We start from the raw sequence: 72,089 nt of genomic DNA on the forward strand, positions 1-72,089 counted from the left end.
CCCCGATAGAGAACCGCCCCCGGCTCTATTTACTTCACGAGATGTGATGGCGTGTAGCTGTGCTAATGAGGTAGGTTTGAAGCTCGAATTTTTCCTGTTGTTGTTGGTCGCTTGTGTACATTGCTCCCTCTTTCGCGAAAATGATTTATAATGCAAGTCCAGTGTAAGTGCAGCTAAGCTTACGTTAGCATACCTAACCATCTGTTGATTATGATGGATGCAGCTAATTATTTAGAATTGCTACGCTTCTGTTAGCGACGGTTAGCATAGCAGAGCTAACCGTCTGTTGAGTAAGATGAATGCTAATTGCAATTTTTAAGAGGAAAGCAATAACAGGCTGGTTTTTGATGTGAAAATATACAATGGCTTAGTATTACCAGTACAGTATAAATGAAGTATTGGTAAATTGCTGCATCTGTGTTTACTTAAATTTGTTCTTTCAATAGAAATATTTCAGTAAAGTCTGTTAGTGTTCATTACATTTAATTTATAAAAATATTTAGCAGAGCTGTGCTATCCACTGTATTTTATTTTCGTTGGCACATTTACTGCACACTGCACAGGCTATTATGGTACACTGAAAGTCAACTTCAAGACATCTGCATCAAGTTACCTATCAAACTGATTGAAACTAATTTTTTTCTATAGCTTTAGATCATTATCTTCAGTGAGACATGTCAGTCATGAGGCCACAGAGGGCAAAAGTTAAACCCAAAGAAGAGGTAGCATACTTTTCATCCTTAGGTAAAGACAAGAATGGCTTCACCATAAAATATATTAATTAATTCAAAGGTGAGTATTGGTAAAATATTCTTTAGTATGGGTCTAGTTTTCATTATTGTTATAATGAAATATTTCTGTTGTATCCTTTTTTCTTTGTAAGGTCGAGGAGTGTTCAGTTCCTGCTCCTTTCAGAAGAGAGACTTTCCTACTGAATATCGAGGAGAAGTTCTAAGCAAACAGGAACGTGAAAACAGGCTGAGAGTGTATCATGATGCCCGGAAGGTTTTCATGTTTGAATTTCGCTACAATGGAAAAACACTATGGTATGTTTATATGGTGTGTTGTCACACTTAATTTTGTTTTTTTGGGGGGGATATCGTGCAAGGTTTGACAAAACATAAAAGATTAATTAAAACTCAAAAGCAAAAGTACATTCTTTTCTCAATATAATTTTTTTATTTTTTTTATTTCATTTTTTACAATATTGTGACTTGTTTTTTTATTTTACTTTTACAGTTATCGTGAGTATCGCTAACCTCACAATATCATGTTAATTATCATATCGTGATTTCTTATGACATTTGGATATTGTGTCATACATGTGACATACTAGAATTACTGGTCGCACATTCATGATTACATGAAATTATATTATAGCAGTCTAGTCTTAGTAAGAATTTAATTGTATTGGTATTTTTCTATTCATCTGCCCCAGGTTTCCACTGAAGCACAACCTGATGAAGACACAGCTATCAGACTGCGCCAAAGTTGACCAGGTGACTAGATTTATTTTTGAATGTTGTTGAAATCAGTTTTCCGAAGCAAGACATTAGTGGAGGGTGGAGATACTAGGGCTGCACAATATGTGGAAAATATCTTGCCGCACGAATGACTCATGCAATATGTGTATTGCAAAGACGTGCAACAAATGAATATTGGATTAATTGTATACTTTAGTCTGAGGCTAAGCGATATGGCCAAAAAATAAAATAAAAAGTATTTTAAACCAACCATCCAGCATTCTGCCACCACTTGTGCAAAATTACAACTCACAATAACATCTGGATGTAACAGAACATAACAACAGCTTTTAATAATCCAGAAGACAAAATACATTTCACGATTTAGCAAATTTTCAACGATTCAATTTAAATTTAATTTATTCAATTAATTAGATTTATTGCCAGGCCCTACTTGAGTCTGAATTTGACCAATCAGAGACAACATTAATTGCGCATCGCCATACAAGAGAATTGTATCGAGGAGCATTACTAACAAAAAATAACTTATTTGGATAAGACTAGATCACAATGAGCATGATTATTTTTCTGCACGTACGTGTATTTCTTTAATTAGATTATATAGATATATATATTAGGTCCATGTTCAATGTCAAAATAATCTCCATCACTGTATAAAACACCCATGTCGCATGTTTTGTCAATACTGTGCAGACCTCACAGGTGCATAGTCCTCACAATGTCGTAGTTGTGAATAACTGACACTCTGAGGACAGTGTATTTACACACTGCGAATGTAAAATAAGTTTTCAGGGGTTTGGAGTTACACATACAGTCCTCATAATTCATACTCTGGTATGGACACTCTGAGGACTGTGTATTTTCTATTAATTGTTTCATTGTGAAAAATAGACATCACCAATTTACACAAACCACTAGTGCTGACGGATTATTTATTTTTCAAATAGCAAATAAAATGTATTTGCATTCACAATACTTTAACCTATTCATTGTTCTTTATGTACTGTAACTGTGTAAATGCACAGGTACAGTCGTGTTACTAAGAATTTAATTTTATATGTATTTTTCTCTTCATGTGTACCAGGTTTCAAATGAAGCACAACCTGAAGACATAGCTAAAGATGTAGCTGTCACAGACCAAGTTGACCAGGTGACTAGATTTGTTTTTGAATGTTGATGTTAAAATACATTTTTCAGAAGCAAGACGTAGCACAATATATAAAAAAATATTTTGTCGCACGAATGGCTCATGCATATACTGTATGTATGTATACAGTATATGTGTATTGCAAAGACATGCAACAAATGAATATTGGATTGTATACTTTAGTCTGACTTTGACCAATCAGAGACTACCTTAATTGCGCATCGCCATACGAGAAACGTATCGAGGGGCATTACTAACAAAAAATAACTTAATTGGATAAGATTAGATCACAATGAGCATGTTTATTTTTCCGCATTATCGTGTATTTTTTTTCATTGGATTATAAAAATATATAGCTATAGATAGATCCTTTTTTTTTAGGTCCATGTTCAATGTCGAAATAATCTCCATTACTGTATAAAACACCCATGTCACATGTTTTGTCAATACTGTACAGCCCTCACAGATACTTAGTCCTCACAATGTTATAGTTGTGAATAACTGACACTGAGGACAGTGTATTCATACACCGTGACTGTAAAATAAGTTTTGAGGGCTTGGAGTTATTATACAATTCATACTCTGGTCAGGTATGGATTCTCTGAGGACTGTGTATTTTCTTGTTTTTGTTTCATTGTGAAAAATAGACGTCACCAATTTACACAAACCTGTAGTGCAGAAGGATTTATTTATTTATTTTTGTAATGGCAAATAAAATGAGTTTGCATTTACAATACTTTAACCTATTAATTGTTCTGTATGTACTGTAACTGTGTAAATGCACAGGTACAGTCGTGTTACTAAGAATTGAATTTTATATGTATTTTTCTCTTCATGTGTACCAGGTTTCAACTGAAGCACAACCTGAAGACATAGCTGAAGACGTAGCTGTCACAGACCAAGTTGACCAGGTGACGAGATTTCTTTTTGAATATTGATGTTGAAATCAGTTTTCAGAAGCAAGACGTTAGGAGTGAAGAGTGTAGAGTAGATGCTAGGGCTGAACTATATAACTAACAAATATAATCACAACAATTTTTTTATGCAATGTGTATTGCCAAGACGTTCAAAATATTGTATCCAACAATAAGCTTGTATGGGACTAAAATTCCTACAAGTCAACATTAAAAATATCTCAAATTGAAGATTTGTTGGCAGTTTGGTGATTTGGATTATGCACTGTAGTGATCTTTTGTTCCCATTAATTTATTTATGGTGGATTTTAGAGATGAACTCGCTATCAATTTTATTTTATTTTTTTAAACAGAAGTGTAAACATCAGGTAGTTAATTTACTTGTATCAAGCTTGGATAAATGTGCTTTATGTTTTGGACCTTTCGCTGCACTAGAATGGACTGGCATGATGGGTATTTTATCTTCTGTGTTATTTGTATCTGCAATGGATCTTTGTTTCACGCAACCAGAATTAATAGTGCAGGCATTTTCATTGAATGAATATAATTTAGTCAAGAGGATAAATTATGACCCATGTTTATACCTTTATCTTTAGTTGCAAGCAGCTAAATGTTGAGCAATTGTCTCAATCTTAACGACTGTCTGACTCGGTAAAATAGAAAAGTCTACTGTAACTGAAGGACTGTATCACACAATATCTGTTTTAGGGGCAATGCCATAGATTAAGCATATTAACTATCCCTCTTGTTAAATGCTTCATCTCATCTTTCGAATAAATGTGACTAGATTTATAATAATCTTTAGTATGTGCACAAACTTTAGGTTCTAAATGCTTTTCTAGTTTGCTCCAGCATCTGGCACATATCCCGTTTAAAAAAAATGCAAAACTGCTTGATGATGAAGACCTTTGGTAAATTAACTTTAGCATATTAGCCCATCAATGGCGGGAGCTACTTCTGCCGCGAGCGCTCGACACTTTTCTCAAGCTTCTACTTCGAGTGTAACGTCACTAAGTAACAGCGAAGTAAAGCTAGTAAATATTTATGACCACCCGCCAAAATGAATTTTAACCCGCATCTGGCAGGTTAATTTTAGAGCCACTGTATATATGCATATGTATGTGTGCATCTACTGTATATATGGATATCATTGCTGTCCTGTGAAAAACACGTTTCCATTTTTAGGTCGCGGGCTGCTCTCCGGTAGCTCCTATGGTGGAAGTGTTTTTCACAGAACAGCGACAATATGTGTATGTATGTATGTATGTAATAATTGTTTTCGTTTAAAAAATTAGGTTGCTGATGTATCCAGTTCAAGTGAGGATTCGTTAGCAGAGGAATATGTTCCAGATTCTCACAGTACTTCGGACACTTCCTACATTGAACCTGTTTCAGAAATTCAGAAATCCGAAGGTATTTCAGGAATGAGCTATGAGAAAACTGCTCATCCTTTAAGATGAGAGGTAGTCATGTTTTAAAGAATAAAATGTTCAATGTTCACTGACTCTTTTGCATCTGGTTTCATGTCTAGCTTATCCATTACAAAGCTGTGTTTGACCTAGATAACCTGTTCACATAAGAAGCAGTTTTATTAACATACCAGTTTCAGTCTGTCCTAAATTTGTAAGTTGTAACATGAGCACCATGTTAAAACTTACAATTTTAGGACAGATCAGGTATGACTTTGCATTTCACAGTATTGTTATGTACAACAATGTGTCCTTATATCAGGTAAGTCATTACACATCAATGCCATTTTAGTTTGTGTAAAGTCAGAATGCCAGAACTTTCAAATCACTTCAGTGACATGGTTGCTGTGTGTTGTGTAAACTTTGTCCTTGTAATGTGAGTTGGTCCTCATAATTACCATTTTTGCAATGGGCGTGGCTTATTTAGGTCATTATCTATGTCCTCACAATTACGGATTTTTTCAGGTTTTTCTTTTTTTCGTGTGTTGAGTTTTTTCAAGTTTTGAAGTGAAATTTTCCTGGACAACCCCAAAAAAAATTTTTGGGTGCAAGTCCCATCTCTCTGGCATTAGCAGAAAGGGGTGTCCCTGTAATACACAATTAAACCGGTTTGGAAAAAATGTCCTCATAATACACAGAGGCAAGTATGTGTGTGTGTGTGTGTGTGTGTGTGTGTGTGTGTGTGTGTGTGTGTGTGTGTGTGTGTGTGTGTGTGTGTGTGTGTGTGTGTGTGTGTGTGTGAGAAAGTCATTTTGTTGCCTTTCAACACAAAAATGAATAAATTCAATTATTATTACAATATTTTTGGGCACGAGATCCTCACAGATGACGTCATACTACGAGACGCGCTCTTATTCGAAGACATTCGAAGCCAGGTCGCTCGCCGCTGCGCCTGCGGTCGGTAAGTTGGTCACTCCGTCTCACTCACAGTAAACAAAAGCCAAGGTCATAGAGTGCACTGAGGACGCGGGGGACACGTTCCCCTCAGTTTAATAAAGACCACGATCCTTCTCATCCACTTTCGCCACGGCAAAAGTCTCAGGTAAAACAAATGTTCCTCTTCCCCATCTGCTACAACTACTGATGCGTTTGAGGTACACAGAAAATGTCGGAATTTGTACCTCTAAGTCAGAATTTTTATCAACCCTCTTCCTGAAGTCAGATCTCCAACTCAACAAGGCAGACGGATCTTACAAGGCGGACATAGAATTGATGCTATCTGCTAATCATGTAAACACTATAGTTACATGTTTTCTTGTACTAGGAGTGCGCAGCTCTGGCGTTACTATTGCAAGCAGAACAAGTCTGTAAAAAAAAAAGAAAAAAAAAGATGTCTGATCAATGTGAAAAATAGAAGGAACACTTTCAGTAGATGTTTGTAACTTTTTTCTCTTAGGCTAATTAAGTCTTATGGCATGTACTTAATAAGAGCTGAATTGAAATGTACTTTAAAGTATGTGTGGAAATGTCTACATGATCTTTGTTTTTATTAAAACCAACAGCTGTTTTTTTTGTTTGTTTATTTTTATGTTGGTGGGGTTTCCGGCCAGAGTGAGGTACTAAGAAACAGGTAGCAGTGTTTTCAGAAATAAGCGGGACAATAATAATCAAATCAAATATAATCACAGCGTTTTCTCAAGATTTGGCAGTTAATTGTTGAGTACAGCTGCAATAACTAAAGATTGACAATCTACACAGACAAATAGTAAACGGCATTTGCTCTTACCTGAATCAAGCTAAATGTAAAATAAGACATTTTACGCTACATGAACTATAGTAAAATCATAATAGCACTACTTGTCTTATTTAAAATGTAAATTTCATGTACATTTTACATAATCATTTTTATTTATGTGAATTTATTGTTCATAATTGATTATTCATGCACGAATGTTAAAACAGTTTTTTGTGGGTGATTGTATTGGCATTGCAGAAAAATAACAGCTTCGTCATACGTCATTCATTTAGCTATTATTTCAATTAAGAATTTTACAATGGATTTTTTTTTTCACATGCACGCATGCACATACATACACACACCCTCTATCCATTTTTCATCCCCCCCTAAGCTCCCCGCCCCACGCACAGCGGCTCAATGGCATCTGTTCAAAGTTCAACGCCCAACTGAGAGGACAGTGCAGGCCAGGCACATAATCATGTGCCCCTTTTTTTACTTTGAGCACCTGCCCCTCCGAAGGTCACTGCACGCCCCTGTTTTCCAGTGTCTTTCAATTGGCAAAGTTTGCCACGTCTCAGCATTTTGTACAAGACAGTACTTTCATTATTACACAACCTTAATGTTTTTCTGTCTAAATTTCTGTCTCGCTGTTCAACCATCATTCAGTAATATGATTACACATATTCATTCAGCATCTAAATGACCAACATTAACAATTACTGTATATACCCTTAGCATATAAATGATACATTTCTCACAACCTATAATGCACTCATTCACAATATGGGAAAAAAAAGAAGGTGCAGATTGAACAGATGACACTGCAGCGAAACTTGCTGTGTGTGACAATTAGCTCCTATGTCATAATGTGCATTACCACTTCCAACAAACTTGAAGTGGAAAGCATCATTCGGCACGTCATGGTTTTACAACAAACAGGTCACATGCACTTGGTGCTTCTTCCTCATATCACCCTGTGGAAAATTATCACATTCAGAATAAAGAAAACAGGAAAGATGGATGAGAGGGCTAACAGTAGTGATGGTTATGTTTATTATGTTCCAGCTGATGCTAATGTAAACAAAGTGCTCTCTCTCCTGCTGAACATCATAAATGTACAACAGTGGGGCTTACCTACATAGTTGCAGAAGATTTTAACAAGTCAAACTTGAAACAGTACTCCATAATTTCTATCAACATGTCAAGTGTAGAGGAGAAAACTTGGATCATGTTTACAAAGCCATACCCCACCCCAATCTGAACACCGGAAGCTGGAATCCGAACTGGACTGTCAAGTTTTGACATGCTGCCCCCAACAGAATACATAACTACATAGAGTCAAAGGTTCCATCCAGGTGAATTGAACAAATTATGCACATCAGAATTTTATTTAATGGGGTGTACTGTAGTTTGTCCAATTGGATTTGCCATAACGTGACGTCATCGGCGTGTGGAGGTCTTCCGCTTAGAGGCTGAGTGATTTGCATTTTGCTAGTTAACAGCCAATCAAGAATGCTAATCATTTTGCCTACTGTAATTGATGGCACATACATTGAAATCATATCTAAAAAGCACGATGACTCTTCTTCACAATTCTAAATGCTGTTTTTTTACTTAGGTTTGTTCCTGCTTGTATTTTGAATATGTTTGATATTTTATTGAATCAGACCATGACAGTGACTGGCCTCACAAAAGATGACTTCGCAGCCATCTAAAATGGTAAATTGACTGCTTTATATATAGCGCTTTATCTACACCATATGGTGCCCAAAGTGCTTTACAATTAAGCCTCACATTCACCCATTCACACACACACACTCATACACCTTGCTCAAGGACACTTCCAAATGGTCACCAGGGGTGAGGATTGAACCCGCAATCTCACGGTTTGGAGACAACCACTCTACCACTAAGCCATGCCACCCCAAGATACTGAGAGTCATATGAAAATTACTGTTTGTAACACTTTACCACCAGCACTGTTTTTTATGCCGTGGCTGGCTTAAATTTACTGTGGATTGTTTTATATTCAATGTATTTTCTTGTATATTTTTCTAGTGTGTTTATTAGTTTATTGATTGTTTGTTTAGCTTCATGGTGCCAACAATAAAGGATAAGACATTTTGCACCCATCAAGTTCATCTATTTTGGCTCAGGGGCAGCTAAAAAGTGTCTGGGGAGAGGGAGGCCTGGGCTTCTCTCCTAAAGCTGCTGCCTCCGTGACCCGACCCAGAAAAAATGGCTGCTATAGCTGCCAATCATGTTGTTAAGGTTGGCTTCTCGTGATGCAGCTTGTGTCAGATAAAACGTTTTTACATATCCTCTCACAACCTGGAGTTCAAGCTCTTTTTGAGCTTGAATATTTGACTTGGTACTCTCTTCTTTTCTGTTTCTCTCAAACCTATAGATTTTCAGATGCATCTATTTAGAGCACAGTTCATGTCTCCAAATCGAACCGCTTGCCTGATGTATTCTGAGTCTTACATTCAATCCCCCAGTGTCATTTACTCCCAGACTACAACTTCATCCTTTACACCACTCTCACAAGTGGACCAGACAATTGCACCCACCTGAGGATAAACCCAAAAGAATCAAAAGACGCCCAATGCTATTTCAATTAGTGCCCGAAGGCATGCTGGGTACCAGTGCTAAATCAGGTATTGGAATTAGAGCGGAAAAGAACTGAGGTATTACTCCACTTCAGGCCTCAAGGGGTTAAAAAAATCACTCGACCAATGTTGAAATGCTGGTTTGATTCACCTCAGGGGGTTGACGTGAGTGTGAGAATCGTGAAGCCTGTGCACTTTTTGTGAGTGCTTTAAAATGTTTAAAGCGAGAGCGAACCTCGCATAAGTGTGCGTGTGTGTGTTGATATTCCTTCTGCAATAAATAGACAGACATTTGAGAGTTGCCCCCTGGCGTTCCTCACTTTAGTGCATTTCAGACTAGCTAAGCCCCCCCAGAGCCAAACGTCTAACTGGATCTGTCAGTATTGACAAAGAGGAAACACACCTCCTTCTTACCCAGAATATAATTCTTCATGCTACACTCCTTCATGCTGAAATAAACCACTTAAAACACATTCATATTCCCCAACACCGACAAACTAATTGATCCTTAATACAACTTTCCAAGGTGTTGTTTCCTTTCTCCTTCCTCATATAATGATTTACACATTATTCATCAGGTTTGAGAGTACTTCAAATTATAAATGTCCCAAATATATAAAGATGTATTCATTTGACTAACTATTCTTGAACTCCAATCTAAAGAGATGAGGCATTGTTTTACAGTAGCAGAAAAAGAAGAAGAAAGAAAGAAAGAAAGAAAGAAAGAAAGAAAGAAAGAAAGAAAGAAAGAAAGGAAGGAAGGAAGGAAGGAAGGAAGGAAGGAAAAATGAATTGCTATGGAAATGAACTGAAGTATTCTGTACTTAAATACACCATTTAGCTTTCCATTTCAGGCAGATCTCCCAGGAGACTGACATTTGCTGTCGCTCACAGAATTATCCGATGACATCTGGTGAGAAATACTGTCCCTGTCTTGCGCGATCTAAAGATAAGAATCATATTCCCATTAAATCAATGAGATGTGTGCTTTATTACAATGAATAATGCATTGCTCCTGAAAAGCTACCTTCCCTCACTCCCATCCCATTTCTCATGTTGCGGTCAGACCAAGCGCGAGCCGAGCGTTTCTGGCCCTATAACGTCAATAAAATTCACATGGATAGGCGGGGTAATGGGAATGCATAAAGAGGGGCATGGATGCCACGATGGAGGTGAGGGTGCTACTGTTTGAAAATGTGAATTATTTGCCGCGTCGCTTCACAATAGCCAATCAGCATCGAGAATGTACTAACTTAATACGGCACACACAGAGCTGTGGTTAAATGTACAATGTATTCATTGTGGTCTGGGGACAGACCTATACAACACAGTTGTAAGCTAAAAAGGAGAAAGCTTGGAGAATGGGAAGGGAGGAAGTTGCCGTATCTGGTGAGTTTGATTACTTTTTTTCTACAGCTGTTGAATTGTTAGCCAAGATAGCATTTATCAGCCAAAGTAGCATAGCCACCAGATTGACTAGTGATCTTCAAGCATGTTCTTTTTTTCCCCTGTTGGAGCTGCTCCTCTTCTCCCTGTGATCAAACACTCGCGAGACATAAGGGGCGATGCAATATTTTGTGTTCGCTCTGAACCTAGCATCCCTTGAGGTTTGATATATTAAAGGTTTCCATGTGTAAGAACAGGCGAAAACTTGATTGTTCATGCAAAAAAGATTTGGAAGCTGATATCCTAACATTGCATCTGCCAAGTGTGAAAAATTGCAGCACAGTTAATTTAGCATATTTAGGAATGAGTACAAAACAGATTACTTTAGCACACACAATATGATGTATCCAACTGGAGATGAATTGCCATATGAAAGGCTGGTGCAAATGGCACTCCTGTGCATAGTCATGACAGGCCCAGGCAAAATGTCATGGGGCAATATGTCTACTGAGTGATGAAATTTGGGAAATTTGGAGCTACTGATTACACTGGGCAACAATAATAATAAAAAATATAGTTGAGTTAGATTTTTATGCTGATTAAAATTAAAATTGGCATGCTGATTCCTAAATTGCTATTAGTGTTTTTTTTGTTTTTGTTTTTTTAGTATATCAAATTTTTACTACAGCTTACCCTCTATTCCACTGATCAGCTGAAGTATACTTTGTAAGAAGTTCAGATTGGGCTCATCTATGTCACACCGCGGTGAGGTTGTCTTGTCATTTCCTGTTTTATTTTGAAAATTCTGACTCCTTTCGTTTCAGGTCACGTGCCCTTCCTCATGTGGTGTCAGTGTCAACCCTGATTCCTGTTTGTGTCCACCTGTTTCCCATTACCCTCATGTGTTAAATGGTCTGCGTCTCCCCTGTCTTGTGCCAAAGTGTTTTCGTCAGAGCCACTCAAGCCAGTCACAGTCCTCAGCCTTGTTGTCCTGTCTTTTGTGTGAACTTTGGTTGGTAACTTTGTATAGCCACAGTATAGTTTTAGTTAAGGAGTGATATTGTTTTGTTTGTAGTTTAGACGTCCTCCCTTTTGGCGCGCCTTTAGTTTAACATTTTATAGCCTTTGTTTTTTCCTCTAAATGAGGAGTTTTATGTTTAATAAATATCTGCCTTGGCGGCAAACTCCTATCTCTGCACCTGAGTCCTAAATCTGCCACGCCCTGTCATCTGCAAACCGAAAGCTAACATAGGAATTAAGAAAAATAATGCTGGCTTTCCTCTTAACCTTGTAACCATGGGCATACCATCCATCCTTTTTCGTGACCATGTATTCCAAACAAGGGTCGCGGGGTGCTGGAGCCTAGCCCAGCGCGGGACACACAGAGATGAACAACCGTCCACAACCACATCTAGGGACAATTCAGAGCGCCCAATTAACCTGCCATGGGCATACCGTTTTATTTCATTTTCTGCTGTTTTATTTTTTATTTTTCAAAGCTTGTGATGATTCCATCTTAGTGTTTTATTTGCTTAAATACACATTTATTTAATATATTTTTAAGAAAAGCGGGATCCTATAAATAAAAAAAATTGATGTGATAGAGAAAAAACTATATCAGTTATTGCTTATCATTATTATTATTTTTAAAACAGCTGTCAGACCCAAGTTACCAACTCAATAAAAATTGTGTTCCCTAAGCCCTGACTTGGAGCCAGTTCCGAGGAGGGTCCATGCCATATAAGCTATGATAAAACACGTGTAGCACGTTTGCCACCATTTTACCTTTCATTGACTCATCAGTTACCTCTTCAACACTCCACCTCTTTGAGCCATGAGCACCATTAAGTGCCACTCAGGAGCCCCCCTACTGTGAACTCATACCATTCTGACACCCTTTACGCATGTTGAAGTCCTCTGAACACACAAAAGACCGATTCCCAGTTCCTTAATAACTCTCTGTAAGAGTCTCAGTCTTAGCGCACGTGCAAAGCCCTATTGATCTCCTGTTGAAAGGCAAGGCCAGCAGTCCACCATGGTGTGCAGTGTTGACCTTGTCTCCTTCTGTGTAATTAATTAAAACGTCACAGCAGGACTGACAACTGATAGATTGCCCTCTTGTTGATTGTTGCTGTTGTGGCAATCAAGAGCACGTACATGTGCCGACACGCTGAGGTGTGTGTGCGTTCACACCGTGTTGAGAAGGGCCAGGGTGTATCAGGAGCAAAATTGATCCGTTAATGGTGAAGCTACCAGTGCAAAGAAGTGAGGATTAGAAGTGTGTATGTGTGTAATGAACATGTGTGTATTTTAATAAGATGCATTTTTGCTGATACAATTGCCACCTGTATCTCAGCGAAATATACTGTATGTATTTTTTAAAGCAACTATATGGTTGTAGAATGTGCTGTATGTGTTGCTCTTCTTTACTTCCCACTCATAAAATTGTGCCCTCCATCCCTTATCAACCTACTTCATCCCAGCCAGCCAACCAGAACTGCAGTGTGTCAGCCCCAGTTCATCATGTTTGGTCTCCCTTTAAAACTTCCCACCTCTATTGCTTTCCTTTTTTAGTACACTGACAAAAAAAAACAAATTAGATGGCAGGCAATAGATGTGTTGATCGTTTTTATTAATGTTAGCATACTGACTGGAAAACGATATATAGTTCTCATTTCAATTAGTAAATTTGTTCTTTTTGCCCTTACAGTACATTTCTTCCACTCAGACAGCGTCCTACAATCATACTTGGAGGTCTTGCTAAAGAGAATAGGTGGCCATTCCGTCATTCCATCAATGACGGACGTCCGCTTTGTTGACGATTAATGAACTACGGTAAACTTGAAAGAACTTGAATGACTAAGCATTGCTGGAAGTGGGTTTTCGTCTGTCAATGCAATCATCAATAACTGGGTCAGACTCAGTACCAACGGACCTTGTCAGTCAATGACCGACACCGGTTTCTCTGACGAATGACGGAAAGACTGACAGACGCTCTCTTGGCTGACACACCACAGAGTATTTCTATTTCATTCTTGGGACTGCGGCCGAGCCACTCTTTTTCTGCTGCAGTAATCAAGTAAATATACACTTACCAGGTACGCTAATTTCTTGGCACAACATTCTCTAAGCCTTCTCTCTTCTGGCTGTGTCCCAAAAGGCTACTGATTGCTGACTGTGTTGTAAAGGTCGGGTGATGACATACAGTGCTGATCATGTTTCCCTTCTGTTGAAAATTCCTTGTTATTACTATGTTCATGCAAGCATTAGTTTAGTGCTCAGTTTGTTTATTTTACATCAGGCACGTTGCTAAGAAGCTAAGGGGTCCTTTGGTGCTCCATGTTATGTCAGGCAGGTTATTGAGCAGCTAACGGAGTCCTAAAAAAAGGTAAATATTGAGTCCGTTGGCCATGCAGCCCTGTCCCAGCCCTGGACAGGTGTTGCTAGATAGCCAAAGCAGAGACATGCCATGTTCCACTTGTTCTCGCTTTATTAAATAGACCAAAAATGGTCTTTGGCATTACCGCGTGTCACGGGAAAGTGTAGTCTTGTACACATGACCGTTCAGGTCCATGGCAAAAGTACATTTAAAGGCAAACGAAGAAGTGACCAATCGGCACAACAAACCAAAGAAGCGCCACCATGTGGCGCGGTGCCGTACTACGGACTGTTAACAGCAGCAGTATGCCCAGCAGTTATGACCGTGTGCACATACTACATGTGGCACCATTAGTGAATAGAACAATAGTAGCAGAAAATGTCAAATGAAAAATATTGGTGAGTGGTGACAAAATGTAGTTTAGCATGACAGAAGTATGGTTAAAATAACGTTGACGGATTGACGAGTGACACACTGCCGATTGACAGACTGTGTCCATGAAATTTACTGTTGCTCCTAAAATAGTGGCTGTGAATGAGTAATGATGGAAGCCAAGTTAAAATAACGTTGACGGATTGACGGACGCTCAAAATGCAGTGACGTGCCCACCTCTGGCAACTACAACACAGTAAATATTATACATAGTAAAGAGTGTTTTCTCATGGATATAGAACAAATATTTAGTTTTTGCTACGTTACATGAAATTGCAAATAGGTGAGTATTTCAGCGCATTACAGAGGACAAAGATATCCACAAAGATGTGAAATGCAGGTATCCACTGCATTCACACAAATGTATAAATATTTCTCTGATCATTGTCATGACACTCATTTCATCATGCCTATTAGTGGCATTGTCAGTCAGCCTAATCAAGAAATTTTGTTGTTGTGTGTTTTTTTACAGATTAAAATACTCCGTAGTTTAGCATTGTTTGTTATTGTTGGTATTATTTGTATCATCATCTTGCAGATTAGTGGGTTGTGATACAATTTTGGATCAATGCAAAACTGACAGATCAATGTAGTGTACCTGTATACAATCAATCAACATCATATAATTAAATCTAAGAATCTAATCTCTGGAGTATCATTTATGTTGCAGACTATAAAGTAAAAGCAAGCACTTGAGATGAAGAGGGCCTTTGACTCATATTAATATTGCTTAGCGAGAATTTCCCCTGTAGACTGCATAAAGTTGTTTCTGCAGTATGAAAGAATCAAGGACACTAATGGAAGAATTATTTGGTGCAATAGCACTGCCCAGACTCAACATACATCACATCCCAGGGAGGGAAAATGTTACAGCTGACTTAACGCACTCTATTGTCAAGAATCTAGCGGGAGAATGTAAAGCCTTGTACTAATGGCCTTGCAGAGCTATCAGAAGCATATTTTTTTACAAGTGCTCTTCTACTATCTATTAACTCAGATCTGTCTACATTAACCTGATCACATATATTTATTTATTTATTTTATTTTTCTATTTTAATGTAAAGCTACATAGAAATGCATACTGTATGAGATGGTGTGGTTGATACAGAGCGCTTCAGAAGCTCCTTTGTCTCAACAGCAATTAGCTTATTTAATGCCTGACTAGGGTCCTTCCCATAACCATCATGTTCATTTATCTGTCTGTCTGTCTGTCTGTCTGTCTGTCTATCTATCTATCTATCTATCTATCTATCTATCTATCTATCTATCTATCTATCTATCTATCTATCTATCTATCTATCTGTCTGTCTGTCTGTCTGTCTGTCTGTCTGTCTGTCTGTCTGTCTGTCTGTCTGTCTGTCTGTCTGTCTGTCTGTGTCAAATTACAATGTTCCAAAATCCATTGCTGAATGAGCGGAGAGCGTCTAATCACCAAGTAAGACCACCATTTTGGCTAAGCTCGGAATTGTCCATTCTTTGGCTATTGTAACATTTTCTTTAATTTATTGGTAGTTAAAACTGCAAATACAATAACAATAACACAAACCTGTTGTTCAATTTTGACCTATGATGGAACAGCTACATTGACATGAGGGATAGTATAACACTACAACTTTTCTGCAAATAGCAGACTGATTATTTTGGCGAACATGAGTGAATTAATTTAGGAATGATTAAGTACACGTGACAGACCTGAAAAGAGACCCGTGACAGCACCAGTAGGCATAAACCAAGGGACAGATAAAGTACTCTAGCAAGCTATAACTCTCAGCATAACTTTCCCTTGCAAATTCATCCAAGTCTGAATTGAATCATACAAATGAACTCCACTTTTTCATGCTTATCCAAACAAATGTAGAGAAGAGGATTATGGAGTCGCAATTTAAGAGATACCACCTGGAATGGCACAGAAACCACAACAATACATTGGTGCTTCCCTCTCTGTCTCTGGGGAATTGAGTTTGGGCTAATTAGCTATAATACCAGCAAGCAAACTTTCCTCACTCCATTGACACCCACAGTGTTCCCTAATTGACTGCCAGAGTGTTCAGGCTTTAATACAGTGGAAAAAGCAAGCTGTATCTTGGTGATTACGAGGTTTAGGGATATACTGAATTACACAGAACACTGCTGCAAAACCAATTCAATGTCGTGAACTTTGAATGCAACAATGCTTGAATAAACAAAGATACGCTCAAACATCCGAAAAAGCCCAAAGGAGAGCGAGAGCATCCTCCATAGCAGTTTGAAGTTGAAGCGTTTCATATTTTGGTTGCTTCTTTGAATGCCAAATGCTCTCTCTCGCACACATACACACACACACACGTAAAATCTTTGCTGACTTAAATGGTGTGTACACTACCACGGTTTGCCTATCCATTAGCCTCCGGTGATAACCGTAGCAAGGGGTGTCAGGTTACACTGTTTCTCTTTGTCTCTGATATCGTATGGACATTCCTGAGAGAGAAGGTTTTCAACAACACGGAAAATCGATCATTCATTATTATGCCAACTACATAACACAACAGTTTTCAGTTTTAATGTGCTTTAGATGGGTGATAAGTGTCATTGCAAGGTGTAAAGAAAACTGAACAAATCAGCTGTATATTCACAATTTGTGTGTTTTCAATGCATTCACATGATATAAGCATATGCTGCTTACATATATTGAATATTTTACATGTATTTTACTTTACTGGACGAAAGCTTTCATTGCTTCTAAGAGCAAGAGAGTGATAGAAAAAGTGCATGTGGGAGGAACGTGATGGAGGGGGCCTCACCTAAACCAGAGGGGAGAAAGGCCAGTGCATTAGATGGAGAACAAAGTTCCAGCTAAGATGAATATGAGAACACAGATCAGGCTACTATCTGGGCAGACTTGGAAAATGCAGTTTTGTATATCATGCTGAAGCTGTAAGGCTTAGAGGCATGGTGCAATGGAGGAGGCAATCACTGCATAACCAAACAGACCCCGGGCAGAGCACATCAGAGCCAGGGTCCAAACTGAGATACACACAGATTGCTTATTGAGAGTTTTTAGAGTGGTGGTATTAACAAGTGAAAGAAATATCCAATATCTTATAATGTCATCTAGTTTGATTCGAGCTGAAAGGAAAACTATTGGGTGTTGATAATTATAATCATGATAATACACCCCCCACCCCTTTTTTTTTTAAGCCAATACCTTATTTTTTACAGTGTGTGGGTTGCAACCAGGGTGAAGTTCTAAGGAAACAGTGCCTTGAAAATTAAGGAACAAAACAAAACCAATTTGAGCGTTTTCTCCAAAGCAAACAACATAAGTAGACCATCAAATCCTATGCCTGCTGCCTGTTGACATTACGTGGCAGTTAATCGTTCTGTAATGTCGGATGAGCTAGTCTCACAATAATTAAAGGCTGAGAATCGACACAGACAGAAACAATAAATGGATCTTGCTCCTATACTGAAATAAAATAAATGTATACATACACACTGCAAGTAGATCTCTCTCTCTCTCTCTCTCTCTCTCTCTCTCTCTCTCTCTCTCTCTCTCTCTCTCTCTCTCTCTCTCTCTCTCTCTCTCTCTCTCTCTCTCTCTCTCTCTCTCTCGCTCTCTTAAGCTTCATTGACATGTATGCCATGGTGGGTATTGTGGGCAAATTAAAAATATGGTTTAGCCTTAGAAAGGTTGGTACACAAATGTGAGATTCTGGGGAATACTTGTGTCCTAGTATGGACAACCGTAAAGTCATTGTACACCCTATTACGTACTGTTCGATTTAGTTGCGTTCACCGCATTTCACTATGGCCGACTTGGTTTCTCAACTTCACAGTGACAGCAATGGCAAATTTTTTGAGAGTTTAAAAAGTTTTGTGAAAATCACCCTACTACTACTTCCAAGTAGCCATTGACAACCATCGTTAGTGAAGATGGAAAACGTGCACATGTATGTTTGGTGCATACTATAAGAACCAAAATAATAATAGCAGAATGTATTTGTGTGTAGTCAGTAAGTCAATGTACCAGTCAAATCACATAATGTAGGGCATTCAAAAGAAACAGAAAAAGATGACACAGACATCACTCCCTCAAACATTCCACATTCATACAACAAGAAAGGACTACCATAAATGATTAATACCTATTTTTGCAAGACAAACAATGTGTACACCAAATACTCCTAAGTGGAAGCAGCTTTAGGGAAATCAGCAGCATTTACGCTTATTGCCAAAGCAGCATGAGTACCAATTCCCCAGTGAATATGCTAAACGCCTACCCGGCCTACGATCCGTGTATTACATGACAGCAAGTTAAGTTAAGTATGACTGATAACAAATAGACTACATATGGTAAATTAGCATTATATCAACGATAGCTTCTAATTTACAATAGAAGCTATCAAAGCTGTCAAAGAAGACGTCGAAAGAGAGTTATGCTTTTTGTTTTGTTTTCTACACATACAGATGAGCCGCACATATAGTATAATGTTTGGCACCTTTCAGTAATTATTTATTTGGTGGTTAGTTCATTAGTGCAGATGAATTTTGCGGCCAAAACATTTTACAATATCTTCATTAAAAAAAAAAAAAAAAACATTACTTTTGTCCCGCTTCAGCCAAACACAACAATATGAGCTTTAAAAAAAAAAAAATTGTATTTTTTTTTTCAATATTGTGAGTTTTTACACATTATCGTGGTCTTTTTTATATTGCCACCCTTCCCACAATATTGTGATAATTATCGTATCGTGAGGTTCATATCGTGATATTTATCGTATTGTGATGTTTAGATATTGTTACATCCCTATTCCTGCATTGTGCAGGCAGAGCATCTTGAGGCCAGGCTTTTTTCTGGAAATGACCCTATAGCTTAGGGTCCATCAGAATGTGGCCCAAAACTTTGGAATAGTCTGCCTTTTAGTATTAGACAAGCCCCCTCACTGTCCACTTTTAAAACCCGTCTAAAAACCTATTTTTATTCTATGGCCTTAAACACAGCATGAGACTCAGCTCTTTTAGTGCTTATTTATTTGTTTTAATCTGTTATGTTTCATGTTTTTACTTCAACTGTCAATCTATGATGTTTTTATGTTCACTGCACAGCACTTCATATTCAGCTGCTGTTGTTTTTAAAGCGCTTTATAAATAAAGTTGAGTGAATTTGGGACATGATGATGTGGCACACAGCATGATACAGATCAGTCCCCAAAATGATTTAAAATTAAAACAATTCTTTCTACTTTTAAACAAATTATTTTATTTTGATGAAAGTATGCCACAAACATGTTATTAAGAAACCTGGGAACTGTTTGAACTTGCGTAATATCTCTTTTAATACAGTGAAAAGGAAGGAAGTAGTCCTCATTCCCTTTATGTACACTTCTATATTGCTACTCCAGTCCAGTCCAGTTAATTGTTCACATGCACCCCAAGTACTTAGCATTGCTGTGGCGTTTTGATGTCCTCACCCATGATTATAAGTAATTTCAACAATGCCACAACATTGCCTTATAAGAGCTGCTTCCATGCTCAAAAGGTGCAGATTTGCATAGCAACTGAGGAATTCCATGATATGCAGTGGTAGCAGCATTAAAGACCCCACTTCTCATTTTTCCTGAGCATTTCATCCCACCAAGAGCATCTTTCATCATTGGGGATTGCAATGTCTGTATCCAAGTGATAGAGTTAGAAATTGTGTTTCTCACTGTACTGCATGTACAGAAATCAGGATGATCCTTTGTGAAAACCAGACCACTTACTTCAAATAATATCAGCTTCATTTTGTGCTCTTCAAACTTTTTTCCCCCCATTTCATGTCAGCACCATTCACTGCTGTCAAGCCCATCACCCAGATTGCCATCTCTCCGTCACCTTTTTCCTTCAACTCTCCACACACTTTAACGCCTCAGCCTCTCGAGGCCTCTGATCTTCCATTCACACCAACCATTCTCAAATCCTGCCCTAATCTACTGCCCCCGCCTTCCTTTGAGCCCCATCTATCCCTACTTCCTTCCTGCCACCCTTTGCCTTTTCTCACCACCACTCCCTCTGCTGTCCCTCCATCCATCAGACTGAGTAAGAGCCCCAAGGCCCTGGAGTCACCCTGCAGCTGTCTGGGACAGACACTGATCACACACACAGTCACTTTGAGCTGAGGGTACAACCATCCATTTTGTACATGCTCCTATCGTGATCTGAGTGCATTTCACTCTTACTGTTGAAGCAGAGGAGGCACTCAAATAGTTAAAAAAGAAAGAAAGTGATTCATGTGTGCTTTTTTTCCTCTCATTGCTCTGCTATATTACATTTTCCATTTGTACAAATTGTTTTACATCTCTAATATGAAACTTAACATGTAATGTGATGTTTTAGTGTTTTCTCTTAGTTTTTTGTTTTGTTTTTTTGCTTTGGTTATCCAAGTATGTGAAGGGATCTTTAGTGTTTTCATCTACATTGGTTGTTTATTGACTTGTGTTCATTTTACAAACCCTCCAGCATTTAAGACCGTGGAGCTTTTGAAAATCAATGTGTTTGTATCATAAAAGTTAACAAGATGCTTTTTGTATGTCATAGATCAACAAGTGAATTTCACCCGATTAACTTTTCTGACATTCTCTTTGAATGCAAACATTACAGATGCCAGTTGACAAAGGGATTGTTGTTTCCCTTTACTACCATTTCATAGACCCACAACTCAGTTCTACTGCGCTCTCCAAAGTAGCATTTTTATCTGTGGGAAGGTAAAAGCTTATTGGAGGACTCTGTCATCAGCATGAGGTATATATCCTTTGGGTACTTTCTCCTTTAATGGTGTCTTAATTGCATTTATGTTAATATTATGAAATTGCAATACCCTTCTGAGGATTAAGTCAAACGACTGGCCTAAGTTTGTTTGTAAGCACCTCGCAAATTGTCTGCTTATTATACGGTTTCTCAAACATGCATAAGCCATTTGTCACCACAAGGACATAATAGTGACCACTGATGCTTTTCTCACGAACCAATTTATAAGTAAGTAAATGGTACCTTATTTTATATAGCGCTTTTCCACCTTACAAAGCCCTCGAAGCGCTTTACATTCGAACACTCATTCACCTACTGATGACGCAGCATCAGGAGCAACTGGGAGTTCAGTATCTTATATTCTTCATGGTGGTCATAATGGCACGGGATCGAACCCACAACCTCTGAGCCACGCCACCCCGGTGTGACACATGTATTCAGATATTTTAGTACGGAACATTTGGTACAGTGAAGGCATATTGAATCCCACGTGAAACATTGGCTAATGGCTTGAAAGCTGCCTCACAATCCAGCCACATGTCTACTTTTGTACTACAAGATAGCACAAGAGCTCTGCATGCTAGCATGCAGACGTCATGAGTAGAGATTCACTTTTGGTAGTACAGTTCCCTCACTATTTGTGGGGATAGATCAAGACCTGCCGCAAATGCACTCATAAGTCATGGCCCTCTCCCCACAAAGGTTTTGAATTGCTTATAGATGCCGCAATGCAGCACCAAAGCACTACTTTTGTCTAATCAAGCTCATCAACATACGTCAACATAGCACCCGTGCACCAATATGCCACAAGATAACGTCAAAGCAGTACTTACTATTAAATGTGGCTTTGGCCTGAGCATAAAAACTGCAATATGGTAAGTTTTTCAATTTATGACGAAGAATAGGTTTTTAAAAATGCCAATGATATAAAAAGAACATGATCATTTAGATTCTTTAAACTCTTACCATTGCACTTGTCTTTATAGTTCATGTCCTAAAAAGACAAAACATTAGGACAACATTTTTGATTGATAAATAAATACATGCTATTTCATATTTTATTGTATTTAATGCTCGATTTGAAATGCATTTTATTGGTGAATTTACTGACATTTTATTTATTCATTCATTTATTCGGAATGTCATTACATCTGTTTACGCAAAACAATGTGCAACAGGTAAGTGTGGTAACAATGTGGCAATGTAAGTCGTACTGTCCTTAAAGCTGAGGTACATAACAGACTCTGATATTTGGATTACGTAGTGTATGTAATTTTTATTTGAAATATTATACACTGCATAATACAGAGACTTGTCCAGGTATAGAGTCACACCCACTTTACTTTGATTCGCTGCTCGCCATCACTAATATTGCTGATCTCTTTTAAACGCAGCCAGATATTTGTATTTGTGAAGACAGTTGGGCGGCTGAATGAACTTTATGAGCTGTTGTAGTTGTCTTATCCTATCTGAGCAGGCTTCATCAACCATATGAGGTTTTGGGCATAACTCCAACTTGGAGGACAGATAATTTGGTTTCCCATCAACAACCTGGCTAGTGTTCTCCTAACTAGCCTGTTGCATGAACTGATGAAGCCTGCTCAGATGAGAGGCGAAACATCTTCGAAACGTCTCAAAACAACAAAATTGTGCTGCACATAAATATTAAATAAAAAAACTGTACATAAAGATTGAATGCAAATGTAATGTACTAAAATGATACAGTAAATGAACTGATTAGGATGTGATTCTTTTCACATACCAATAAAGGGAACATTACTATCAGTATTGGTCCGACTCCTTAGTAACATCACTTGCCATTACTATACCGTGACATGTACGATCAATAACCATCATCTCTCTTCTCTATCTGCTTGGGATTACATTTGTTATCCACACTGTCTATATTAGAATAACTATTTGTTATTTTCCAAGGCCTATAAAGGCTCCAGGTATGTTCCAAAGTTTGTCCCTGTTTATCATCATGTGCATGCACCCTTGAAATGTTTACTTTGCTTTTTTCTCTTTACTGTAGAAAAGCCATTAGTGACACAGTGTTATTACAGGTCAAGTCTGTCAATATCTGTGTCCGACAAGCTTTGGCATTCATTTTATTCGCTGCCATTTTAGCCAGGACTGTGCTGAAATAGAAACTGTGCATCTTATATTAAATCTCCCGTTTGAAATAAATGATTAAAAATGCTTAGCAAGATTCATTTTGATTATTTACATCTAAGGTCCCACTTCACCTGTGACCCTGAACTGACAAAGTGGTTGAAAATGGATGGGGGGAAGGAGCTAACACCAGGGGGCGTCGTTGGTCTCTAAAGTAGCCTGTTACAAGCAGAAGGGGGGGGGGGTGTTGAGAGAGAGAGAGAGAGAGAGAGAGAGAGAGAGAGAGACTGTGAGATCCCACTTCAGTGTCAGCTCGATTCAGTCACACAGCTCTGGCTCAGACATGGGTGAAAATTTATCCAACGTCTGTTCTTTGTTTCTTCTGACTTGCGTGGCTAGATGCAGAATCGCTGTTTAATCCACTCCACAATGGGCACGTCGTTTTGCATTATGGTCGATATTGTTGCGCCCCGTCTATTACACTTGGATTTAGAGACTTATGCTAATTATTTTCAATTACACCCTTTTTCATCCTCTTTGTTATCACCGTCTCAAAAATGCGCACAAGTACCGCAAGTATTTATGCCCCCCCTCGGAAAACCCACCATTTGCATGCTTAATATATTCATTGTCAATTAAATTAGCACATGATGCAACTGCACATACAGTCAAGGCCAGCATGTGAGGAGAGTTAATGATAAGAAGTGGAAGATAGGGGAACTAATAGACTCCAAGCTATTAGCATCACGGTGGGACTAAAGCATAATGCTTCATTAAACTGAATTAAAGCAACCCATGTGTGATCGTGCTCTGATGGGAAACCCTTTTAGTGACAACTCCCCAACAACATGGGAAATGTCATTTATATACAAAACATGAGCAGGACCCCTGAGTTATTGTCTCGACAAGGGCAAAGAGGCACCATGTAGAGTTCCGTCGGTAGGTTCAGGTGGCCCTTGGCTGTGAGCATATTTATATTATGCTACGTTATGACTCATAGAGCACTGCAAAAACATGCTGAAATAATTGAAATAAATGCTGCGGGCAACATTGCAACGTCTTGATGCTATCGTTTTGAGCAATGTGATATGATGACAGTTTAATTATAACAGTTGCATTTTGGACCAAAACAGCTGGCTGCATGGGCTCTATTGAGTTTCCTCCAACCATCTCTATTATTGGACTTTCTTAATTCGTCGAATGTGTAGAACATTTAATTTCCCTGGTACAAGCAGGCTTGGCCTGGAGGAGAAGAGGGGAAGGAGAAGAGATGAGGAGCGCAACTGCACTTAACTGGTTTTGTTAAGAGGCTCCAGCGTGTGCGCTGGCTGGCGTCGCGAAGCCCCAATCAGGTGGCATTACGCGCGGTCTTTGCGCTCACCATTGGCTGGTGGGGAAAGAAGCAGTGCGCAAAACCAACCCGCTGCTCACACTCGCCTGACAGAAGCCGAGCCGAGAACATCATCCGCTTTGAGCGCACGGACACACTGATTACAGCGAGGTTGAAGGGGGAAAGCGCACTGCTGTTCTCCAGTCTTCATGTAGAAATTGCAGCTTTTTTTTCTCTCTCTCTCTCTCCCTCACCCACCTCCCCTCTACCAGCCAGTAATTGCCTGTTTTGTTGTGATTTTTTTTTGTGTGTGAAGAAGGGGTCAGTGTGTTTCTGCGCACAGGAAGTGTTGGCTACGCACCCTGGCTCCAGCCTGTCGCCAAAACTCACAGCCGCGCGATGCGGAATTGATTAAAACGGAGGCGCTCGGATTAGATGGCTGTGCTTCACATCGCTCAAACGACTAAATGTTACACCACCCGAGTCAAAGGAGAGGAATTGCACAATCTTTTTTCCCCCTTTCTTTTAATCTCACTGCCTTTTTACAGGCAGATAATTTGGGAATGCGCGCTGCTTATAAAAAGTGAGGAGTAACACTTTTTTTTTTTAAACAACTTTTTTTCTTTCTTGAAGTGCACTTGGAGGGAGAGAGCAGACATGATTCGGTTGCTTTTTCTGCTGTCCATCCTGGATGGAGCACTCTCGCAGCTCCGCTACTCCGTGGCAGAGGAGCAGGAGCCCGGGACCGTGGTTGGAAATATCGCGGAGGATTTGGGGCTGGACATTACCAAACTTTCCGCTCGCCGCTTCCAGACTGTGCCTAGTTCACGGACACCCTACCTAGAAATGAACTTAGAAAACGGCGCGCTTGTGGTGAGGGAGAAAATTGACCGGGAAGAAATCTGCAAGCAGACCATCCCGTGCCTACTGCACTTGGAGGTGTTTTTGGAAAATCCATTGGAACTCTTTCGCGTCGAGATTGAAGTGATGGATATCAACGACAATCCACCCAGATTTCCCGAGGCGGACATTTCGGTGGAGATATCCGAGAGCGCCATCCCCGGGACGCGCTTCCCGGTGGAGAACGCCTTCGACCCGGACGTGGGCGCAAACGCTCTCAGCACATACGCCATCACCAATAATAACAATTTTTACCTGGACGTGCAGACTCAAAGTGACGGGAACAAGTTTGCCGAGCTCGTGCTGGAGAAGCCTCTGGACAGGGAGCAGCAAGCCGTGCACCGCTACGTGCTCACCGCTGTGGACGGAGGCAACCCGCAGCGCACCGGAACCGCGCTCCTGGTCGTCAAAGTTCTCGACTCGAACGACAACGCGCCCACTTTTGACCAGTCCGTCTACACTGTTAACTTGCGGGAAAATTCCCCCGTGGGCACCCAAGTCATTCAGCTCAACGCGACTGACGTTGACGAGGGGCAAAACGGGGAAATTATTTATTCATTCAGCAACCACAATACCCCGCGGATTAAAGATTTATTTAGCATCGATGCCAGGACAGGCAGGATCGAGGTGGCCGGCGAGGTGGACTACGAGGAGAGCAGCACGCACCAGATTTACGTGCAGGCAAAAGATTTGGGTGCCAACGCGGTCCCCGCTCATTGCAAAGTGCTGGTGAAACTCGTGGACGTGAACGATAACACCCCAGAGATTGGCTTCAGCACCGTGACAGAGTCCGTGAGCGAGCAGGACGCCCCGGGCACCGTGATCGCACTTTTCAGTGTCTCGGATCGGGACTCGGGCGAGAACGGTTTAATGAGCTGCGAGATCCTGGGAGATGTCCCTTTCAAGCTCAAGTCGTCTTTTAAAAACTACTACACCATCGTGACGGACGGCCCGCTGGACCGAGAGACGACAGAGTCGTACACCATCACAGTGGTCGCAAAAGATAAGGGTCAGCCCGCGCTTGCCACCAGCAAGTCCATAAAAGTGCACGTCTCTGATGAGAATGACAACGCGCCCCGTTTTACGCAGGTGGTTTATGACGTGTATGTGACTGAGAATAATGTGCCTGGGGCTTTCATTCACGCCGTGAGCGCTTTAGACCCTGATATTGGACAGAACGCTCTTATTACTTACTCCATATTGGAGTGTGACATACAGGGCATGTCTGTGGACACTTATGTTTCCATAAATCAGGACACCGGTTACCTTTACGCACTGCGCTCGTTCGATTACGAACAGCTCAAAGAGTTCAGCTTCATGGTCCAGGCCAAGGATACGGGAACACCTGAGCTCTTCTCCAATGCCACTGTGAACGTTGTAATAGTGGACCAAAACGACAATGCTCCATCTGTCATAGCCCCTATTGGCAAAAATGGCACGGTTAAGGAGCCCCTGCCGCGCACCGCCGAGCCCGGCTACCTTGTGACCCGTGTGGTGGCCATGGATGCGGATGATGGCGAGAACGCACGGCTGTCCTACAGCATCCTGCGGGGCAACGAGATGGGCATGTTCCGCATGGACTGGAGGACTGGCGAGCTGAGGACCGCCCGCCGGGTCGCTCACAAGCGGGACTCTCAGGGCCATTATGACCTGCTAATAGAAGTGAGGGACCACGGGCAGCCCCCCCTCTCATCCTCAGCCACCGTGAGCGTGATATTAGTGGACAGTGTGGTGGAAGGTCGAAGCGGGGATCGTGGCTCTGCCTCCAAGGCAAAGGAGACCTCCCTTGACCTGACGCTCATTCTCATCATCGCCCTGGGCTCCGTGTCCTTCATCTTCCTCTTGGCTATGATTGTCTTGGCTGTGCGTTGCCAAAAGGACAAGAAACTCAACCTGTACACCTGCCTGTTGGCTGGTGACTGTTGCATGTGTTGCAGCTCTTGTTGCAGCAGGCACGCTCGAGGCCGCAAGCAGAAGAAGCTGAGTAAGTCCGACATCATGTTGGTCCAGAGTGCCAATGTGACATCTGGTGTGGGGCCCGTGGGGCAGGTGCCCGTGGAGGAGTCGGGAGTGGGGAGCGTGGGAGGCGGATTTGGCTCCCACCACCACCAGAACCAGAACTCCTACTGCTACCAAGTGTGTCTGACACCGGAATCTGCCAAAACGGATCTGATGTTCCTAAAACCATGCAGCCCCTCACGAAGCAATGATACGGACCACACCAACCCGTGTGGCGCCTTAGTTACTGGTTACAGCGATCAACAACCAGACATCATATCCAACGGCAGTATTCTTTCCAGTGAGGTAAGAATCCTAATCCCCACGCCCCTATCATACACATGAGAATGTTAACATTGATCATGATGTTTCATGTTTTCCATTCAAGTCTGGGGATAGGCCGATTATCAGCCAGACTGATTATCGGTGCCGATATTTGGTATTTTGACGAATATCAATATCGGCCTTTTAAAAAAAAATGATGGCTGATAATAGATCCATATAAAACTGACCCGAGAAACTCTCCGCATCTTTTTTTGTTTGAAACTAAAACAAAGATATCTGAAAGTTTAACATTTTAGTTATTTTGGAAAAAAAAAAAATATTGTAGAAAACTAAAGGGCGCTATGACATTGATTTGTTTAGGTTTTGGTTAGATTTTAAGACATACTTATGACCCTGGGAGCTTCCTGAAGTTAGTGTTACAATTTTAAAACATACATGACGATTGTCTAAGAAAATCAACATTTTGCAAATCTGAAAAGTTGTTCATTAATCATATGCTTAAAAGCATTCCAGTTAAGAATTGGAATTTATATTAAAAAAAATATTTGTGGCAATAATTTTTCTGATTTACTGAAATTGAATATCAGCTCCAAATATTGGTTATCGGTCTCCTTGACTAGTAATAATCGGTATCAATATCGGCCCTGAGAAAACCATATCGGTTTATTTCTATTCAAGTCATGTCAAACTAAACCCTTCAAAAGATGGAAATTGTATTGACTGACTGGTTTGCTCTTTGGCCTTTAATCATTGTTATGCCTAATGCTGATTGGACACGTCGATTGTTAAATCTCATGTGGCCCTTTCGTTTTTACTCAATCATGTCAGATAAAGCAGATGGAGCTCATTTGAGTATTTTTCCTGTCAGACTCTAAATCTTTCATTGTTTATATTGTGTATCAAAGTATGTTTTGTATTTAAAATATTTGATTTGATTTAATAGGGTTAGTTTGACTTCAGTACAGACAGACGATGTGTATGCATGGTGTAATTGCAAGACCATTCGAAGTTAATATGTGGTACAAATCATCTTCACAGTCAATTTTATTCATGGAAATTACACTTCTGGGAAATTCCATTGATTAGAATGTTTGCATAAAAAATAGCTGAGACCCACACTCGCTCAGAAGACATCCTAGATAGTCCTAATTATGTCCCCTTTTCTCCAACGAATGATTCATGCACTATATATACTTCGACGAGCAAAATATATTGAGGCGGCAAACATTAGTCGAAAGGAGATAAGTGAGCCGGTGGCCCCATTTTGTGCTCAGCCTGTTCGTTTTGCAGCGGCGAGCTGGGAGGACTTGAAGCTTTTTCTGTTGATTGCGGTGTGGCTGGACTTTTGCCAGACAGCCAGTCACAGTCTTGCCTTTGCTGCGCTTTAAGTATTCTCTGCACGACCCAGCATGGCAGCGGCGTGAACAAAGGTTGTTCAGTCCCAGCGTAGGCTGGCTCAATCATTTACACATTCAATCGCCTCTAACCCACTCTCCACTGCTCTCTCCTCACCCCGTCATTAAGTGGATGCGTGCGTCCAAGTGGATGCTTTCAGCATTCGCTGCTTATGCCACCGCATAAATAGTTTTTAACTAGCTACTCTAATATATGCATTTGTGGTCACTTGTGTTTCTCACCTGTGTGTCTATTTTTAGTTGTGATGACCTGCTTTTATTGTGATGGGTTTTCTAGAATAAACACCAACGCGCGGAACTCAGCTACCTGGTGGACAGACCAAGACGTGTTAACAGGTAGTGAAAAGCACACAAACACACACACACACATCCTGATAGTAGCAATGTGCTGAGCAAGGCAAAGCATCTAACCATTCACTACCCGAGGAGCGCTAACATCCAGCTGGCCAAACGGTACCCGAGTCTATTCACAGATCTATAAAAGTGAATATTACACCCATCAGTATTAGTCTTGTGGATTCTGCATCATTAATTGTGGCTCTGAGAGGCTACATGGTTCCCAATGTGTCCGTAATGTAGCTCTTCAATTTGGCACCAGTCCCATAACTGGCAGAGCGGCGCCTATTAAAGCTCTAAGACTGGATTTCATTACATGCCATGTGTAACATCCAATTTAGAATCATGATGGCCGCCGTGACGGTATTAATGCAGTTATGCGTTGGAGGGTTCTGATTCTCTTGTCGTTCACTCGCTCGCTCTCTGTCGCATGCACTCTCCTGGCCTTTCATTTAATCCCCCTCCCAGTATTGTAGCTTGACCGCCATCTCTACCCATGAATTAGTTTCATTCTCCTGTACCTTTGTGACTCGCTGTATTGTGCCTCTCTCCTGCAGTTCGGCATTCCAAGAAGCAGACATTGTGAGCTCGAAAGACAGTGGTCATGGTGATAGCGAACAAGGCGACAGTGACCACGATGCCACGAACCGGGGACACCCTGCCGGTGAGTTCTTCTAATCATAATCAGACTGGGTAGATCTTTCCAGATAATGTATTTGTATTGGATGTGGTGAATTGAACAGAATGGGGACTTTGTTATTTTTATGACTAAGACTGTCATGGCTGTGTGATGGTAGCTGTCTTCCATAACCAACACCAAATCGTATTTAATGCATAGAGGTCTCCAAACAGCGGCCTGGGGCCATTTTCAGCCCGCCATCCATTTTTCAGTGGCCCGCGGCATATACTAAAAATTGCATTGTAGAGGCTAATCTTTAGTTTTTTTGTTTCTTTCTTTAACTCGTTTGCCCCCAAAAATGTATACATACGTTCTATTTTAAATATTACCATGCTCCTAAAGACCTATTTATCCGTTTTTTAAAATATTTTTTTAAGCTAGAGCATACAGAAGACTTTGATGCAGCCTCTGAACTGAAGAGAATGCTTGAAGCAATGGAAATTATTACAACAGCGGCCAGCAGGTGGCAGCAGAGTATAAGAGATCAATCAGGGCCATGTTGCAACAAGCTTTTTTCCCCAGTTATTTCAACAGATTTGTAAATAATGGTGAAACTTAGCTATATTTTAATGCTAATTGCTGCATAATGGAAACAGGTGCAAATATACTTTTTTCTTGATGAAAGAAGAGACTCTAATCTTTCTTTTGGTAGATTCCATGTTTTTATAGTAATAGAACACAATATTCTGTGGGCTTTGCAAAATCAGCCAAAATCCAGTAAAAGAGGCGGGAGCAAAGGGGGTTGCTGCAGTGCAAATGGCTGGGAGTGAATGAGTTAAACATTCTCAATGTTCAAACCTTGTTAAATTTTACAAAATACTGTAGGTGCATGACTGTAAAAAAATAAAATAAAACTGCATGCAAAATTGTAGTAAAAAAAAATCTGCGAAACAGGGAGGCCGCGAAAAGTGAACCGCATTATAACGAGGGAACACTATACTAAAAATTACATTGTAGAGGCTAATCTTTAGTTTTTTCGTTTCTTTCCAAGTAAAGTAACTGTTTTAAAAATCATCAACTTTCTACAGTTTGCTCTCGTTTCGATTCTGAATGTGGAGATGGGATTATGTTACTGTTCAGTACAGGGGTGAATCTAATCTAGTAGCATGCAGGGCCCTTGACCACCCCAAAATCTTGAAAAATACAAAACAATTTGCCTTATCCCCTATAACAGAAATCTGACATGTAGAAGTTCTTCAAAATAACAAAAAAATATAAACAATTTATAATGATTTACGTGACTGATTTTAGCATGTTTACTAAATTAAAGTGGAAGTATTTTAAAGTGGCTCTGTCATCCTTGTATTTTTATGTATGCCACCCTCAAATTAAAAAGTTTGGACACCTCTTGTCTCTGAGGTGAAACGACAGACTATTTGGCAAGACTTTTCTTTGCATTCCCACGTGCCCCTTGTCTCCTCACTGCTGTTCCGCTGAGTGGCACTGAAAGGACAGCAACTCACAGGGAGGAAGTGTTAGGCCTGCAGTTCTTTTGTGGCATTAATCAATACATTCACTCAAGTGAAAGGGAAAGGCACAGAAGCTAACAGTGACATAATGAGATGCATTTCAATCAGCTGTATGAATTGTTGCATTCCGCATTTTTATACGAGTCAGCTCATCACCACTGTAAGAATATACAATCTATATCTGTCCCTCAGTCCACAACTGAAGTATTGAAATGTATCTAGTAGGCATGTTCGATACCACTTTTTTTCAGTCTGATACCAGTATGTGTGCTCAACTCTTGAGTAGTCACCGACACCAATTACCGATACCTCTTGTACATAAAAAAATATATATATATTTTTAATAATTATACAGTACATTCCAATATAGCATTTCCCTTAAAATTACATGACATTAATGGCAATTTTCTATTCTTTGATTTCTAATTTCTAGTCTCGAGGGCTGCTTATACTGATATCAACAACCAACTAAGGCTGGTATCGGCACTACCGATACCTGGTATTGGCACTTACCCATTCGTAGTAAAAAGGGACAAAAGTCATGAATGGGGTGGGCGTGGTTTGGTTAGCTTGTTCAAGGGCACCTCAACAGTAGCCAGGAAGCAGACCAGCGTCTCTCCAAAAACATGTAGTAGAGTTCTTATAAATGCCACAAATGCACCTTTTTTTAGCACCAACAACACACTGGAAATTTCCAAAGATGTGGAAGAAGATGTAATATGTTGACATAGAAATCATTGTACTACTAAAGGTACACTAATGTACTTAGACATAGACGTATTTATACTTTTTTTTTTTTTTAATGTTATGTTTTTTTTTTAATGCTAGAACATACAGAAGGCTTTGATGCAGCTTCTCTACTGCAGGGAACGGGTAAAGCAATGGTAGAAATGACAAAAACGGCCAGCAGGTGGCAGCAGAGTATAAGAGATCAACCAGGGCTATGTTGCAAACAAGCTAATTTACCCTCAGTTCTAAACAGATTTGTGAATAATGATGAAACGTAGCTATATTCTAATGCTAATTGCTGCAAACACATAGAAATAGACTTTTTTCCTGAAGAAAGAAGAGACTCTAATCTTTCTTTTGGGAGTTTCAATGTTTATACAGCAATAGAACACAATATTTGTGGGACTTGCAAAATCAGTCGAAATCCAATAAAACAGCCGAGAAGCAAAGGGGGTTGCTTCAGTGAAAATGGCTGGGAGTGAATGAGTTAAATATGATATTATAGAACATGAGTACAGTAATTTCTGGACTACATGGTGCACCTGACTATAAGCCGTGCTAGCTAAATTTGGGTAATACTCGAGTTTGTTACACATATAAGCCGCACCCAACTGTAAGCCGCAGGTGTTTTAATGTTACCGCACCGGGTTCTTTTTCATAATGAGGGCGCAAATTGTCTCACTCTCGTTCTGTCTCTCCTACTGTATTTGGGCTCACTTGGTTTGTTTTGCTCTGCCTGATGCTCTTGAGCTTCCTTTATAGTGCGCCCCATTGTGATCTGACGGATAAGCCGCACCTTTGTATTAGCCGCAGGGTCCAATGTAAGTGAAAAAAGTAGCGGCTTGTAAACCAGAAATTACTGTAATATTTTTTACTATTTATAAAATAGATAAGCCTATTTCTATTCAATTGATTTGCTGCCACATCATTATTCTTTAGTTTGCAGTTTTGAAAAGTCCTTTTTTGTAGTCACAGTTTACCATAACAGTCATCTTGTTTATGCAAACATTCGATTACATTTGTAGCTGTTTATTGATCCAAGTGGAGCCTGACAAAAAGAGGAGCAATAGAAAATCACATTTCATATTGAATTGCCCTTTTCCTTTGAGGCCTCCCTCCACACATCTCATATAAGACCGCCGTCTAGACCGGAGTCTGCCAAATATCGGATCAGTGTTGGGAATATAAACTAGACTTCTTTGGATCTGTGTTGTTGGACAGTGAATGGTGGTGATCAGGCTTCGTGGCATTTGACATTATTTATCACCTGAGGCAAAACAGAAAGCCATCTACACACAACTGATAGTGTAACTCTCTGCTCTTGCTTATCAAACACTTGAGGAAGGTCACACTGTGTAAATCAGAAAGGCAGCAGTTTAGATTAAAATATTTGACTCTTTATACGACTGTCAGCAGTTCTACTTAATAAAGCAGAAGAAAGAACTTCAGAAAAGGCATGAGATAGCATTGGTAATGCTTTATGGCATCTTATTCTTGATGTGATTATTCACTGTTGATTAGGAAGATGTTTTTATCATCTATTTTGCATGGAATGTTGCAGGGTGACTAAAAATAACCAATCTTTAAAGGATATCTTTTATACTCAGCTCCGGTTTGGAACTGTACTGAGAACATACCTTGCACTGTTTATTTACCTTATATTTTATATCATAAATCAACCTTTTTTTTCTTCTTGTGTTGGATTTTTAAGTGAACAGATGAGCACTCCATGGGAGGTAACAGCACATACGTGGTATTTTCGAATGTGTGAATTTTTTTTTCCGAAACTCCAAAAATCAGTGTGCAAAACAAGCAAAAAAAAAACCTTGTCCCATCTTTTTTTGTGAGTGAGTCGTTCAATAATGTGATTTTGTTATGAACATCTGTAGCCTAATGTCTGACTCAACTAAACGGGACCAAAAAGCTATATAGGATATGGACTCTATGCACTATACAATTATTATTGCAGTTTGGTGTGTTTCCATGTAGGCATTATCTATGACACATAATGTAAGCAACTTTTTACGTTTGTTTTCATAGTTTCTCAATTGATATGTCAGTATTAAATGATTCTCCTCTATTAGGTAGCATGAATCTCAAAATACATGTATTTTGTAGTCATAGCTATTGGCACTCTGCCAGGTGTATACAGTGGACCACTGCTATTCATTGGGGATAGGGATCGGACCAATGATTAACGCTCCTCAAAAGGGATTATAATTGCCTATATTTATAGTTTAACCAAGGCTATACCACAAAGTCTTACGCCAAAACATATAATGACATTGCAGATGCTTATAAACATTATGAAAAATTGCTGTACAGCTCAGCAAGTCTGATGATGATGATGATGATGATGATGATAATGATGATGATGAATTATTCTAGCGATGCAGTCGGCTGTCAAATAATGACCATTTGATTGCACAGTCCAGCAGTCATATCGACGGTCACAGCACTCCTGGGGCAGCCTATAGATATTGTTATAGCAGCCTGTAAGTACGCTGCTTCGTTGCATGCAGTTGTCACTTTGGTGTTTACAGACCCAGAATTGCTGGATCCACACCGGAACAACACAAAATGGCAGTTGTATCTAGGTTAAGTGATGTTCTGCTGAGCTTTTGTTACGGATTCCATTGATGCTCTTGTTTATAGCAGACATGGACACTGCCATGTTCTGCTGTCTGTCAAGCACAAATCTAACATGGCTGCTGTTGAATTTGTCATAGTGATAGTGTGAGTAAGCAAATCGTTCACCTACAACACACTCAACAGCCTTCGGCCGGTGACGTTTGTCTGAACGGAAGTTTGGGTGAGCAGATAACTAGTTTGATTGGTTTTGGTTCCAACCAACGGGGATTATTATATCAAGAGTGAGATACTACAATAAAATGTTAGATGTGTATTTGGATGAGCCAGCTCGGAGTCGGAGCGAGTGTATGTGTGTAAATGCAGAAGTTCCACATTCTGCTTTGCATCGTTGAAGTTTGGAATGGACAACTACCATGATATTTTTTTGGGCATTGTTACACCGTTCACTGTTATTATATCAATTAACTCATTCAAACCCAAAAATGTATAAATACTTTTTTTATGTTTTTTTTTTATGCTAGAGCATACATAAGGCTTTGATACAGCTTCTGACATTAAGAGGTCGCTTAAAGCAATGGTAGCTATTACAAAAAGGGCCAGCAGGTGGCAGCAGAGTATAAGAGATCAGCCAGGCCATTTTGCAATAAGCTCTTTTCCCCACTGTTTTCAACAGGTTTGTGAATAATGATGAAACTTAGCTATATTCTAATGCTAATTGCTGCAAAACGGAAACAGACACAAATCTACTTTTTTTCCTGATGAAAGAAGAGACTCTACTCTTTCTTTTAGTAGGTTCCATGTTTTTAAAGCAATATAACATAATATTCTTAGGACCTTGCAAAATCAGTCAAAATCCAGTAAAACAGCCGGGAGTGAAGGGGGTTGCTTCAGTAAAAATGGCTGGGAGTGAATGAGTTAATGAGATACTACCATAAAATGATAGATTTGTGAATGGATGAGCTGTCTACTAGTGGAGTGAGTATATGTTCTTCCAACTCAGAAGTTTGGTTGAGTGGACAACTAGTTTGATTTTTTTGCGTGTGTTCAGTTGACAGTAACTATTTGTTGTCTCAAATAAAGAGATACGTCAATTCAATGACATTCCAGACATTTCGTTTTGCCATGTTGCAGATAATTGTGAATAGGCAAGGCAAGTTTATTTGTATAGTACATTTCACACACAAGGCATCTCAATGTGCTTTAAACAAGGACAGACAACACATAAGCATCAATAAACACAGTAGTTAACATTTAGAGCAAAGAAGAGAAAACAAAAGAAAGGTTACAAAATTTACTAAAAGAACATACAGTACGATGACAATGTTAAAGCATTAGATTGCAAGCTTTAAAAACATTTAGTGTAAGGAAGTTAAAATAAAAATTAAAATAAATAAAAACATGATTTAAAAATGTTTAAAGACCTTAACCAAAAGTATTAGAAAAATAAAATAAAAACGTTTTCAACCTACATTTAAAAGCATTTACACTCGGGGCTGACTTCACTTCTGTTGGCAGCTTATTCCATTTGTGTGCAGCATAACAGCTAAATGCAGCTTCACCATGTTTACTTCAAACTCTGGCTTCCACTTGTATTCAATATGTGAGGTTTTAATCCAATAATGCAGGATAGGTAAAAAAAAAAAGAAAAAAGAATGTCGAACCGCAACTGTGCGGTTTTCCACTGCATATTGCTTCTTGACCTTATATGAGTCTATGCTTCTTCAAGTGCTGGATGTGTCTTTTTTACTCAGTAAACATCAGTACCGTATACAATTACGTCTTCTTGTCTAATGTGGGCAGTATGTGTCTGCCAACACGTGTTTGTGCTGTGTACTGTACATATTTCCTCGAAGAGAACCGCACTGAATAACCCTGAGCTAAAACCGGCATAGACCTCACATCAGTTTTGTGTATTTCTCTCGAATTTGTCTGCTTAAGCAAATTTGCAGGGTGTACACATCTAAACAGCTATGTGACGCACATGTGCGGCAGAGTCTCATCCTTCATTTTGTTTCCCCCACACGTTGGATCTCCGCAACACTTGGCTGAGCAGTAATTCATTTCTGAAGCCTTTGCATAGCAATTATCAAAGGGGGTTTAGAAGGAGGTTGTCCTCACAGGACCGCACATCACAATGTCCCTTTTGGTACGTCTCTGAATATTTAAAATCAAGTGAAAAGCATCTGCAGTTGGCATATCATCAACCACACCTGCATTTGTTAACCGCACAGCCACTGACACTTTAGGAAATAAGGCTCCTGATGTTGTTTTAAATCAAAGGGATTGTGCCTGTGAGGTTATCTCCAGATGCTTTTAAAAAGTGTGCAAATAGCTTTCCTGAAAGCAGTGTGTCTGCAGTGAAACACTGCTGTGTCAGGATCCCAAGCACAAGTGATTGACTGCCACACCCTTATCTAGCCCACACCTTCATTCAGGTTGTTTTATTCAAATACGCTGCTGTCTCCTCTCTGCATTATTTCCCTTGTCTCCCTAATAGGAAATTGAGTGAACAAGCAAAAAAAGAAAAGAAAAAAAAATGAGCATCTCAGACACGGATGCTGAGATCTGTGAGACGGTAGAGAGAACAAAAATTATCGTCATCATGACATTTTCGTGATAACAAATGCCATGACAAATGGGGCAATTAAATCACTGTGGCAAGAGTGTATGAGATTGATGAGTATGAATTAGTAGCTGGCATCATGTTTCCTTGTCACTGATCTGTCAAAGGCGTTTAGCAAGCTGGGTTAGTAACCACCTTTACTCAGGGAATATAAAGAATGATATAACACAGGGATGGGCAACTTAAATGCTGGAGAGGGCCACAATTTTGCAATTCAGGTCCGGGGAGCGGTGAGGGGCACAATCTCTCATTAGTGCGACTCAGTGACCACACATTTCCTAACCAGATTTATGACAGAAGTGCTTATTTTAAAAATGGACAGATTACGTGTATGCATGCAAAATATATCCTCTTAGTATATTTCATTTTTCAATGCATGTATAAAAAAAAACACTATCCTTACCAAACAACAACAAAAAACATTCAATGACGGCAAAAAACTGTAAGGGCAAGTGCAAGAATTTATTGTATGCATTTTTTCACAAACATCATCTCACTCAGCATTTGAATGTTATTGAGTACTTCGTTTGTCCTGCAAATCTGAAATATATATATATTTTTTTATTAGGCCTATATTGTAGTACAGGGCGTAACATAAGACATGTCTGTCATCTCGTGGTGAATGGTGATATTTCAACTTAAAACTACATTTGCTGCATATTCGCAATTTGGCACCCGCAAATTTGCATGTTTGCAGACTTGTTTCCCATTGTTTTTCAATATTTTTTGGGGTGAGTTTTATTTTCACTTTTACCCCCAGTTTTTCGTGAAAAACCTATATTGGATGTTTGTTGAAGTTTCCTGAAGATTTTTTTTCAGTTTGTTAAAAAAAAAAGGCCCCTTTTTTGGGGGGGTCCGGGGGCTTAATCAATGAGCCACTGAGAGTGTGGTCAGCCTGCCAGTTGCCCATCCCTGATTATAACATAATATTATACAATATTATCATATAATAGAAGTTTGGTATAACATTTTATTTTTAATATTTAGGGTTTTTTGTTTTGATTTTTTCCAGATTTACCCCCAGCTTTTCGCGAAAAATAATGTTTTTCAGTTCACTTTGTTTTTGTTTTAATTAATCAGGGGGCAACTCCAGTGTATGGTTGGGGGCCGAATGCAGCCCACCAGTTGCCCATCCTTAATGTAACATCGTATTATTATTATACTGTACAGTAAAATTTTGCATCACATGTAATGCTTTCATTCACAGCAAACAAAAGTCATCTGGAAAAGGCCCCAGCTCACCCCGGCCCTAACGAGGACAAGTAGCATAGAAAACAGATGGATGGGTTGCCATTAAAAAAAATAATTAAAAAGATCATTTGTATTTTGCAACAACAGGAGGTGTGACAACTTTGTGAAAGTTGCATTGATTTCATTAAAAAGTATCCAGCACATCTCGTTGCATCCAAACAACACACAAACCGGAGATCAATAACCAGTGGTCACCCAGAGCCTGTACGGTACGGCGGGATATTAATCAAGTAGGCAGCGCATGGGCAAGCAGCCATCTCGGCTCTCCATCAAAACATTTAGAAGCTGCCTCTGCGAGACTCGCAACAATTTCTCTGTCTGTCATTGCTGGGTAGAGTGGCAGCCATCTTGCTGTGTTTTTGCCCTGCGAGGTCTATGGTTTACTCATCACTGGGCAGCTCGTGCAAGGAAGCTTCGCTACTCCCCTGTAGTCCTGAGCTGCTGTCCAAATATTGGCATGCCTGTATTCTCTCTGGAACAAAGAAGAAAATATCAAATATATATATATAGTATAGTATTGATAGAAGACGCCATCATCTGGAGGTGTTATTTTTATTTTTTAGAGGAAAAATGACACCGAAGAAGACTGCTTGAGAGAGAAAGTGAGGAACAGCGAGGTGAATGCAGGGCACGTGTGTGTGTGTGGGGGGGGAGTTGGTTTAATCTGGGTACCCACACAGTGCATTCAAACATGTGGCTCATCTTTTTCCTAAGGATTTGTTTTTCCTCATTTCCTTCAGCTCCCACTTTCTGATTGGATGTCAGGCAGCACAATTAGTCAAATCACTCCAACATGGGATTTCTGAAACGCGCGGCGATGTAATGAAAAACAAAATAGTCGGGGGGGAAATGTGCTGATGGCTTATTAGAAAGTAGATTGTCTTTGCATTGTGTAGCATTGTTTACCCCCTTGCATGTGTTCAGTTTGTGTGTTTGCCTGCCGGATGAGGTCATGATGAGGGAGAGCATTGTTGGCAGGGACTGTCATTGCCACTCACTGTTTTGGTTGTTGTTTGCTTCCTGCCCGAGGAAGTGAAGGTGCTTCATAAGGATCAACAGCCACTGGGTGTCATGCGCACATGGCCTGTCTGTCTGTTTGCTTCCAAGCATTTACATAACTTGGCATAAGAGTACTTTTAAGCCTGTGTGTTTGCAAACATATGTGTTGATGTCGCTGTTGGTTAAGAGCAACCTGACAGGCAAAGGTTGCCGAGTCTTTGCACACTACGTTTACTCATCTTGACTACAATACCCCATTGTTGCCTTTAATTTGATTAAAGCTGATATACTTTTAAGATGAATGAGCATTGTGACTGTTAGCCACTTATCTGCACAAGATTAGATTGCCGGAGGTTAGCACAGGCAGATGTCAACAAATCATTAAAAGGCTAAAGGCCATCCGTTTAATTAATTGGCGATGTTTTGCAGTAGATGTGTTAAAGGGTTAATAATAATAATGATAATAATGATAATAATATTAATATAATAATTAATTGGATTTGACACCGATCTGATTGAATCGATTGGGATCGGACGATATTTATTTTATGCAAAATTGGTGATCGGCTGTAGTTGTAATCTGCCCGATCCATCTATGACGACATTGATCGGCACCATGAAACAAGACATTACATGTCATATTTCATGTTTATCAAGAATTTTAGATTTTTTTTCCCCCCATGCATTTCAATTGACGTCAGTAGTGGTGTTTCCATCCACCTATTTTTATTAGAATTTTCAAGAATTGCGAAAAATAAACAATGGAAAGCCATAATTTAGAAAAAATAAAAGGCTCAAACTTCGCCAAAATGTTTTTACGCTTGGATGGGATGGATTTTGAAGCGTATCCAAAAAAGGAAAATGCACATTTTGGCTATGGAAACAGCTTTTGCGAATAAGCGACTACAAGACCGGATATACGTCGCACGTTTTGACCAAAAGAAGACCGGATGGAAACAGGCATAAGTCGCAAGTCTGATTTGCACATTTTCACCAAATTTGCTTAAAAATTTCAAAACATTTATTGATGTATTTATTAATTTGACGCTGTTTTTTTTTTTCTCAAAATTTCCTTGTCTCCCGCTGTCTGTATGCCTGTCTGTGACGCATGTGCAGTAGTGGTAATCCAGGTCATCCGTGATGTAAACAGAAGCATTATGGGTAATGCTTTGCCATGACCATTTAAAAATGCCTGATTTCATTTCTGACATGGGGAAAGTCGTGTCTGGTAGCTAACATTAGCACACTCAGTTTCCCTTGTGTGCTTCATGTAAGGCAACATCCTGTTTGGTACGCTAACATATTGTAGCGTCTGCTATGGATTACAGAGGCTTTAGTCAGTGAACTCACGTTTATTAACAACCCAAAGACAACACATACGGTTGCGAACACAAACAAAGTGTTGCATACATGAACTCATAAATAGAAGCACTCAAAGTACCAGAACATATTTGCCACAAGCACTCAACGCCAACACATAACCCAGTTTGTTACAATATACTGTTTTAGTGCTTTAAAAAAAAAGATCCTCAGATGTGTTGGCTGTGGGAGACTACGTTTAAATTATGCATATTAGTCAAGCAAAGCAAAACGTTTTAGATAAAAGTTAAAGAAAAACAAAATGAAATGCAGTTAAACATTTTGAGCTGAAAATTTTAAGGCCACAATATTTCTTTTAATTTAAGTTGCTCCGTCATTTAAGAACATGACAGGAATGCTGCTACTAGCTGAAAAGCTTAATACAAGTTGAATGTATCATCTTAATTGTCTTTATTGTATATTTAATTTATAAGGAAATGATGAGCAGCTGCTTGGTGGTGCAATATGCCACGATTTGCATGTGATGCGATTCGTTGACACATCGTGACTTCTGTTGGTGATAGTCAACTAGCAAAATAATTGTTTGTGACAGCCCTTATTGAAATGATGAAAATCATGTCCCTGCGAATGTGAGTTCTCTTCCCCGAAATCATTTGTGGAATGGGGATAAAAAGGCCAAATACAAATATTAATATAAAACAGTATACAGTATTATTTGAATACTGCAAATCATTAAATAACCCACAACCAATAAAAGTGTATCTACTTGTATGCAAACACTCCACTTCTGTATGTATTTAGCCACTCTTCCTGTTCCATCTGCGGTGTCCCCATGTCTGTTTTTGGCCATTGCTCTCTCCATCTGTGTTTTCTGCGGTCCTTCTCTCTGTTCCTTATGGCTCCTGCAGCTTTGCTGTCTTTGTGCCCTGGAAATCTGTGACTCCCGCTTCTGTTTGGCCCGCGCTGTTGATTGTCTGGGAGCCTCGTGTCTCATCTGACTTCATGGTCACTGCGGTCGCATGGCCTGCCTTGCTCCCCGTGTCCTGAATTACAGTAGCAGCATTAGTACATACACACAGTGCACACAAAATCGAGAGCAGCTATGGCCAGTGTTACATGAGCATCGATGACATTTATAGTTGGAATTAGACCAGATAATTGCAAGATGAGTACATTTAATATCCTCAAATTTAAATTTCACTGTTGTCGTATAATATAATGTTTGTTTGTTTTTGTCATGTTAGAGGTGACTTGTGTGTAAAAAAAGTAATAACATAAAACACGGATGGATAATTACTTAATTAATTGAATTTAAAACCCTTGGTTCACTCATGATCAAAGGTGAGACGGGGAGTTTCAAAGCTGATGTTTGAACACGAGATGACTAATCAAAAGTCAGTCACAGGCCTGACCCATTCTGTATAGATCGGCATCACATGTATGTCATCGTGAGCACTAAGTCGTACTTGGAGATCCAGACTTTCAGAAAATACAAGCAAGAAGAGGTAATAATAGAAGAAGAACTAAAAAAAACATTGACCAACTGTTAACTTGCAGTTTGTGATAACTACAAGGTGTGTCAGAAAAGTTCAAGGACTGGCATCACCTTCGATATATTTCAAACCCAAACTACGGGTTTTCCCCTTCAATGTGGGCCAGGTGATCAACCAGCACGTCATCAAAGAAATCCTGCAGCTTCATTCAGTGCATGAGGAGAGGCAAGAGTTGTGACAGGAATACTCATGGTTGCTTGACCAAGACAACGTGGCAGTGATGACAGCGCTGGAGAGGATCCCAAAAGAATTATTTTCGGAGTGCAATACATCATCTTCAAACATTATCATCATAAGGGGCATAGCAACTGTGTAGTTGACCCCATGGCCCAAGCCAAAACAAATAATTAAAACAAACAATAATTAATAAATTATGGAGTTTGGGTTGGACAAAAACACAAACAAAGAAAACTTTACGGCAAATGCAAACGCCCACAATCAGGCTCAAGCACGACACGATCCTGAAATGTTACAGTGCTTTCATTCGTCTCTTCTTATTCATTTATTTCGAGCCGTGCGACCTGTTTAAGGGAGATCAAATCGTTGAGGTTCGCAGCACAGAAGAGCAGTATTATCCTGTCAAAGCAAACATAAGTGAAATAGAACATTTGACAAGGTGCATTTATGACATGACCCACTTTCTTTGCACTTGGTGGGTAAATATAATTCACAGTAAGATGGTCAGATATTTTGAGAAAATAAAAACCGGAAAAGCTACCCATTTATACGATGATGGTAATTTATACAAAAATTATTTCATTGTTTCATTTAATTGATGCGTTCTGATGAAAAAAATTGTTCCTGCCTATACATTTGGAGCACTTTGCATGGATTTATCTTATGGGTATATTTTATTAGTATGTGCTATCTGGTCAAAACAATAGATAGACCTGCACTGTGGATAATAATACGATATACTAGATGCCACAACTCACATTGTTCACAAGGGTCCAATTCTCCAACTGCAGGCTTTTTGATGGTAAGCCATTTTGGCCTCGGGGGGGATAGAGAGTGGAGGGGTCGTAGATTGTTCCCTTTTCTTTTTCTCACTATCCCTTTGCCATCCTCCTCCCTGATGTAAGCCCTCAACCTCCTGTCTCCTTCTTTGATCACACCATTCCGTTGCTTTCCCACATTTCACCAGCTACAGGGGAAAACATGAAGAAACACAAATCCAATCTGCACAGGAGAAAATTGGCTGCAGGGTGTAATTATTATGATGACTCTGTTCATGTTTCTTTTTGCTCATTTCCCCCCCTTTATAATCTCGCTCATACACTTATCCCACCTCTCTTTATTCTCTCTAAGAGAGCGTAATTAACATAACTTGGATCCCTTTCATGCCTCTTCTTCTATTATATCATTTCCATGTTAATATAATCTTTTTTATGTGGATGTTTTTGTTTTTGGCAGTAACCCTATGTCAATTACAGACTGTCTGCTTGTGTAGGGATGATTGACATTGAAATGTAATTTGGCAATCAAGCGAATACTTTGTTGCTTTTAATGTCACATTTCGTGTGATAATTGTAGTTTTTGTGTACGTGTGGTGGCACTTTAGGATGGTGGTGCTTGGGGCGGGGGGGGGGGGGGGGGGGTTGTCATGTTTTTTAAATGCTGCCTCACTTTGATTGCACATTTCATACAGAATGAATGCGGCTGAGAGGAAAACAAACAATTTCTTTCATCAGTGTTGGCTTTGTCTCTTTGATGAATAGTTTTCACACACTTTTTGTTCTTGTAACATGAATGATTCATAATTTGTGTAATCCGGTCTTTTTGTCCATCTTGCTTGTCCTTTTGCAATGTATTTGCCGTCCTCTATTACTTCCTACTTGGTCCCCATTGTGCTTACAATCTTTGTATTTTCGCTGACCTGACTGCAGGTGCTGATCTGTTCTCCAACTGCACAGAGGAGTGCAAGGCCCTCGGCCACTCGGACCGCTGCTGGATGCCATCCTTCGTCCCGTCCGATGGACGCCAGGGGCCAGACTACCGCAGCAACCTCCATGTCCCCGGAATGGATGCTACACTGCCAGACACTGAGGTACCCTCCTCTGTCAACCTCTCCGACCAAGTCGCCTTGACATCGCCCACCGCTTCGTCCAGCGATAGGTCATTCTTCACCTTTGGCAAGGATGGTCAAAGGTCACAGTCACACAACAGCCTTCACCATCACCTCCATCCGCAACAGCAGCAGTACAGCTCCAGCACGCTAGAGAGGAAAGAATATGATAGGGGGACCCTTCCGTACAAATCCACTTTTTTCTGTGAGTATCAGTATGAAAAGTCCCTAGGACCCTTTGACTTTGGTCAGGTGCAGTACAGATTTTAAAGGAGGGGGTTTCGAATATGCCTCTTTTTCTGATCTGGACTATAAACTTTTAATTCTCCTGTTTTTAAGGAGCTTTAACAACTTTAGTTTGTTGTATTGTTCTCTTGTAATTGATCATTTTTGTCGAATGTAAAATGCGATCCATTATTGCTGACCCTACTTTTCTCCTAAATCTACGAAATAAGACTTTCCCACTAATTTTAAATGCTGTCTGTAATTATGTGGCATAACAAAATACTAATAAACAGCAACAACAAAAAAATAATTGGACTCGTATGAATCTGCTGTAGCCCATTTGTCTCCCTCCTACCCTCTGTAAATTCCACCTGTAAAATCCTTTGGCAAGCTATCTTTTTTATCTGATGCTCATATAAGTAAAGGCCATCTACATCAAGCTCATCTCATGTTTTTATTTGTTTCATCACCTCACGCTTTCACCACAATGCTGTTTGAAACTTGAAGGAATCCACACTGGACACGGGATTCTGAATCCACGGAAAGAAGTGGTCCTTCTACTTGATTCTGGAAAACAATGTTTCCTTTGTGTAGCAAGCAACGCTGACAAACAACACTCAAACATCTTCAGTTGGGAAAGTTGAGCCGCATCATATTGATATCAGTTGGAACATAAAAGGGAATTTCCAGCTCCAAAGAGTTCTACAGCATTCATTAGGAGACGATAACAAATCATTTCCGAGCTCCCACATAGCATGAATAATCTATTAGCTCTAAAAGTAGAGAATGGATTCGATATACACACTCAGTAGAGAGGTCATTTCCAATCAAGTCGCTCGCATACATACCACCATCCTTCATGAAACTGCATGCTGACTGACTGGGGGCTGTCTCTCAGGTAAAGAATTGTTTTTGACCTGGCTAACTGTGTCAAGCAATTTCTCTTCTATGCAACAATTGTGTGGAAAAAAAAAATCCTCATTGGTATTTAGCCTTTAGGTGGCCTGCTCTAAATGTAGCGGGTTGTTCATTCATTCTGCCTCACAGGGTAATGATAAATATGCAATATGAAACGATACTGTATCCAGTACGCTTTTGATTTGTGATTTCTCTTTGATTTTGGTCTTTTTCAAATAAACGGGCTTCATTCTGGCACAACAGAGGTTGTGTTGTTCAGCAGAGTGTAAAAACAAGGTTAATGCTATGCTAAAGTAGCCTCCTTTTGGTTGTAGTAATAGAAATGTTTTCTTATTATGGAACAATATATAATTCTTTATTGAGCCATCCATATTGATCCCTATCAATACTTAATGACACAATTATTGCACTGTGTACGGTGGAATCTCAAGTTACAAACGAACCTTTTTTTTTTTACTTTTCAAGTTAGGCACAACATTTTTTGTAGAAAATCTGCCTCGAGTTATGTAAATGTTTCGTTATGTGAATTGTCTCAGCATAGATTAGCCGATGGATCATTGCTGTGCTTGTTGTGCTTTTTCAACCCCCCCCCCCCAAATAAAATCTAGACAATATATGTTCTATGTAGCCCCACTAGTCTGAATACGTTATTATGGTTAATATTGTGTTAGTGGAATATGAGTTAAGCAGCAAAATCCAGACGTTTTTATCCATATCAGAAGGCGACCATTTTGCCACTTGCTGTCGAGTGAAAATTACATCACAGTTTTTCAGGTAACAACCAATCACAGCTCAGCTTCAGAAAACGGCTGGATATTACTTTTTAACTTATATTCCACAAATGTAATATTAATCTGAATGTCATATTTAGACTAGTGAGGTCACATATAAAAACGTTTTATTGTCAAGAAATGTTAGTTGACTTCCCTTTTAACCATCAGTGGCTCTGTGTATGTAACTTGCTGCAATAGTGATGTTTTTTTAAAAACTCTTAATTAGACCTTAGGATGACTTAAATGTTACGGTTGGCCTTAATCAAACCCCACATAAAACTTGATGTCTCCTCTGCGGCAGCAGATAGTAAGCTGTCCTGTGTGCAGCCGAAAGTTCCGCTTACATACACACGCTTCTCCCAATCACAAATTGACAATTCTCACAGCAGGCCGCCTAGATTTCCAATTAAACATGGCAAAAACTTTTCACTCTGTATGATATGCACACTATTTATTGTATTGGAGCTTCTTTTGAATTTGTCTGGGGAAAAAAATAACATAAAATTCAATGTCTGCTTCCCACGGGAGTGTGTGCAGCTGGAAGTTCCACCTACACACACAGTTCTTCCAATGACTGCTTTAACGTCACTGACATGGCAACTCTCCCCCATTATTAGCGCTAACAAAAGATAGCGGCGACAATGACATTACAATTGTGTGTGTTCGTGTCCCGTCAATTAAAAAGATGAAGTTGCATGCATCAAGCATGAGATGAGCTCATTCACACATCAAGTAGAGTAACAATACACATAATCACTACACTATCCATATTTGGTATGAATTAATTATGACACATCTTTGTCTATGTTCATCATATAAAAGATTTATAATTTGATCTTTTATTAAAGAGAGTATAAGATCAGTGTTGGAGCCATATCAGTGTTTTCTAACCTGTGCATGTATTGTGCATAAGAAAACACTCACAGTAAACCAGCAAACAAAAGTAAAAAGTATGCATACTGAAATAACTCTAGTACTTAGTGTAAAATTTTGAACACAAAGCTGATATATTTGCAGGGAACCATGACTTGTCTGAATGGCAACAGACGGGTACACTGGTTTTATCTTTGGTCATCCAATTGAAGAGCAGTTATTTGCTATGCCTGCCATTATACTGTATGCCGCAATAATAATAATAATCATTCTGTGAATATACATTCACTTTTAACTTCAAGATATAATAGATTTTTCTAAAGTTCACCGCAAACTCAACTGAACCAAGAACCATGAGCACAAAACCAAACTGAACCTTGGATTTTGTGTATACATACAGTATATGATGGAATGCTTCATTTGTCGTCGCACATGCAGAGTACAGAGCAATGAAATTGAATTGACAGTCACAATCCGTCCAAGAAACATGAAAAAACAACAACCAACATAGGAATTTTTTTATGGCATTGATTTCAATGGGAAAATTTACCACAATTGACGAATGTTTCGAGTTTGGGGTCACAGAAGGAATTAAGTTCGTATATTGAGGTTCCACTGTATTTTTTAAGTTCTAAATATTAATCATCACCGCGTCTTAAATCTAATTCCTTAGGTTTAGTATTGCACACTGTGGAGGCGCTTTTATGGTGTATAAATAACTTCACAGAAAGTCCTTCGTGGCATGTATCCTTCATCGAGCTGTATTTGGAGCCGTTACTAAAAAGTCACATGGGAAATGATGTCATTTGTCTTAATGACTGTTCTCTGTCTTGCAGCCCGCAAGAGGATTTGCTAGCTCATTCCATGTGGACCTGTCAGAGACAGCATGAAGTTCAGTAACAGACCAACAACACTGATGATAGAGACCTCAAACTAAGACTAAATAAACAGAAAGCTGGACAACAACAACTCTGGATAAACGCCATTTTCTCGGATGGCAAACTATAACAAAGCGTCTCTCTGGTAGCCATAAAGAGGCAAGGAGAATTACATTTTGAGTAGTGGTGAACCTTTCAGTTTGTGGGGAGCATTCCAAGGCCTTATTCCTCTCAGCAGGACTGAGATCTGGGCTTGAGACACTCTTTTGACATTGGGAAGATTTTAAATGTATCAGCAAAAAGAAAAGAAGTCGTGAAACAGGAATACAACAGACCATGAAGGACCTGCTCACCCCCAGATGTGGTTTGGACTCTGAGGAGTTGTTGTGTGCCTGTTTACATCCATGAAGCGTTATCAACTCGGACCAACGTCATGTGGAGCCCTTTAGCTATTTCTATTGTCAACCAGTGAGCCAACTGTACAAAGACTGTATGGGTATAAATAATGAGTGACATACAATACAGTATAGTGTGAAAAAGAGGGCCAGCAGGTGCTTTTCAGGTATTTGATGGCACAGAAAAAAAAAGGACGCAGAGAACTGACTACAAATTCTGCGTTTCTGTTTTTTGACTGACTGTCTTTATATAACTTTTTCCTTTCAGTTCTTTCTGTGTGGTTCACGTGTGGAGAAATATAGATGCATACATATTACAACATAGAAACGCAAACAGCAACGTAGAGGTCCAGCCCTCTTCCGGAAGAGTTTTTACAACAAAAAACAAGCTGAAAGGTCATGTTTGGTATTACGAGAATGTTCTGACTTCTGAACTCGTGAAGATTAATGGAAGTAAAGTGGTGAATTACCAGGATGTGATTATTTTCATGCCCTTGGCCTATACATAAACAATCAGACACATTCAGTGGTTTTTATCATGTGTGAAAAGTGTTTACTGTGCTATTTTAAAAAGCGTTTAAATTAATATAAATCTATACATATATAACTATATATAACTATATACAAAGAAAAAGTTTTGTTTTCCCGAAAACTGTGTAACCATTGGTTTGTACACCTCATTCAATCAAGAATTCCAAGTGCTAGAAAATGGAACATTGTTCTGACCGGAAAGGAGGAAAGCAAACTCCGACCATGCCAACCAACGATTGGTTGACTTTTTTTATTTGATTGTTATTTTCACCATGTCACCAAGATCTTGGTCACCTGTGTATTTTTAACTCAGTATATGCTCATGTACAGAAAGGGGAGGGGGGGTGGTGGGGCTATTACTACTGAGCTATAGTTCAAAGATTTTACAATCATATGCTCACAAATACACACACATACACACACACATACATACACACAGGTCAAGTAATAAATAAACGGTGTCATTGAAGTTCTCTAATGTGTGTTTTGTCGGGATAAATTTGCCAGAAGTCCACTGGGAAACCTGTTCTTTTCTTGCTTTTAACACAAAACACCTTTCCTCCTTACGCTGTTATTTTTAGTGCTTGAATTTTCATAAGACACCGAGTTATCTCTGACGAATCTTGTGGACTTTAAAGATGTAATCGCACTGGTTTTGCTCTACTTTCCTATGACCTAAAAAAAAAGTCTATGGTGCCCGTCACTCCCCGCTTGCGCCCATCTTCCAAAAATCACTGACGACAAGTCCTCCACACTCGCATACCAACATCTCTGCACTCCAATGTGATTCTCACATGGCCTCGCAGATGTTCACAAGACGAGAAAGAGCTCTTGAATTTGGGGTCATCGGAAAAGGCGGAGCGTTCCGTCAATTGGCTGACTGCAAACAGAGATGATCTGTTTGCGTCCATCACAAGATTGCCTTATTTTAGAAGCAGAGATTCATGCGACTGCCGCATGTGACTGATCCGGTGGTTTCCCGCATGAATGAATGGCCTTTGGGTTTTGGATAAGCGTCTAACCCAGAAACATTTTATCAAACGCTAATGTATGAGACTGAAGACTGGAAGCAGTCAGGTTATAGAACCCAAAACACAATAAAAAGGATATACATGTCGTAAAGATTCACAATTATTGCTTTTTATTTAGCTACAATATTTCTACTGCATTAGTATTATCATTTTGGATTTGAGAATGTCTGCATTCCATTACCAGGAAACTTATCTCCGTAGAATCTTGTTCTGGAAGTAACACCGTTCTTAACACAAGTTTGGTTCAAATTTAAAGGGGAAAAAAAATATGGTAAATTTCAATCTTATTTACAGAGACAATTTATGCTTTCAGCGTTGTGAGAACAGTTTATGAAGGCTCTATTATATTTCACTGTGCCGCTTCCACTAACCCCTGCTTGGCGGGCTCCAAATAATAATTGGTAGTAATTGATGATAGACTTGTGAAGTTTGGTCTCTTTGAGGCCCCGTAGTGTGCGTGCTTCAAAATGGTTATATTCTATTTGTTCACCACTAGATGGCACAAAATACTACACAGTGTGACTTTAAAATATATGAAGGTTTGAACATTGAGTGTTTAACCCATTTCAACATTTACAGGGCTCTAAAAATGTTAGTAGGTAATTTTTCAAAATATTTTTAGTATATATTGTCAGAATACATTGTTTGAATGAAATGTATGCATTTGCACATGTTTGGAACAAATTATCACATGACCAAAGTTGTTTACTTCCTGGCTGCACCTTGAGAAGAAAATGGCTTCCTCAACTCCTTCCAAAGAAAGATCAGTAAAATATGTTCAAATAAACATAAGATAAAGATTTTCTGTACACATGATATTTAGGGTGTATAGTATTGATATATGCATTTGCAATTACACAAATATGTTTGGTGTGTTTGCAGCATGAGAAAACATTTGCATACTCACATTGTGATCTGCGGGATAGCGCACTGTAGCTAAGTGTACACATAGGTCTATACATACAAATTACTTGATGTGTCTAAGTCTGATCTTTTTCTCTCTCTTATAGATTCACTTTGAGCAAAGTGCTTGATATTTTGGGGGTCAGTGATGGTCCAGATAAGGCATGCAACATTGCAGGTATCACTCGAAGTGGAAAAGATGCCATTTTCAGTGATTGTGATAGCGGTTGATCTGATATGGACAATGAGGGGGAAATGGGCCATTTGCCAGCGTAGATGTTGAATGCATATGCAGAACTTGTCGGCAAAGATGATGACAGGGACAATATTGATTACAACCTCCTTCTCCCCCAAACTAAAAGCATTACCTTACCACCTTTTAATCATGGAGAATGTATGGCCTCTACAAGTAATGCCAATTACCCCATGAAGTGACCAAAACTAAAACAGCCGAGAGGAACATCATTAGTCCTGATGGTCCTACCATCACAGGTGCCCCTTCTCAAACTTCTACTGTTGAAGAACTGACATCCTCCACCCACCATAACGTCCAAACAAAAGAACCACAAAGGTTTTCTAGCCGACTGCAGGCCATGGCAGAATAATCTGTAATGGGATCTAGTCGCCAGAGGAGCCCTTTTGAGGAACCTCTGTCATCCAGCCGCCAAAGAGACAAGACAAAAGAACCGCCAAGGCCCTCCAGCCGACTGCAAGCCAAGACTAAAGAACCTCCAAAGACCTGGCAAAACTAGAAGAGACCAGTTGAAGAAACTCTAAGGTCTTCTAGCATTCATATGGGGGACGCCACATGCTCCTCCTAAAGATTGGGCTAGGCCAAGCATTTTTCTTGGTCTTGCAGAGCAGGGTGAGGTGCCTCCAAGTTGCAAATTCTACCATGAAAACCTCTTTACTTCTCTTTCACTCCTTGATGAGATGACAGAGAGGGGCTATGGGAGCTGTGCCATGATGAAGGAAAACCAACTCTTTGATGTCCCTTCAAACCAAAGTGTAAATTCATGAAGTTACCTCGAGGAACCTCAGAAGTTTTAACACAAATAGAAAAGCTGTTGGTCCGCTGGAAAGACAACAATGTTGTGACTATAGCAACAAACAGGGGAGCAAAATAACAGTGGTCAAGCGATGGAATAAAGAGAGACATGTCTTTGACAAAGTCCATCAACCACAATGCATCAAACAGTATAATGAAGACATGGGAGGTGTGGACCTGACCAACAGGTCTCTAGATACAGCATCACAATCAGGTCCAAGAAGTGGTGGTGGCCCATCTTTTCATGGTCTCTCAGCAGTGCACTCGTAAATAGTCATAATTTTTACAGATTTGTTATGGGAGGGAACATTGATCTGCTCACTTTCACAAGAATAGTGGCACTGTCTCAGATGCAGAGGTTTGGTATAAGGCCTATGTCTCATGGGAGGAGATCTCTATTGTCGGTACAAAATCAGGCAAGATATGACGAACACTCCCAATGGCCAATACAGGATATAGGTTCCTGCAATGCCGTTTTTGTGATAAATGCACCACCTATGCCTGTGAGAAGTGCAATGCATCTCTGTACATTGAGTGTTTAAAAAAAAGTCTAAAAATAAACAAGTCATTTAATTAAAAAAACGAGTACAAACCAGAAAACAGCCCAATGTAGCAAACATATCTGACAAAGGCTATGCTAAATTGATCAATATGAATGGGCAAAGGTCACAACATGAAGATAACCATAAGGGAAAATGCAAACAGAAGTAATGAGAGGTAACGAACTGGCAAAGAACAGATGGGAGCCAAGGGTATAAGAAGAAGGAGAAAGTAAAACTGATAGGCTAGGATAGATAATTACACCAGGGGAAGGAGACAAAAAGGAGAAATGTGAAGGGGCGAACTATGACCAAAATAAGACAAATAAACATGAAAAATGGCAAAAGAAAATGTCATCATTAAAGCACAAACTAAACAGGAGTCTTTGCCTCCGGACTCATGAATGAAATGGTCAAACCTAAAAGGGGCTTACTATCCAGAAGTCTGTATTAATTCTTAATTAGCTTTAGACACTTCAGTAGACCAAATCACTAATGAGGGTCATATTGAACGTGACATTGTGGTGTGTACCTAATGATATCCAATATTTTTCAGAAGTGAGAAAAGGTTGAATATGTTTTTTAAGCTGCATATGCTTTAAAATGAGTTTGTGGTTTTGTACTAACAAATGTTAAGAATTGTGGTTTTTATGAATGTACTAATTGCAAGGTGATGCATGTTTGAAGGTCAGACCATAGACACGTGAACTCCAAAATCTTGTAGAAAGACTCTAAATGTCTTTCATTTTATTTAATCAATTTAAACTTTATTTATATAGCACTTTTCATATGTAAAAATCCCGCCAGCATCCCCATGAACACGCCCACATGCACACGCACGCACGCACGCACACACACATAACCTGATAACTATGTAAAAAAAAAAAAAGATATGGTGGGGCACAGTGAAACCATGTGAGGAAAAAATGTCCCATTTATCCATATAGTACATTTTAATAGAATTCCAGATTTTTTATTTTAAGTTTGAAAGCATGTTAACCATACTTAGTATAGACCCACCACAAAATGGCACAACCATAAACAGAAAGGACGACAGGTCAACAACAGATGACCTTAAAGAGCAGACGGACATTCTAATCAATGACCCTGGGTTGACCTCATCTTAAGGCGCCTCCATAGCAGGCAAAGTCGCTGAAGCTGAATCATCGTGTCTATCTCCCATCGTTTCACTATACAAGGTTGAGTGAGGTGACCTAACTGTCAGTCTGAGCCTCCGAGCCTTTCCCTCATATTCATCCCTGGCAGACGCACTTCATTACTCTGGCTAAATAGACTTTCAAGAGACCCCATCAGCCCTATCACCTTTCAACACAGACACCTCATCAGACATACGCGCTCTGCCATACGCACACACAAGCGTAACATGACACGCCCACGCAGGCACACATGTTCTACTCTTCCCCCCTCCTGTGCTGCCTTATCTTTTTACAGGCCCATTCGTCAACACGCATGCACTCCCTTTCACTGACACTCTGCTGGTTGACATCAACCCGCCACCTCATCGGACACCAGCGGACAGCTATTACAGCGTGTGCTCGGATGCACATTCGTCCTCACATCCTTCTACCACTCTGTCGGCCCACAACAACAACCAATTGACCTGAGACATACTGTAATTTTTGCTCCACTTGAAGACTTGGACACACTTAAGGTTGTCTGGAAGATGTCACAATTTCGTGTCAAAGATAATTAGTCTTTTTGAATTGGCCTCAGATCCTCAATTCACAGAAACCGGCAAAGATAAAAAAAAAAAAAAAAACCACACACACAAAAGAAACATTCTAACTTCTTACCCTTTAGAAAAAGTATTTATTGCAGTGATACAATGAGGCATATTAAATCCAAAGATTAATTTTTAATTAAATCAGTTCTCAAAATAACTGCCCGGACTGAATGTGAATGCTCTCAAAGAACATTTCCATTCCTCGTTTGATGACATAAAACGTGGTTAATTAATCAGCCTTTGGAGTGGATACAAACTTAACAGGATTCAAAGCAGAAGCTGCTTTCATTATGGTCTGCATTTATCTCAGGTCTCGCGAAAGATGCTGTTAACAGAATTTTTTTACTGTGATAGCTGCACTACGATGTGGACAAGGCCAAAATGAGCTTTATTGTTTGTTTTTTTTCCAGTATCAGTTTTTACAAAAAAAAAAGAAAATGTAGTCAGGTAGTTTGAAGTTTGTAAAGAGGATCTTTTAATCAATGATAACACCATTCTACCTTCAACTTTGTTTCACACTTTGTTCAATCAAATGTTGAAATGTTATTGATTTAAAAAAAATAATCATAATAATAATAATGCAGTGTTTCTCCTCTTTTTAAATCCATTATTTTTCCTATCTTACTTAAAGTGTTCTGTCAGTACTATTGAGCTTTTTAATGTTTTATTCCTACCTGACTACATATCATAAAGTAGGGAGCTGGCTACATGCAAAATAGATCTAAATATAATTCATGGAGGTCAACAGTTTGGGAGAAAGCTCTTTCAAAGATAGAGCAACATTAATCCACTGTTCACATCCTGCCCATATGCCTGCAAAATGGATAACAGACTCATTTTAAAAAAAAGATTAACACCAAGGAGGCACAGTGAGCAGTTAAAAAGCTCAATATCTCCCGCAGAAGTGGAAAACAAGAATGATAATTTAGTTCAGAACTTTTCTAGATTCATCACAGACCAAAGAACTCACCTCAAAATGAATGACTTCAAGGATGCCAGAAATTAAAATAGTTTGGCAGCCCAGAATTTTTATGCGCACTGGCTACAACATTAGATAAACTTGCATGAATAATCTAATAGAATCTAATATTAAAGCTGTGTACTGTATTGGGGAATGGACTTGCTCCTAAGATACCAATTAGCTAATCGTGCCGATGTCAATGAACAAATTCTGGTTGGATTTGTATTAATATGATGTATTTCCAGGGAAAAATATGTATTTCCTGGAAAATAAATACAATTGTACGTAAATAGTAAATGAAGAAGAAGACGACGTATAGCTCTTTATATACACCATGTTATAATTAGCAGACGTATTGCTGCCACATTGTTTTAACTAAGGAAGAGTTGTTAGTTTTAACTTTCAAATGGCTTACCAAGTAGAATCTCGCGTTGCATTGTGGCTAACGGTACATTATTGCACTTTTGGGTGTTGTAAAACCGTAGTAAATAGTCCTCACTACAAACATCCTGAATGCTTGATGGGTTAGCCAGCTCTTCAATTTACAAAGTATTTAGCGATTTTGACGTGGATTTGTTCATTACAAACATCAGATATAGAGTACATGCTGTGATACAAGCCACATGTGTCATTTCAAAATCGGGGCTTTAACAAAGAGACCGTTACGAGACTGCAGAACTGCTCTGTATCATACTGACAAACTGTCTAATACTTTTATTGGCATTTTAACTCCGGGTAGCGTGGTGATAGTCATTTTTGTTTGTATGTGTGTGAATGTAGGTTACCATCGCACAAAAAAACAACAACAACAAAAACAAATAATAAAAACAACAACAGCAACAACACTGTATGGCAGGGGTATGGCAATAAAGAAACCATTATATGGTTATTATATAGATTGCTTTGTATTTTTGTGTGGCACCCCCTCGCAAATGAGATGTTGCATCTCAAGGGGTTTATTCCACGTTAATAAAAAAAAAAATCAACAACGAATATATAGATAATGGATGCAATTATTGAAATATCATTGATCAAGAAAATTTGGATCCATGTTTGATGTGAAAATGTAAGTCATTTGACTTTCTTTGCACTCCTGAGTTACAATATTTAACATAAAAGTGATCAAATATTGTCAACACTTCTCAAAATGTTACAGTGCAGTTCAAACTTTAACCACAGTAATAAATACAGTATGTTAAAATCACGTCTCAGTCATGACAGGATTATTATTATTCATAAACTTTTCAAAGGCAGGTATACTGTATCTTTTATTGGTTCTCATTGCACTGCACATTACACATTTACTAAATGTGGGTTGTGTATATGTTTTGATTGAAGATACATAAATAATATCTGATGTATTTTGTTTTGATCAGAAGACAACAGTCAGAGGATGAGATTCCCCCGTATAATACAATTCTTAATTATGTAAAAATGACATGCTGTATGTAAAATGGCAAATCTGAATATAGAAAGGGATCTGTCCCTCATCGGGGCTCAGTCATATTGTCCTACTTTACAATTACTCCACCTTAGCAAAAATAAATTAAATAAATACAAAAATTGTACACACAAGCACCCCCACACACACACACACACACACACACACACGCCTATGCACTCACTCATTAGGCCTGAAACATTTTGCTCTCAGCCACCATCTCCTCTCATTGCAACATTCTGGATAGGAAGTAGTGAGTTGGTAACCTGGGGTGACGGAATCAGGCCTCTGATTCATGGCCTGACCCCACTAAAGGGGGAACAACCCAGGAGAGGACAGACCTCAGCCTCCAGCATTGAGCTAACACAACTTGATTGACAAACACAAAACAGACTAAGTACACAGCCACAATGGATGATTTAAAGGAGCAAATATTTCTGAGACCAACAAATGCATAAAAGGAATTTAAAAAACAAACAAAAAAACTTCTGCCACTAGACGGTTTAGCACATAACAATGCAAGCCTGGTTCTTAATCATAATGTTCCTAGGAGACTGTACATTTGTTTATTTTACTTTAAGTCCATGGTTCTTAACCTTGTTGGAAATACTGAACCCCACCATTTCCTATGTGCATTCAACGAATCCTTCTTTATTGAGAAATAAAACATGATTCTCACCCCCCTCCACTCCCAAATTCAAGTCATAGGTAAAGGGTTTACTGGTGAACAAAATGAACAGGGAGCGTAGCCTTGTCGTTGAATCTGGCTCACTTCACCTTGAATTCAGAGAGTGTTGTGTTTTTGTGTCCCCAATCTCCATGCAGGTTAAGAACGTGTTCCTTTAGCTTTGCAAGATAGCTAGTTGTGCTCGACTAGAATTGCAAATCATGCAGTTATGACTCTAGCTCCCATCACCCAACTCTATATTGATAGAGCATTTTAAAACAACCACCACTGTTTTTTTTAAGCTGGAACCCAGGGGCAGCAGATAGAATGAAAACAGCAGAGGCCCCAGAATTGAACCCTGTGGAACACCATACGTCCCGTTATACATGTGAATTCATATAGCAGAAATGTGTCCAACCACTTTCTTTTTTTGCTCGACATAGTATGAAGGGATTAAATAATAAAGAAATCACACGGTATACCATTACAACAGCCTCAAGTCGACTACCAAGTGCACCAAATTCCCAGCAGCACAGATAGGCCAAGTAATCTAGTGTGATCACATGCAGCCAATCATAGCCAAGCAGGGAGTATCACCACAAATCATTTGAGTCAGGTGTGTGTCTTGACCTCCGCCAAACCTGAGACTGACTAACTGAGCACCTGGGATTTGATGGAACCCAGGTTAAGAACCACTGCTGTATGTTGTATGTTTCATTTCAGTTGGATAAAGGAGTTATTAAATGTAATACAATTGATATAATCACAATTTATATCATTTTCTCTGATAGGATCTATATATCAATTCAGTCATGTTATGTAATCCCCCTACCGCTGAGATAATGAGAGCATAGGGTTTCACAAACAAAGGCATTCATTCCTCTTGAGAGACAAATCTTAACTGATGCCCTTCAACCTCTCAAACCTCCAATGAAGCGAAGTGAGCCACAGGAGCCATAATCCCTCTCTGAAGGAAAGCTTCAGGTCCAAAAACGGAGGATTTGTTCACATGTTGTGCAGGTTAGACGTTGATCCAGTGATGGATATTGTCTGTATTTCTCCAAATCTCTTTCCACTTTTCTTCAAACCAGACTCTGTCTAGTTCTTTGTTCCTGTGTCTGTCCTCTTCTCCTCCTTGTGCATGCACTCAGATGTCACACTGAGATGGGTGTCTTCTACCTTGGGAGATAGTTTAGGGAGGTAGGTTTCATACAGAGTCATAAAGCACATACTTTCACCATGCCTAAACAAGGCATGTGTATATAGAAATTGAGAAACCAGTGATTGCAATGAAAACCCAGAGGTTGAGTTTGGGATTGCAGAATTATGTGTGCTATATGACCCTCTCAAATGTTTCTTTTTCTTTTTTGGTGAAGCAAGTTTTACCTAGGGGAGCCTGAACATGAACATATTTACGGTAATGAATCATCTTTGTCATATATCAGTTGTCAAATCAGTTCTGAATGATCAGGCTTGGGGAGTAACGGAATACATGTACCGCCGTTACGTAATCAGATCCATTTTTTTTTTTAAACTGTATTCCGTTACAGTTACAGGAAAAAACATGTAATCAGATTACAGGTATATTTAAAAAAAAAAAGGGGGGATTATTTCGAGGGATTACAATTCCTACGATGAAAGCGAGCGAGAAAAAGCGAGAGAGAGAGAGAGAGCGAGAGAGAGCAAGAGAGAAAGAGACTTGTTGACGTGTCGGGCACACGGCCTGTTTAAAAGGGTTCACGGACGAAAGGAGGAAGCGGCGACCGGTATTTACGGTTTGTAACATACTTGTCTTGCTGAAGGACCGATTTATCTTTAACAAGGAAAACGTTTCAGCTGAGAGTCGATCCTGCGGCATGCTACGCTGAACTTCTTGCTAGCTGCCGCTACAACATAATGTGAGTTACATCTTCTGAACAAATATCCCTCCCACCAATTCACCATACACAATATAGTTTAACTCGTGACTCGGATAAGAGTTCATTTTGCAGTTAATGTCACGCATGGTCATCCTCATAGCATTATTAGTGCATTTGGGTCAAATGACCATGGAAATGCGCTTTTAAAAGCATAATTTGACTCCCTTATCTATCTATCTATCTATCTATCTATCTATCTATCTATCTAGCTATCTATCAAGCAATCAACATATCTATACTGTACATGTATTAAAATGGTTGCCAATTATACAAGGGTTTTTGCTCTTGGTAGGCTTCCCAGGTCCCTATCACCTGCAGGGGCGCACTGTTGAGAAATATAAATTGTGGTGATATTTATTTTTATTTGGACTTCATGAGCATACTTGGTTTTGGAGTAATCAAAAGTAATTGTTACATTACTTTAATATTATGGTACTTGGATTATGTTACTAACTTCTTTTTTTTTGCAGGTAACTTGTAACTGTAACGGAATACATTTTAAAAGTACCACTCCCATTCCTGTGAATGATCACATCAAACTGGCTTTTTAACCCAGCACTCAACTTGCAGCCTCTTTTATACACTGATTTGCTGACAGGATCAAAGACACACTGAATATGAACTTTGTTCCACAACTTTTTTTCAGGCTCTGGGGTTTTAAGTTCAGTCACTGTGCTTTCTAAGCAAGTAACCAAGCTATGCATGCATTATTGATAATAAAAGCCCTGTCCAAACTGATGTAATAATAATTATAATAGATGCCCCACAGCTGATCAAAGCCACTCCGCACCCTTGACATAATTTAAAGTGTCGTTAAGTCAGGTAACACTGCAAATGAAGAAGAAGGGGGGAAAAAATACTGCTATGCAAAATGTCTTTGGCATATTTATAGTGACAGTCAGACATCTATTAAAACTACACATTGCCGGAGGCAGAATTCTCGTACCTGTAAAATCATCACTTTTCAAAAACAGCATGTTTGTTCAACCATTAAAATGGCCCTCATAGGTCATATAATGCAAATTGACGAATTCATGTATTCGAATTCTATACTCAATTCCCATTAAAATTATATATAGTACATGAAAGTATCTCAAAAATTTACATAGTTAAAGCAATTTCAATGTTGCCAGATTGAAATTCCTAATTTTCAGAGAAACGCACTTAAAGTTTGGCAAATACATCTTTCAAATGTCAAAATATTAGAGATCTTTATCATTATTATTATTATTATTATACTGTGTGTTGGTTTGAACAAGCTATACATTAAAAAAAACCATAACATTACTTAGTTGAAACATAATATTTCAACAACAACAATACACTACAAACCCATTTTGCTTAAAAAATGGTTTGATAATGTTATATCCTTTAATTATGTAAATTGGATCAATGTCTTCTTGGATATAAAAAACATTGCTTAGTTAACTGCCTTTTGATTGATGGTACAAAGAATGAGATAGAGAGAGCAGGGAGGGGACTTATGTACTTTATTAGTCTTCAGTTATGTATTTGATTTGTATTCAGTGTTATTTTAACACTTATGTCCATCCTCACATTCATCATGCATGCATCAGTGAACTTCATTCTAGACTTGACATCATTATTATTAATTAACTGCATGATTTACTATTTGCCGAGAGACTGGCTTTCAAGAAAGGTGGTACACAATTTGTTAGGTGGCTGGTTTACTCCAGAAACATGCATACTGTCAATGAATATGTTTACATGCAGAAAATAACCCTTTTAAAATCTGAATATTGCCATTACAGTTTTGAAAGGCCATGTCGACACATGCAAAAACCAGAATGTTATTCATGTTTTTAAAAATCCAGATAAGACCCCTGGGTTACCCCTTTCATCACCCGCATTCTTCTTCATATAAAGAACATTTGGAATACCTCGCTTTAATGGCGCATTGGTTTGCATTGTGCGCATGCTCTATTCTTTTTCTTCATCTTCTTTTTTTCTTCACTTATTTGTATTGGCAAGGAATCTTGGTATTTGTCATACAGGAACGACTTATGTGCAGCGCCGTCCCACTTGCTTCATGGGCCTCACTCGCTACATGGGCCTCACTTAGACATTGATTTATCCACGGTGTTTTCACAATATTTTCAGTCTCTACGGTGACAATGCCACAGATTGTATCTAGTCTGTGCTTCTGGCGAGCAGACCACCAGAAATTTCTAAAGCAGATGTAAACAAACAAGAACCACACTTGTGGAGCGAGAAGGAAACAGACTATTTTGTTCACCGTGGTGAGTGAAATAAATATCATGGGTTTTTTTTAAACATAGAAAGCTAAAATTTTTAATAATGTCTATTTGTGTAATGATGTCTGTGCACCGCATTTACAAACGGGGTATTCCAAACGAGCACAAATGACCATGTATACGGGAGTAACGCTGTCCGCCATGCATGTAAAGTAAACGGGTTGCCATGAATGTTTCAGAAACCGTAATGCTGACCTTAACCTGAATATTGACTGCATCTATACGTAGTCATTGTGTATGCTGAGGAGCTGCTGTATCGAAAGTTGTCCTTCTCCAGTTATTAGTGTTACCATATTTTGCAATTATAATCCTTTCCTTCTGTGCTGTGGCTCATCATCTTTATCAGATTTGGTTTACTTGTAGAAATCCCTGCAGAATTCGCGTGCACATTTTTTTTGGAGTGGTAAGTACTCCAACAAGTCAATGCACAGCAGCCAACTTTTAAGTGTTCAATAGTTTTTGTTTTTATTCTCTCCAGTACAGCTTTGTACTGTATTTACAAGTCATTCCAAATATGCACTGTCTGCATTATTGGGCGGGCGAGACTGTCTTTGAAAGGACCAATCACGATCATCTTTTCATCATCAAGTTTAACAGTGTTCAGATTTGATTTTAATTTCATGCTACGTATAACAGTCATATCAAAAAAGTCCTCGAAAGTAAGCATACAATTTGCACGCGCAGGTAAGGTGACAAGGTTAAAGAAGCTCAGTGAAGGAATTCTCTATTATTAGTCATAAGTAAGGAATAGCTTTTTTTTTTCGTATTAACTGTATGTGTTTGTTTGTGTGTGCATGTAGCCTTGTCATTTTTGTAATGAATACATGAATACAACACCTTTTTGGTCATGGAATTGAAATGAAACTAACCACCTTTCTTTCACCTCATTCCTCTGATCTCTCACTGCCACAAGTGTGACCGAACGATGCAACAAGTGTGTCCTTACCTCGGCCGCAGAATTAGAGCCGCATTCTTCAAGCCTTTTAAACGTAATCAAGCATTGTAGGTTTTATCGACAAAACATGGGAGCAACCCCGCAGGAGTGCTGAGAGTGAAAATGCCTCATCCATACAAAGGCGAGTCTCCAAGGTTGCATGTTGTATTTAATCCCCTTGAATCCCCCGTAGACCTGATGCTGAAAGAATTTTGTTGATGTCTTGGCTTGTCTGTAATGTGTATATTTATATGTGTGCATTTGTGCATGCCTTTCCCCAGAGCCGCAGTTAAACCTCTGTGACATCCACAGCCATGTTGTGATTCCCTAGTACAAAGCTCCCACTGCGACTGTTTGTCATAGCAAGGACTAGTTTCCTATACATGAGCGTGCACATATACATATGATGCATATATGACAAAATGAGAAGGAGCATAAGAAGCACATGCATGACAGCAACGTGCCTTTCAACCTTAATTGCTGTATTCAATTAAAAAAACGATTAAAAAAAAACAACTTAAGATAAATGAAAAGAAGCACTTAGAAAGAGAAAAGTCAAGTCTAATCATCTTTATTTATATAGTGCTTTCAAAGTACTTCATACATTCCCGTTCACATGCATGTGTTGACTTTTGAATGATATACACCAGGAATTTAAAAGTCTTATGAAGTGAGTGGATAATTGTGCATAATTTACACGAAGGTTTTCAAAGATGTTGTTATCCCACAGATGGCACAAATTAAGCTATCTGTGCCCCTTCACTCAGATTTACTCAACTGTTTCCAGATTTTTTTTTTAAAGCACAGAGCCTTAAGTAATTATAAGATCCTATCAATTTTAAACTCATTTCGAGTTTGGCAGTTACCAGCTGGTTTTATGTAGCTGCAATATTTGGGCGTGAGTAAAGTGAGGCAATTGAAGATGTAGAATGCAATACTTTCTAATGGGAAGATTACACTATTGGATCATATAATGCAGAGCATGGGGTGTGTGTGTGTGTGTGTGTGTGTATGTATATATATATATATATATATATATATATATATATATATATATATATATATATATATATATATATGACAACACGACAACACAATTACAACAACGCATTCTTTTTTAGGTAATTGTCATCCTCCAATATCAGGCCAAACTGGAATACGTTCAAAAGAAAATGGAATACACACAACCATGAAACGCTCTTGATTGTGTTTTATTCTCTCTCAGTGCATGTTGAAGGAGATTGTCAACGCAGAAAGAAACTAATATCGAGGGAATCAACTGTCTAAAACAGCCAAGCAGGTGGAAACAGACTCTAAAAAGCTTTGTAATGCACAGATTATTGATGTTCTTTATTTTTTATTTTTGTTTAAAGAATGTGTCCACAATAAGTCCATGCCCTAACTAGACTAGGAAAGATGTTGTGTGAATTGGAAGTGGTAGTTATTTAAAAAAACGTTTTTTTTTGCTCAGTATGGGCAACTAGTTTTAAATGTTAACATAAAAAAGGTATCTAAGCCTTTTTTTTCTTCTTCTATTTTTTTTTTTACCAACACTGATCTATAATGTCAAGACTTGAAAATGTATTGTTCTCACACAAGCTTCATGCACATGATTCTTTACTTTTAAATTATTTAGTGGCAGCTTTGGTCAGTTGGTTAAGATCTCCGCCTTAAGGGAAATGCCTGCCATCGTGAGGATCACAGTTCAGCCCCCCAAAACAAACAAAAAAAAACAGCATGTTCAGCAAATGTGGACAGACTGAGCTGGAAAAAAATTGGCAATAGACGTCGGACCCACACCATCCCCCAGTGCGCTTAAATAAGACACCAGTATCTTGAACTGCTCCCTGGGCAAGTAGCTCACTGCTCTAGTGTTGCACTATGCTTGGGCTTCCTGTGGTCACTACTGTGGTGGGTGAAAAGCAAGGTCAAATTTAGTGAATATGCATGTACTGGATATGTCATGAAAAGTAAATGTCGATTATTTTTATTCTTCTTTACATACAATAGGCACACGTTATTTATGACTGCAAAACTGTCTGTACCGCCTGCAAGCTACTGTAAAGCCCAGCGTGCCGTCCTTGTCAAGTACATGAATTTCCTGCCGCGCCAAGTGAGGATACGCGCTTCAGAAAATGTATGGCTGAAAAATAATCCGCTTTTTGAGCCATTCAAACCCATGATGGATGCTTCACAACTTTTGTTTAAAATTACAATAAATATCAGTCTCGCTTGCAGCAGATAATGTGAAAATAAATCTTTGTGGAAATTGCCCACTCTATTGCTCTCCCTCTGTAATTTCTTGAACCCATAACTGATGCTGAACTAAAGCTGTTAGTCACAGAACACATTGTGCTGTTGGTTAACTCTAAACCTGCATGCACGCTATGTCTGGAGATTGTTAACGGGCCATGTGACAAAGTAGAGATGTGAGTGGACATTTTTCTTCTAGTCTCAACTGGAACAATTCAGCCTGAAAATTAGTTCAAATGGAACATGCATGCCTAGTCATAAGATCAGCAGTGTGGTGCACTGCTTATCTTCACTGGGGTCTCGGGCAAGCCGGACCTTATCCCAGCTGGTGATAGGCAGTGTACACCCTGAACTGCAGGGCACTTATACAGTAGACAAACAATTTGGAGTGCCAATTGGCCTACCATGCATGTTTTTGGAATGTGGGAGAAAACCGGAGTACCCGGAGTGAAGCCACGCAGGCACACGGAGAGAACATGCAAACTCCACACAGGGAGGACAGAGCCAGAATCGAACAATGCACCTCAGAACTGTGAGGCCGACGTGCTAATCAGCGCGCCGCCACTTTCACAACCATTAAAAAAATTATAAATCCGCTTTAGCATGTCACATCACGTTTTTCTGAGGTGCTGAACTGTCACTGTCCAGACAACCAATTACAACAGATGAGATGATAAATGCTTAAAAAAATAAAGTTTAGCAAATTAGCCTTGCACCTTTCCCCCCCAAATAAGCAATGCACGTTGAGTAAACACATTCAGGATGTAGCGTAATTGTTAAAGGAAGCTGTGAGTGACTCAGTAATTATTGTCATTATTATCATTACCCACATCTTTTTCAAATAAAAAGTATTGTGTTGCTGCTGCTGCTGCCTTCATTTGTTTTTATCTCCTTTGCTTCATGATAAAACCAAGACGGCGCCATATACGGATGCCCTGGTCTTTTGGTGTGTTCTGTTTTGTCTGTTTGTGTGTGTCAATCCCGTGTCTACGAACACCGGTGAAGAGATCCAACACATCAGGAATGCTTCTTCTATGAACCTACTGACAATTTTTGGGAAGCATCTGCTGTGGATATGGTCCATTTTTTGAGTCACAAAAGTGAGATGTCGTAGAAGAGGGAAGCGAGCTGGCAAGCTAGTGCGACTCCGTATATGAGGGATACAAACAAACTGGGATTTTTCACTGCAATGCACACCTACACAGCAACAAGATTGAAAAGATGTAGAAAAAGAGACTTTTCCTCCTCTTTGTCTTTTGTGCTTCACAGAGACATAGCTTTGTGAGCAGATCCCGGACAGCGCATTGCATCTGGAGGGATTTCAGATGTTCCACTGGGATCATAACCCAGAGCTCACCGGCAAAAGCAAAGGCGGCGGTTTCTGTTTCTACACCAACAATGAACGGTTCACCAATGTGGCAGTGTTTTTTCAACACTGCTCTCCTGCTCTGGAATAGCTTTTTATAAAGTGCAATCTATTCTATTCATGAGTTTGAATCATTCATTCTGGCTCTTGTTCGCATCTCGCCGGATGTGGACGTGAAAAAGGCTCAGCTTATGTTAGTGGAGCACATTTTGGATGTAGAGTGGACTTTCCCTGACTCTCTAGTAATTGGCAATTTTGACAAGATATATCGAAGACATAAACTATAGTCAAGTACAAGCTGTTTTTTTAAATGCCCTACTAGAGACGAGAACAGTTTAGATCACTGTTACACTACAGTTAGCACAGCTTTGATTTGACACCCCAATTTTGGTCCCCAATCATTTTTATGTTTCTCCCTGGCCAGCCAACCATTTGTGCAGGAGTTTCTCATTCAGCATATCCTTATGGCTGAGGCCAACTGAATTGAGAAAGAAAAGATTTAGCTCATAAAATGATTCCTTTCAGCACATTCATCCAAAAGATTAATTTGCTTGAGTGAGTTGTTCTCGAACAACACTTCTTGAGCCCCATCTGTCGCCTAACTCCAAAAAAACGAAAAATGCACGAGATGACACACTTGAATCAGGTGAGCCTTCAATTTCAGTACATCCCTAGTTGTTGTAAGATATACTGGTAACCTTTTTGCATATTGAGCAGTCATTCAACTGTATGGTGGCAAATGTTCTATTATTGAACATTACCCTAATATTCAGATTAACAATGTATTTTCTGACTTTACAATTTGAAACACACATTGTCCTGATGATTACAAGTTTCATTGCCTTTCAATGAGCTCAGTAGTGCAAGCTTTATTCCCCACAAATTAGTTTAAATTAGATGTCAAAATGGTTAATTATTATGATGAATGTTTTATTGAAAGAATAGTGAGTGGAATTAGAACAACGTTAAACTGAGGCACACTCTCTCAATGCAGAGTTGTCAGAGAGAGAAATGAGTATAATCCATTTAATGGGAACCAAAATACGCTATGGTTTTATTAGCAAGGGCAGCGAGTGTTAGAATGGAAGACTGAGAGAGACAGAGGAGGAATACAAAATCCATCTGAAAAGGTAGCTTATCTTCCTTTGCTGTACTGAGTTGTGCAGAGCCCATCACCCCCCCCCCACCCCAATTTATTTGTTTCTAGCTAGAGACCTTTTTACAAGTTTTATTCCAAGAATAATTGTGACCGAAATGTTAAAAGCATGTACAACATGCGATGATGATGATTATGATATAGTTTGAATATTTTCACGAGTGCTAAATTATTCAGCAGAAGGGGCTGGTGAAAATATAGATTATTTGATGGTGATGTAAATGATTCAGTTTCTATTCAAACATTTAATAATATATTCATGGCGGTGAAATGATAAAAATATTGGTAGTGGTCGGGTGCGATTGTGATGCTTTTTTTTTGTTTATTTTTATTTTTTTTGCCTTGAGCAAATTGGTTGTAAAAGGGAATGAGAGGAGCTTTTGCCATCGCCTGAGAAACTAATTTGCTGTGTCCACACCCACAACGGTGCAATTTCTAAGTGCGCTTGTCTATGAAAATACCAAATAAAAAGAAAACTCCACCCACAATTAGACTACACTTTGTGCTGTACTTACGTTGGGCATGAAAATAGAGCTCTAAATGAAAACAGAAAAGAGGTGATTAACTTACACCTGACGACACAATTTAGAATGACAAGCTTGGCATTGGATTGGATTTCCAGACCAAGTGATTAGCCGTCTGCATCGAAAATCATGTTTTCCCATGATTTGTCTCAAGGGTTGTCCAACTTTTGTTGCTAACTGGAGTTCAATAAAGAGTTTGTGCGTCTGTTTTTTTTTTTTAAAGAGCAAATTCACGTTAAGACACGCTAGTATTACAGCAATAAGGAACTATAGCAAAAACAACATTTAGGACACAACACATAGGTACAGAAAGTAATGAATGATGCAGAGAGTCCTTGCACTCTTTAAAGAGTCTACTGGTGTGGAATAATGATCTACAACAGTTATGACAAAGGAGACAAAGGTACTCAAGTTGGTGATCACTGTGCCAGTTAAAATGGTGTCTGTGAGTAGATCCTTCTCCTATTAAAATGAATCAAAAACATTCATTTGAATAGGACTGATCAAGGAGCACTTACTGGGAATCTCTAGACAGAGAGACTTCAGAAGGTGAAAAATGAAAATCAGAACTTTTACAGACTGCATCTATAAATCACCTTGAGGGGGATATTGTTTTGACGTTGATTCTGTTATGATTTGCGTATATCATGCTTAGGTTTGTTGTTTTGGCTTTGTGTCCTGTCTTGCTTGTTAGGTTTTGTTTGCACCTGTGCTCGTCATCCTAGTTCCCTTGTGTCATCCAATCATCTCCCCAAGCCACTTGTGTCTTGTTCAGGTGTCTCTCGTTATCTCGTCAGTTGGCTTGTATTTAGTTTCCTGGTTCCGTTCAGTCTTGGTTGGATCATGGTCGCTGTTACCACGCTTGTGTTTTGTTGTTACTTTGAGTTTTGGTCTTTTCAGAACTTTGTTTGTGTTGTTTATTTAGAGTTTACCCAGTACTCTTGTTAATGTTTTTGTTCAATAAATTATTTTCAGTATTCCATGCATCTCTGCATTTGAGTCCCCCACCCCATCGTGACAGAATGATCCAACCAAAAAACGGACCCAGCAGAGCAAGAGGCAGGTACCAGTTCCCGTTCCGGCGGTGCACGTCCTGCGGCCACCATTAGTTCCCCTTCGTGACAGATTCTTCATTGCCATTTTTTTTCAAAATGGAAACTGTGGGTAATTCTGCAAGAACAGAATAAATTGCATCGTCCATGCATTCATACACCAGAAACACCATGTTTGGTTTGTCATCTCCCCCCCCCCCCCCCAAGCATACGTGCCACATGTCACTGCTGTCATTTGTGAAGCTGTCAGTTGTTTGTGAGCTCACCTTTAAGTACATTAGCAGGAGAACGTAATTAACTAAAACACACAACGTGTGCAATTTTTTACTGTTGTTCCCAAAAGTAGGATTATTTTAACTTTAAAACCATCCGATTTGTCTGATCCAAGTCCTTTTGTGGTAACAATAGTTCATGTCAGGTCTTAAAATCCTCCATGCTGTGGATGTCCCTATCATCTTTGGTAAGGGTTCCTACCAGAAGCTTGGGTGATTACTGAGGTCTGTGCAGTAAACACAAGTCAGGATCATCTCTTCATAAGGTCATGTAAGTACAATCTTTATACTTGACTGGTTGACCTGACTTGTACCACCTTGTTGGTCTGAAGAGGGTCTAAGCTGTCTGGCTTCACCATATGCTCAACCCTGCCCCCTAATAACATTTTTTTTTAAGTATGTAGGACCAATTCGATGTATTTTGTATCATCATACAAGAGTATTTAAAGTTGATAATGTGTTACTACTCATCCCCATAGAAGTGCATTTGGTGCCTTTCATATAGAACCTTGGCAGTGATCACATTCCAGATGTAAGATTCCAGAGCCAGTCTCTCACCAAAGTGAGGTAAAACTGTTAACTGTCATGAGGGTCTCAGAAGAGTGTCAGAACAAGACAACCATTATCGATGAAGCTACGTTAATAAATCAACCAGTCAATTTGTTCAAAGTGAAATTGAGAGGTTCCGAGTTCAAATTGTAAATGGAGTAGGTCGGGCTTGGCTGTTGCATTTGTAGGAGACGGGTTTGAGGTCCCACTATGGAGAGAAATCTAAAGACAAAATTTCAACGATATGCTAGTCTGCTTGCTGGCTTACTGTCAATGTACCCTTGAGCAAGGCATCGTACCTACTAACCATTGGTAATATAGTGAAAGAAGTGTAAAATCGATGTGCTTTGTAATTTCTTACAGTACTTTTAGAGCTTTAGAAGTAAAGACAAAATATGTTTGTGTTTCACCTACTTATTGTTCATGTAAATGTAAGATCATCCATGTGGGATGGACAGATGGTTTTGGTTACATTCTAACAATAGCATGCAGAAAATCTCCTAAAGTGGTCTTTTGAAGTGGTGATCAACATGCAAAATTGGACGTCTGTGTGTGTCAGGGTGTGTGTGAATTGGGTTATGTCTTCTCATCTGGTCTTGGCATTTTGGAGTCAACCTTGTTTTCTTTTATCTCCTCCTTTGCCTCGCAAGTTGCCCGTACCATCTGGCACCAGGCTTTGAAAACAAGGCCAAGTTTCTCCCACCAGAATGGTATGAAAATATACCCACTAAACCCAGCCGTCCTTCGTTCTCTCTCAAGTCAGAAAGAAACAAAAAGCAAAAGATGACAGACTGAATATGAGGAATACGAGGAACTCTTCAGGTCAGAGGAGACAAGATGCGGTTTAAGAAATTGTATCTGAAAACACATTTAGGTGAATTTCGAGTTTGTATAAAAAAATAAAATCCGCGATCCAATTATACATTTCCCAGATGAATTTTGATCTCTGTCAAAGTTCTACAATCACATACTAACAAGGAAAGCGGGGAAGAATAAAGAAGATTCCAAGCTCGCGTGACTTGTTTGTAGTTAACTTTCTGCTCCTGACAGTGAGGAGAAACTCCATTGACTCTCCTCTTTTAGAGGCCATGACCATTTGCATAAACCGTTCTCCTTTCTCATTGTCAGTTGCTGCAGTGTCAGTGTTTACAATGTGCAAGTGAGGCCATGTTGGATGGCAGCACTGCTGTGCAACGTCAATTTCTCTTCCCACTGCTGTTCTTTAATTGCTGTGGTTTTATAGTGGGTCAGCCCACTCCTTAGTAGGCCTCACTGTCAAAATGACCTTCACAATGCCTTGCTCTCTATCTGTCTCTTTCTCGCTGTCTCTATCTCACACACAGACACAAACATGCACATACAAAATATATATTTTAAATTGTTTGGTGTCTCAGGATAAGCAGTTCAGTCTATAAAAGTTTGACTTTTTGAATGGAATTACGGAAATGATTAAACTTTTCGACCATATTCTATTTTTTTGACGATCACCTGTACATCTAATATTTATATTCACTTTTTATATACTTGCTAAACCCAAAGATTATTTACACCACTGTAATTGTCCAAATATTTTTGGAGATGAATAGTTTCCCAAGCTACTTAGTTGTAAATAGTGAAGAGTTACCAAGCGTGTGCTTGAAGATTTTTGAGGAAATGGTGACTGATGCACCAAATTATTTTAGTGGGGGCTAAAATATTTTAGTGGGGTTGAAGCCTCCCTAAAATACGCCTAACTACACCCCAGGGTGGATGTTAAATACAAGTAACTTTTCCATTATATCTTCATAAGTTACATACATATCATATGCATTGTTTTATCAATACAATGACTTGAAAGGATGCATAATATTGTTAATAATAGTGCCACCAAGAAGATTGTCCTCCCTTTTCGATGTATTTTAATCAACAAGGGTATGTAGTAAACATTCAATTAGCAAAT

At 39.2% G+C, this 72,089-nt stretch overlaps 2 protein-coding genes across 6 annotated transcripts in view; both read left to right on the forward strand.

Annotated features, from left to right (window-relative positions):
• The window catches only part of LOC147170162 (uncharacterized), a 246,389-nt gene extending 241,248 nt beyond the window's left edge, over positions 1–5,141 (forward strand). The window contains exons 1-7 of one of the 2 annotated variants that reach the window (XM_086083915.1): positions 1–70; positions 649–792; positions 884–1,046; positions 1,439–1,499; positions 2,569–2,634; positions 3,477–3,542; positions 4,841–5,141. The exon at positions 1–70 is cut by the window's left edge and continues 206 nt beyond it. In XM_086083915.1, the coding sequence (XP_085940041.1) occupies positions 1,012–1,046; positions 1,439–1,499; positions 2,569–2,634; positions 3,477–3,542; positions 4,841–5,005 (393 nt within the window). In that variant the 5' untranslated portion in view covers positions 1–70; positions 649–792; positions 884–1,011 and the 3' untranslated portion in view covers positions 5,006–5,141. The remainder of the gene's footprint in view (positions 71–648; positions 793–883; positions 1,047–1,438; positions 1,500–2,568; positions 2,635–3,476; positions 3,543–4,840) is intronic. The other variant, XM_086083912.1, reaches the window with a different exon arrangement.
• Positions 5,142–24,825: 19,684 nt separating this feature from the next.
• Positions 24,826–49,867, forward strand: pcdh10a (protocadherin 10a). 4 transcript variants are annotated; one of them, XM_086083511.1, is made up of 5 exons: positions 24,826–27,912; positions 29,584–29,642; positions 30,200–30,306; positions 44,744–45,127; positions 48,548–49,867. In XM_086083511.1, exons 1-5 carry the CDS (start codon positions 25,366–25,368, stop codon positions 48,565–48,567), a joined length of 3,117 nt encoding a protein of 1,038 aa, XP_085939637.1. In that variant the 5' UTR covers positions 24,826–25,365; the 3' UTR covers positions 48,568–49,867. The 4 variants fall into 4 exon arrangements, with proteins under 4 accessions (XP_085939637.1, XP_085939638.1, XP_085939639.1 ...); XM_086083512.1 differs by having other exon boundaries at positions 44,744–44,904; positions 48,548–49,866; XM_086083513.1 differs by lacking the exon at positions 48,548–49,867 and having other exon boundaries at positions 44,744–44,904; positions 44,967–45,108.
• The last annotated feature ends 22,222 nt before the right edge of the window (positions 49,868–72,089 follow it).

Source organism: Leptonotus elevatus, chromosome 8 (genome assembly GCF_054856555.1).
Source record: "Leptonotus elevatus isolate MCC_2025b chromosome 8, RoL_Lele_1.0, whole genome shotgun sequence".
Classification (NCBI taxonomy): Eukaryota; Metazoa; Chordata; class Actinopteri; order Syngnathiformes; family Syngnathidae; genus Leptonotus; species Leptonotus elevatus.

Coding starts and splice junctions, on each gene's coding strand:
- pcdh10a (XM_086083510.1), top strand. CDS start 25,366: ATGATTCGGTTGCTTTTTCTGCTGTCCATCCTGGATGGAGCACTCTCG. Junction 27,913..29,583: donor GCAGTATTCTTTCCAGTGAG/GTAAGAATCCTA, acceptor TGGGTTTTCTAG/AATAAACACCAACGCGCGGA. Junction 29,643..30,199: donor AGACCAAGACGTGTTAACAG/GTAGTGAAAAGC, acceptor TCTCTCCTGCAG/TTCGGCATTCCAAGAAGCAG.